General features: G+C 39.6%; 2 protein-coding genes across 2 annotated transcripts in view; both read left to right on the forward strand.

The window, feature by feature from the left end:
* The first annotated feature begins 8,653 nt into the window (after positions 1 to 8,653).
* Positions 8,654 to 59,728, forward strand: VPS45 (vacuolar protein sorting 45 homolog). Its single transcript, XM_033093037.1, is given in 18 exon segments — positions 8,654 to 9,209; positions 9,836 to 9,890; positions 9,893 to 9,966; positions 12,214 to 12,247; positions 12,250 to 12,270; positions 16,094 to 16,173; positions 17,254 to 17,322; positions 17,444 to 17,581; positions 18,007 to 18,030; positions 18,032 to 18,118; positions 20,392 to 20,526; positions 20,961 to 21,074; positions 21,491 to 21,658; positions 29,590 to 29,748; positions 29,966 to 30,073; positions 30,888 to 31,009; positions 41,230 to 41,361; positions 59,095 to 59,728. Coding segments are annotated over 18 exon segments (1,701 nt in total). The 5' UTR covers positions 8,654 to 9,116; the 3' UTR covers positions 59,183 to 59,728.
* Positions 59,729 to 63,974: 4,246 nt separating this feature from the next.
* PLEKHO1 (pleckstrin homology domain containing O1) overlaps positions 63,975 to 72,089 on the forward strand; it is an 8,825-nt gene continuing 710 nt past the window's right edge. Inside the window, exons 1-6 of the mRNA XM_033093829.1 lie at positions 63,975 to 64,170; positions 64,837 to 64,983; positions 69,288 to 69,428; positions 70,191 to 70,295; positions 70,646 to 70,747; positions 71,815 to 72,089. The exon at positions 71,815 to 72,089 is cut by the window's right edge and continues 710 nt beyond it. Of these exons, the coding sequence (XP_032949720.1) occupies positions 64,141 to 64,170; positions 64,837 to 64,983; positions 69,288 to 69,428; positions 70,191 to 70,295; positions 70,646 to 70,747; positions 71,815 to 72,089 (800 nt within the window). The 5' untranslated portion in view covers positions 63,975 to 64,140. The remainder of the gene's footprint in view (positions 64,171 to 64,836; positions 64,984 to 69,287; positions 69,429 to 70,190; positions 70,296 to 70,645; positions 70,748 to 71,814) is intronic.

The raw sequence follows: 72,089 nt of genomic DNA on the forward strand, positions 1-72,089 counted from the left end.
AATTAGATTCAAATTTCAAATTGTTTGAAAAAAGATAACATTGTATTTACTTTTAAACTAAACTCAAAATCGGAAATATTACTCAACACATACCAGAATTAAGGGAAATTTTTGGAAAAAGGAGACCAAAAGGCACTGAGACAGTTAACTTATTTTCTAGAGAACTCTGCTAATATTAGAATTCAATGTTTTAATTAGATAGTAATTTACTTGCTTTCTTGTGCTTTGTCATCTTCTCTAGTTTGTATTGTTACAGTCCTGCATATATGAAACAACAAAAATAAGCTCATCACATATTTTGCACAATCGGTATGTTAACAACGTTAAGATAAGACTAATAACACAAAGCTACCTCCACTGCCAAATTTTAAACTCCCAGCAATTTTACAGCAAGTCCTCAAGAACATAAAAAGGCTTTATATCTATCTTACAGAAGATATAAACATCCATTATAAAGAAGAGACGCAAGCCTTATTTACTTTAAAGTAATATAATTAACATGATTATAAAAGCATTTCTAATAAAGCAGAGGAAATAATTATATTGCATGTGGTTCTATTTGGAGTTCATTGAACCATTAAAAACTTCAAAAACAACCAAATACAAAGGCAAATCCTTATTACAGAAATAAAATAAATGCAAAATATGTTTAACCTTTGGCTATCGATCTAGCATGCTCTTTTCCCCAATCTGAACAGCCTAGTCTCAATCCCTATGGCATACAGGATTGGAAAAGGAAGAAGCCAAAAATTGGCTGATGGCGAGTTCCAGGTGTGTGGCGGATGGAGGAACAGTGGAATTGAAGGGGGCACGGCGGTCTTCTCCCCCAGACCCTGCTTTTCCTGCTGTCTTCTCCATCTCAGTGAACGGCCGCTTCCGCCTGCTAGCGATTCAGGCTAAAACCTGGTACAGTGCTGGGGCTCCTCTCTGTCTCACACATCCTTCCTTCACGCAAGCCATCAGCTGGTACTGTCACCTCTCCAGAATCCAGCTATTCCCTCCCCAGCTCCCTCCCAGCTCAGCCCTCCCATCTTTCACCTGGATCATTGTAAAAGCTCCTAACTAGTCTCCCTGTGTTTGTGCCTTTGCCCTCTGCAGTTTATTCTCAGCCCAGCAGCCAGATTGAGCCTCTCCTCAGAGTTCTCCTGTGACTTCCCACGTCACTCAAAATCATTTCAGTGCCCTCATCACAGGGTCCTACACAAACTGCTCCCCACTATCTCTTTCCCCCTCACTGCCTCAGCTGCAGCTTCACAAGCCACTTTGCTCTTTGATCGGGCCACTCCCACCTCTAGGGTGTTGCAATTGCTCTTTCTGTTACCTGGAAGATTCTTGATTTAGATACCGCATGGCTTGTTCCTTACACCTCCTTCAGGCTTTTTGCTCAATGTCCACCTCTCAGTGAAAGACTCCCTGACCACACTATTTCTACCTGCAGATCTTACACACCCCTAATACTCCCCCATCTCCCTTCTTTAAACCTGTTTTGTTTTTCTCTATAGAATTTATCACATCTAATTACCATAAATTTTACTTATTTTGTTTGTCTGAATGTCCTCACGAGATTGTAAGCTCCGTGAGATTAGGGTTTTTGTCTGTTTTGTTCAATGCTATATTTCCCTGGCTAGCACATAGTAGGTATTCAATAAATACTTCTTGAAAGAACAAACCCTCCACAAATTTTCAGTGTCAAGAACTAGATGCCTACATAGGTGACCCAGACACTTTCCTCTAAGAACCACATAGAAAAATTATTTCATGGAAGTTGTGTCATTCAGTTTAGACATTTTAACTCAACTAAAAATAGCGGCATTAAATTAAATATTCAAATAAAAACTAGACCATCATTCCCTTTACTTCTTTCCTGTCTTAAGCCTTGATGGCATCACTTTACTTCCAGAAAGGAATAGTTCCTAAATACTCCGCAGGAGAAAGCAAAAGCACATTATTAGAGATAATTAGCCCCTACACTTACACAGTAAAAAGCTGACAAAATCCATACCCCCTCCATCAGGACTTGAGAAGAGAGATATATCCTTCTTCTTCCCCCACTTAAGGAAATGCTTTAACCAAAATTAAAGAAAGAATGAACAGCTATCCTCAGGAACCCATGCATAGTTAAAGAGAAAATGAGCCTGGCCTAAGAAATGTCAAAGACAAATGACTCTGGACTATACACCATTTCGGGGGCTCCATGCCAGTGCTAAAGCAGATCACAACATTGTTAGATTTCTATTAATATGCTGCTCACAGAAATTGAACAAGACATGTATAGTATGCAGATATAAAACAGAATGATTTCCTTATGCAAAAAATACCACTCATAGATTTATGAACTGAGGTTTTCTAGACAATTTCCTTCATTTGAAAGACAGAGGGCTAGTGAGCTTAAATCATTTCCGAAGAGCATCCAAATAGTAAAATATACTGTAAATCGGATTACCTGACTCTCAATTCAATGTTTTTTTCATTCTATCAAGGTACTCTCTCAACTTGAGCTTTCCTTTGACCAGGAACTGAATCATTCTATAGCATGAGTTTAAATTACTACATCACCAGGAAATAAAAAATCGAATTTCCCAATGTTATTCCTAAATTAAGTAGTGGTGAGCCTGGATGTTGTATTCTTTCAATAGTAACTGGAATTCAAAGGGGGGAAATTCACTATTAGTTATATACTTTGTGTCCCAAACAGAGAAAACTGTTATTTGCAGTATAGTATTCTGGGTATAAATTAAGCATGGATTCTGGTATTCACATCTGCAGGTTCAAGTTCCAGCTTTGCCACTTGTTAATGGAAATATTCTTATCTCTCTAAGCTTTGATTTTCTCATTTTTAAAAAGAGGGTAAAGCACTACTTATGTCATTGAGTTGTTGTGAGAATAATTCACAGAAAGTACGCAGCACATGGCCTACTCAACCCACATGTCATGCGGGGTGTCGTGCGGGGCGGCCTGCGGGGTGTCAGGCGGGGTCTCTGGTCCCACTCCCCACACAAGAACGCAGGATATGGCTAGGCCAAAAAGGAACACCCACGGAGCCATAGGTAGGGGAGTCACACCACTATACTCTCGCTGGCGGCTGGGTTGGAGACACAGGAACCAGGAGCAACACAATTCTCAACCCTCACTGTGCCGCTTGCAGACTCAGCCACCATCTTCTTGCTAGCTCCCCCTTTTTTGCTAGCTTAGCCACAGCAGTTATATTCATGGCTAATGGCTCACTGGTTACAGCTGACGGCCAACTAGCCACAGCTGCTGGCCATTTGATCACAGTCGATGGCCATTTACTACCTGAGCCAGCACCTTTCTATGTGAGGCCGAGAGCCTGGAAACTGCTTTTTGGGGCTCTGTCCCCACACCACACATATATTCATGCTGATAGATCTGCTGTGGATTGCAATCAGACATGAGAGTAAGTTATAATCAAATTCCTACCCTTCACATTTTAGATGTGACTTTATATTTATTAAAATAATCTCCCAAATTAGAATGCTTGATTTGAACTTTATAGTAATTACTTTTATCTAGTTTCCTAAGAAATGAAAAAAATTATAAAGCAGTCAATTCATGCAACAATTCAATAAGATTTAAAGCCAAAAACAAATTAAACTCAACACTGAACAAGCATTTTGTAATCTATTTTAGCCAAAAGAATGCATCTTCCCTCATTTGTGTAACCATTACTCAAGTGAGCGAGCATCCAATGTTTATAGCCTATTAGCATTGATACCTTCTTGTTGGTCCAAGGGCGCCCTCTGTCAGAGTGTTGAAAAAAATCAAAGCTAAATTAAATACTGATGCTTCTCAAGTACATTCTTAATCAACAATTCTACGAAATTAATCTTCTTAATCACTGCTAGCAGACAGTCAGAAAAAAAACAAACGTCATGTCATTTGTTCCAAGTGCACCAGAACGGTCAGGTCTGACATCCCTGTAACTTATCTGCGAATTTGGAAAGAAATCCTTGATATTTTCCTAGAATTTATTCCATAACATTCAACAAAATTACTGGCGTGAATGACCTAGATAAGTATATTGATCTCTTTGTTTGTTCTGTCCATGTAAAATTCTATACTTTATTTAATCTGCCATTGTAACAGTTTGCCCAGGAATGAGTTTCACCAACATTAAATATTTATTGGGTATCTCCTGTATACAGGGCAACTGCACGAGGTGAAAAGGATGGAAAACAAACATTCTCTATCCTCGGAAATGACAACAGACTTTCTAAAAAGGGATGTGTAACAGGATGTGTACAAAGAAACACATGGTAAAATGCCCACTGAAAAAGATACAGTTCTCTCAATTTGTTTCTGTGTCACCTTATAAAAGTTAATTCAGTTTCTCTGCTTCTCTGAACCTCAGTTCTGTAATATGGAGATGATATTCACTTCAATGGAAAGTTGCAAAAGTCAACTGAGATATTTGTTAAGGGCTCAGCACGTAATAGTAAAAGCTCAGTAAAAGGTGGTTGTTTATTTATTAATAGTAAGAGAAATTTTGAATAACATCCTATGTTAAATTCATTTGCTTCAAATGGAAAGATATGTAAATAAAATATTTTGTATCTTATTTTTTCAACATTAAATATTCTTTCTAGTGTAGAAAAATGAGTGATCCTGATCAAATGCTTGATTAAGTCAATAACGAGCCATTTCTAAAGGAATTATTTCAACATAAAAAATATTACAATTAAGACTCCTTCACCACTAATGAAACTTAAGGATTTATAAGAACATACATTTTCTGGACTTACTTCATATAGTTTGCCTATTTCTTGAAACAACTAAAATGTTACAAATAATTTCATCACATTTTATGGTTATCTAACTTTCTAACACAAAGAGCAGCCCAAGAATAGAACCACAGAAGGGATCTCAGCAATACTCTAAATATTCTAGCTCAATTTTTTTTTTTTAAGAAATAAGAACTTATGTATCTCTTTAACATTACAAAGCACTTTTAACTTCATTTTTTGAATTTTAACAATTCCTTAGGGAGGCCAGCACATGACAAGTATTTTTATATTCAGTTTGTAGGTGGGGAAACATAATAAATGATAAAACTACTCACAGTACAAGATACTTGCTAAAAAAAGTAATTAAAGCTAGGCTAAAGCCTACATGTAGTATCTCACTTAATTCTCACACCAACCTGAGGTAGTTGTTATTTTCTCCATTTACAAATGAGGAAACTAAGGCACAGAACACGTACGTAACCTCACAAAGTCCTACAGCAGAATCAATCCAGGCTGCCTCATTCCATGGCCTGCAGTCTCAACCTCTATCTATGCTTCCTATTAGTTCAAAGTAATAATTGTCCTTAAATATCCATGAGTCTACTGACATAAATGATTGGGAAAAAAATAAATGGGGGAAAGGAAAGCTCTTTTTACAGAATTCCAAATAATAACTGCAGGAGAAATTAGGAAAATAATTACTATTAGTTTAACATCAATTATTGCAGCAAGAATCATTGATGGACTCATAGTTAAAATTAGCAGGTGAAAGTATGATGAAAAATAGGATATCTGCAAACACATCACGGCATCTCTCCATGTGATATTTAGTAATTACAAGTTAAAAATAGTAATTTTACAGTGGAGAAAACCTAAACTGGTTTAGGCAGACGGCACCTAAACAACTAATCAAATTAACATCACCACCAGAAGATGAATCGCTGAAATTACTGACGATAGAGACAGAACCCTTCATGCAAATAATCTTTACTTAATGATTCAGTGCATTTGCTACTATAAAGATCAGTACTAAACCACCAACTGTGACAAAAATAGAACAAATTCTGTTTGTATTGAGGCTGGGTGGATTGTAAGCATGTTTTTCTGAAATCACTTGAAGCATATTTTTGTTTTTGTGAAAACTGTATGCTTTACAAATTATGACAGAACAAGCCAACCATTAATATTTCTATATTGTATAGTATAATGCAAGATAAGTCTATTATGGAAATTATATTTAGAAGCTACAGTTTACAAATTCTGAAATCGACTCTTTTTTTTTATTCTGTATACATATTAGTTTTATTTTTTTATTTATTTTTAAAAATTTTTTTTTAATTTCTTGGGGTGACAATTGTTAGTAAAATTACATAGATTTCAGGTGTACAATTCTGTATCACATCATCTATAAATTACATTATGTGTTCACCACCCAGAATCAGTTCTCCTGAAATCGACTCTATTTTTAAATATTCTTGTCAAAGGGGAATAAAATATGCCATAAGTAAAAAAAAAAAGCTAAAAGGTATGTCTGCCTTTTGATTTCAAATAATTGAAGCTGATATTTTTGAGCATTTACTATGTGCCAGGCACACGTTTTCCTGCACATTATTTCATAATTCTCACAATTTCATTAGGTTATATTATCACCATCTATCAGATAAGGAACTGGTTAGAGAGGTTAAAAATATTGCACAAGGACCGGCCATCTGACTCGAGCAACATTATCATTCTTTCTCTAAATATTTTATCAATTGCTAACAAGTAGGAAATCTAATTTAAATATCTTCATTTCCCTCCTATCCGGGGCTTGTTGGAGAAATGTTAACACACAGCAACAAGGAGAATGGTAGATAATTAATCATCTAAGATAACTAAGAGTTGGCCATATTGTTATTATAATTATACTGACATTTATATATCCTTTGTTTTATATCAAGCTTTGAATTTTTATGGTAGAAAAACATGATTTTGATTAAATATAAAATGGGTAAACTTCTAAAAAGGATACACTTTGTAGGAAGCTGAAGCTCATGTAATATTCCTGATACCTTCATTTACACACACATTACACACATAAGTCTAAGCAAAAGGTACAAATGTAAATACTATATTTTTAACTTCCTGTGTTCTATCTTTAAAGTATAGATTCCTTGGACATAGTGAAAATCAATTCTGCATTAGAAACTTTTATAATTGGTATAATCACTAATATCTGAAAAATGTCATGACTTATTTTTTGAATTGGAGGTCTTCATTATTGAAAATATTTATTACAGTTTATTTACACTGTGAAAAAAATAAGTATGATACTTCATATTGGCTTTTAAATTTGCTATGTCTTACCTACAACAAAACAAGTCACTCTGGATTTATCCTGGATGAGTCACAAAGCAAGAGTTTGGGCTGTATTATTGGTTTTGTCCTATTTTTAGAGATACAGGAATACAAAAGAAGTCTTAATCTTGACACATTTAAAATGGCTTTTGGCGTTTTCTTTAGGAAGGACATCAATGGAATTTCATGGGTAATGGAATGAGTTAGGAAGCCTTGTCAAAATAGACATTTCCTTCTCTTTTAAAATGTTATAATTGTCCAAGTATAAATAATCAAAAGGATGCAGTTATTTCCATGCATTACTTACAGATTGACTACTGTCTAAAAAAAGCACAAATTTCATGAACAAGCTTTTCTCTCCTTATTCTTTCTAAAAACAACTCATAAAATGGAAAACAATCTTATACTATACCGAAGTCCCAATTATAGATAAAAAATAAGAAAAAACAAAAAACACGTGACAGGTTAGTGAAGGTGAATTTTCAAATATTGGTAACTTACAGGATTAGCAGGTGTTTCATTTTTCATTAGCATTGGTTCGCTGTTTTCTATAACACATGAACATTTTAAATTGGTAAGAACAGAATTTTCATACATTAGATTTTTCTCATTTGTATCCATTTAAAGATTCACATTTTCATTTTACTATAACTTTTCTTTCAAAATGTATCTCAAGGATAGAAAAAATGCCCAACCGGAAGTTTTATTTACTTCGTAGGAAAATTGAAAAGGAGAGAAAACCACATTCTTCACAATCTCAGAGGTGACAAAAATCTGTATTTCAAGTGGTTTCTGATCTCCTTTAAATTATTTGAAAATTGTATGTAATGTTTTATAAAGTAACAGCCAGATTAATGTTAACGTGCTTTGGGTATAGTTTTAATTATATACTTCTTACAATATGATGAAAGAATGACTGATTTGGTAATGTTGAACCTATTGATTAAACTGACCCCAACAAACACTGGTCATATAAGTAGTTGTAGTTGTTTCTTGTGATCGTCCTGATTTTACACTCCTAAACGTAGAGGTGAGGGAAAACTAACATTTACCCTCTTTTTTAAGAAATGGCCTGATAGAAGGCCTGCAGGGTATAAACACATATGCCAGACTTTTGGAAGTTGATGGCTTTAATAGTTATTTTGTTGTTAAGTTATTGTCGTTTCTTAAATCAAAATCTGTGAGTTTTCCCTTAAAACCCCCACACTACTTAAAACCCCCACTGGCTACCCATTTCTGACTGTGTGAACTCAGCTCCTCCCCCGCACCCCGCCCGAGTTGGAGTCCGCGGAGTACCGCCGCCCTGGGTGCCGAACCGGGGGTCCGTCCAGGCCCCCCCGGGAGATCTGAGGCCTCTCTCAAAACATCCCTAAAGGCTGTTCCTTTTGTTCATTCATTCAACAAACATTTGTTCAATATCAGGTGCCCCTCGGTCCTCGGAACACCAATTCGGGCCTCGCTTTTCAAGGGCACTGTGCTCGCCTTGCTAATGACCCAGTGACGACGGGCAAAGCGCCGTCCCTCCGAGTCCCGAGCCGAGAGCATTACGCCACCTCCCTTCCCTTCAATCTTCACTGCCACCCCAGAACGTGTTCATGGCACAGAGTGACCACGGCCACTCTCTGTTCTCGCCTCCGAGCCAGCCTTATGACAAGTCCCTCCACACCGTGAGCACCACCCTCTCCCCAGGCCAGCAGGAGAAGCTTCCGGCCGCGGCCGGGGCACCCCAGTCCAAGGGCTGGGAGCGGTCTGGAAACCCAGGCCTCCAACACCTCCAGGCTGGAAGTGGGCCGACGACCCCGTCCGGGCGGGGCGGCTCTGGGTGTCTCAGCCGGATTTTTCCACCGGGCCGACAGGATTGGTCCTCCGGGCGGCGCCGCGGAACTACAACTCCCAGCAACCTAACTGCCCGGACTTCCGGAAGCCAAAGCCCCACCGGCAGGAAGCCGCTGAGACCCGGCCAAGAGGCCGGGGGTTCATTTAGCAAGAAAAAAGGGGGCGGGAAGGTCTGTGGTGCTAACCTGTCATTTCGCCACCATGAACGTGGTTTTTGCTGTGAAGCAGTACATTTCCAAAATGATAGAGGACAGCGGACCGGGTATGAAAGTACTTCTCATGGATAAAGAGACGGTGAGTTTGCTTTTGCTCAGTATTCGTTTGTGAGGGAACCCACCCTCCCTTACAATAGCTGGTCCCAGTCCTCTGTAGGATTTGGTATTCAAGATTTTTAAATGAGGGTCAGTTCTGGGGGGATCTGAAAGGTTGTATAAAGCTTGCCCAGTATGTTTTCAGACTAAATGGCTTTAACCACTGACAGAGATTTCTTATTGTACCCGGAACAATTTCTTGGAATCAGAAATCCTTTTCTAAATGTTTCTGCCTAGAAATCGGTGAGACAGAGCACCTGGAAGACTTACCGATGGTCCTGTTCATTTCCGCTCAGCCTTATGTTTTAAAGTCAAGCTGTTGGGACCCAAGCTGAGGTGACAGGTTAATAGTATTTGTTGATCACAGAATTTAAATACGATGACAGAACTTTTTTGTTTTTGGAAATTTATGGATTGTCCATGGTCAGAGAGAGTATATTTCCTTCTGGTACATTACCTACATGTTTGGGATGCTCAGTGAATTGCTATTACATATATTAGTATATAAGTTATCCAGCTAAGTATTAATGAAAAAGAATTAGTCTAGGTATGCTGCTTGTTTTTATTATTCTAGGCCAGCATAATGTTAGTAATTTCTTTTTCTTACAGACTGGCATAGTGAGTATGGTATACACACAATCAGAGATTCTTCAGAAGGAAGTGTACCTTTTGAACGTGTTGATTCTCCAAATCGAGAGATCATGAAACACTGAAAGCAATTTGTTTCTTCGACCTACGAGGTACTACATAAGCTGAGCTGCCATCTGCCCAGGCAAATGCAGAATGCTATGATCTGAAAGCATTACGAAGGCACAATAAATTTGTATTATCATCATTTCTGGCATCATAATGATCCTGGTTTATCAGAGTTATAACCTTGAGCTTTTCTCTTTTCCATGTCTTAGTTCACCCGTTACAGCCTTCAAGATGTCTTTAGGTTCTTGGCTACTTCCAAAGGCACTAACTACCTTTACAGAGACCTACATCACTTTATTCCTGGATTAACCTCCATACCTATAAACCGAACACCATTGCCACTTAATCTTACATACTTATATCAGTGTCTTGAGTCTTTATCATTTTATTCACATCTATGGTCAGGAACCTATAAAGTCTTAATTTTACTCTCCACGATTAAATCTATATTTAGTAGCCCAGCCCTTAAAGCCCCCATTAGCTGATCTGGTCCTCCCTTATGTATCCAACCTCCTCCTATGTCCACTACAGCCAACTAGGCTTTTTATCATCCCTCTGTGTGCTCGTTCCTGTCCTCTATTTGTTAGTTCTCTTACTCTAATTAGAGATTCTTTAGCCTTCTGCCAGTTTTCATCCATCATCTAAACCTACTTTAAAAATACTTAACTATTTCAGTCTTATTTGGTATATTCTCTTGCTTTATATTCATGTTCTTCAACTCCAATGCACTCTTACCATGCTTGTACATTATATACTTTCCAAACCACAAATCTGATCATGTTACTCCTGCTTGAAATCCTTGAATGACTTCTCATTGCTTTTATGATAAAGACAAAACTCCTTAATTGTGGCCTGCGAGGCCCTTGTGTTCTTGTTTCTATCATTTCTATAGCCTCATTTCAACCATTCCCCTTTTTGCTCTTAACTACAATAATGTTTGCAGTCCACTGTATTCATCATGCCACAGGACCTTTGCACAGGCTCTTCTCTCTGCCTGGAACTTCTTCACTTCCTCAAGCAAATCTTTCCTGGCCTTGCTGACCAGGTCAAACTCCCCTCTTACAAGCACTAACAGTATCATCTTCGTCTCCCTACTGCTTGTCATTGAAGTGTCATATGGTTTATGTGATTAATATCTGTCTCACCTACCAGCAGTGAGCTCCATGAGAGCAGAGATGCTATCTGCTTTTTCACACTATTATCTCCCCAATGCCTGCCACATAGTCAATACTCAATAAATAGTTTCTGAATTAATGGATACATAATACTGTGTGATAGTAGTTTCCAATTGTTTCACATTTGTAGCTCTTAGTCATGAAATTCTGGTTCTGAGAGGGATCTTAGAGATGCATCTAGTCTATCATTTCCTAACTTTATTAGAGAACCTGTTTTCACAGCGATAAACATATACTCTCTCAAACTCAAAATGTGTTCTTAAAAACAAATTTTTCTTAATATTATATTATAAAGTTAATTTTTAATGTATTTTTTAATCTAAATGACAATTTTTAAAAGCTTTTTCCCACTTACAAGCAACGTGCATTGCTTACATTACTTTAATTCTACAAGGAAATTATGATTTTTTAACAATCAAAAATGACATTTTATGTCATGTATAGTTTGGGGACCAGATTTATATTGAAATTTAACCATGTGTTGTAATATCAAAAACTAGATAAACCTGCATCATTACTTTATGCAATTGGAATCTTACGTTTTGACCATAAAAATCAACTGTTTTGTACTTATAAATTTCATATTTTATTTTAAAATAATGTAATTATAGAAAAGGTCTTAGCCTGCTGTTTGCAAATACTTCACAAACATTGCAGTTGTGCAGTTTAGATCCCAAGAAGTTAAAAGCCAAAGTGAAGATAATTACCTGTATTTCTCTTGAATGTTGGCTTTTAAAGGACTAGACCATTTTGTATATTCATTCTATAGAAGGATTTTGATCAGATGAACACAATTTATAGACAAGCAGCTTTAAGACAAATCTGCAGAATTATATCAATTTTGTAATGTATTTCAATATCTGTATCCTTTATATTTTTAATCTTAAATGGCTAAGGTAACACAGTTAGTTAATATTATGTATGATTCCTGATCATTAGATTTGATGTATCTCCTTTCATCCCCAGCCCTTACTGCCCCACAACACATACACACTTAATCTAGACCTCAGTACACAGTAGACTCTTAGTAAATACGTAAATAAATCAATGGATGATATGTCTTACTTTTTCACTTAAGCAATTCTCATATTTTGTTTGTTCTTTCTTTTCTAGGAGAATGTAGATTATCTGATTCAGGAGCTGCGAAGACCCAATACAGTATATATTTTATTTGTAAGTATGTTATTTTACCTATTCAATCGTGTAACTATATCCTAGCTAGTGTTCTGTTGGGCACCTCATAGCATCAGTAAGTTCACTGAAACCATTCCTATAAGAGTCTTTTTTTAAATGTCCTTTCAAAGCTTTAAAAGTCTTGTAGCTGTTGTTCTATTTCAGAAAGCTAAATGTGATTTCCATTCATCATTAATCACTTAGGTAAAAAGTTTTTTGTTTTACTTTGCCTTTCAAAATTCTTTGTAAGTCAAAAGTTGTAAGTAGCCAACTTTCACATAAAAAGTGTATACTTACTCCTGTTTTGCACTTCTATGAACTGAGCCATACAAGCTGAGGGAAGATATACTTGAGTTTATTGGAAAGGCAGAGATTTACTTTACATACCAGATGAAAATGTTCCACATTTCTTTGCTACTTTATGTAATTACTTGAAAGTACACGTCATCAGGTATATCTCTTATGTGCATAACTTTGTTGGGGGCCCGGGGCAGAGACCTAGAAATAAACTAGGTTTGTGGTTACTATACAATTTATATGGATTTTTTTTTGGTGTAATACATTCTGCTTTGGAAGTTACATCTGTTCTCCTCTAGATGTCATTATTGACCTTTATAAGTTAGCATAGTTTATTTGGTGCCATTTCTAAAACCAAGGACAACTTAACACTCAGTATGTAGGGCATTTGAGAAATGTTAAAGTTTACTTGAAGGCTTTGGAGTTTTAGGGTTTAGACTATAGTCTACAACATACATACTTTCTTCAACATAGAGTGAAATTTAATAATGGTAGCAAAAATTAACATTTGTGACAAGACTTTGTATTTTATAAAGGACTTTCTTATATATGTATTATTTCATTCAGCCCTTTTAACAATCCCAAGAGGTAAAAACAGGTGATTTTATTCGTTTCTGTCTTCCTGGTTCTTTTATGGCTCATAGTCACAGGTTTTCTTTTTTAATTAAACTTTTTATTTTAAGATAATTGTAGATTCCCATACAGTTGTAAGAAATTAATAAAAATATCTTTAACCCAGTTTTCCCAGATGTAGCATCTTAAGTAACTGTAGTATTCTATCACATCCGGGATACTGTCATTGATACAGTCAGTATACAAACTACTTCCATTTCCATAAGGATCCCTCATCTTGTACTTTTTTATAGTCCGGTCCACTTCCCACCACTCCAACCCGCTCATTTACCCCTGGCAACCACTAATCTGTTCTCCATCTCTGTAATTTTGTCATTTCAAGAAGGTTATATAAAGGGAATCATGCTGTATAGAACCTTTTGCGATTGGCCTTTTGTTCAGCAAAATTCGCTAAAGATTAATCAAAGTTGTTGCATGTATCAGTAGTTGATTCCTTTTTATTACTTAGTAGTATCCCACGGATGTAACACAATTTGTTTAACTATTCACTTGTTGAAGAACATCTGATTTGTTTCCAGTTTTGGCAACTACAAATAAAACTGTTATAAACATTCGTGTACATAAATCTTCATTTCTCTGTAATAAATAATGCCCAGGGGAGCAATTGCTGGGTTATGTGGTAGTTGCATGTTTAGTGTTTTAAGAAACTGCTAAATGTCTTCTAGAGTGACTATACCATTTTACATTTCCACTAAAATAAGACCTAGCCAGACCATCATCTCTAATGTGTCTTTTGGAGCAAAAATTAATATAAGACCTGGTCTTATTTTACTATAAGACCGAGTATAATATAATATAATATAATATAATATAATATAATATAATATAATATAATATATAATATACTGGGTTGTAGCAAAGTACAGGTGATACAGTTTCTCTGTATCCTCACAAGCATTTGGTGTTGTCCCTATTTTTTATTTTAGCCATTCTGATAAATGTGTGATCATTCCAGTAGTTTTTCAGTATGTGTGTGTGTGTGGAAAGAGAGAGAGAGAGAAGAGAAAGGGATTGAAATTCCTTGTGCTGCCAAATTTAAATTTAAGTGGACATCGAACAGAATCACTCTTTTGCTGCATCTCTAGCTAAAAATTGAATAGCTCATGAGATACGACTCCTTTTTCCTACCTCTAAAGAGAATTCTTTGATGCAGTGGTTAAAATTAATAACGAATAATAAATCTAATATTTACTCTTCTGGTTTTAAAGATTGTTTGATTTAAGTTGTAAATCTATGAAGTAGAAGAAAAAAAGTATGTATATTAGCACTAAAGCCTATAAGAAGTAGACTGTGAAATTTCTTGAGGCGGCCGGATGGCTCAGTTGGTTAGAGCGCGAGCTCTGAACAACAAGGTTGCCGGTTCAATTCCTGCATGGATGGTGGGGCTGCACCTCCTGCAACTAAAGATTGAAACAGCAACTGGACTTGGAGCTGAGCTGCGCCCTCCACAACTAGATTGAAGGACTACAACTTGGGGCTGATGGGCCCTGGGAGAAGCACACTGTTCCCCAATATTCCCCAATAAAAATTCAAAAAAGAAAAGAAATTTCTTGGGTGAAGCAATCAATTTCACAATTTATATAGTTATTTAGATGAAATAAACTAAAATGAGTTTGTATATTGTAATTTTATTCATTATAAACTTTCAACACAATTTATATTAGCACTAACCTGGCCTGCTCATCTCATTTTTAAAACGATTTTATTTTGTGTATTTTTATATCTACTAAAAATCTTGTATAACAGGGTTTATCCTTTTATTTAAAAAAATACCTTTTTATTATAGAATTTTTCAAGTATGTATAAAAGTATACAGAATACTAAAATAAATTCCAATGCACCCAGCACCCAATTCAACAATTACTGCACCATGGCCAATCTTATTTTAACTATACTGCCACTTATGCCCCTACCAATACTATTTTGAAGGAAATCATATGATTTTATCCATAGGCATTTCAGTATGCATCTCTAAAAGGACTCGTTTTTAAAAATACTCTTATTACATGCAAATAATGAAAAATAATTCCTATTTTTAAATATTCATTCAGTGTTCAAATTTAAAATTCTCATGTCTTTTTTGTTTTGTTTTCCTTTTACTGTTTGTTGAATCACGATCATAGTAAGGCCCATCCACACTGCTATTGGTTGATATGTTGTTTAAGTTTCTTTTATTCTTCTATAGGTTCTCTCTCGCCTGTGCAATTTTTGAAGAAACTACATTGTTCTGTCAAAGTTTCCTGCAGCCTGGATCTTGCTGATTGTATCCCCATTAACATGTTCTTTGAAGTTTAAAATGTTCCTCTATCCTCTAGTTTCTGTAAATTGGTACTTGGCTATAGAGGTTTAATTAGATTCAGATTTGATGTCTTTTTGGCAAGAATACCTCGCAGGTAGTGTTGATTGCTTCCACAGACCATCTTTTATTGTGTCATTAGCAGTGGTTGAGGCTCAATGCCTAGTCCATCCATTGGAAAAGCGATGTTTTGATTCTATCATTATCATTCCTTCTTTACTTTTTAGCTGGGATATATCTATAAAGGGAAATTTCCCCTCATGTACTATTTGGTTATTTGGTGGTGTGGTTTGTATATAAAAGGATAAAAGCTTACTTATTTCTCTTTATTTGCTATTTGAAAGATAAGACGTGGTTCCCTACCATCCTCCAATGCCTACAGTGGTAGTCCTTTTATTTTTTAAGTATTATTATGAATTTATGGCTTTAAACATGTTTGTGCTATTCATTACAATTTGAAGATGTTCAACTTTGACATATCCCACAATATGTACGAAACTGCTCTAAGTCATTAGGCTTTAACTATCTGGCCCATTTACATCTACTGCAGCAGAAATGATCCCTTTGAGTCAACCACAACTCATATGTCTGTTTCAGATTTCAGTAATGTGATCAGCAAGAGTGATGTGAAGTCACTAGCTGAAGCTGATGAACAGGAAGTTGTGGCTGAGGTTCAGGTAAACATATTAGTCCCCTAACACATCTTTTTCTATTTCCCTTTTCAAGATTTGAGTCTCAAAATAAGGAAGGTGCGTCTCAAAAGAAGGGAAGCTATTGATCAGACACAATAAATGGGCACCACACCAGACTGTACTCACATTTAGAAAGTCTAGAGAGGTATCAAATTGGATGGGAACAGAATTGAAGGCATCAGTGGGAATAAGGAGATTGGACTGGTCTGGATTCTACCGGATTTGGTAGGAAAGGCTTCACAGGGTTGGGGACAGAGTCAGATAGGTCCTGTGATAGTTTTATGAGCCACCTCCTAAGAATGTTCCTCTGCAGGACTATGCCTGGGAGAGAATAGGAGAAGTAAAGGATATGAATGAGGTTTGTTAAACTTCTGTTTGTGGTTATCTGCTTTGGGAATAATAAGATGATTGTCATTAAGGTTAAAACCTGGAAACCTCTAAATATTCTGCATGCTATATGCGTATAATACATTGCATTAGAATACATCATGTTATGCTCTCCTCCTTACATCATGTTATGCTCTCCTCCTTAAACAGTTCAGTGTTCTCAAATACATTTGTCACAAACATTTGAATATGTTTATCACACAAGTGAAAACATTGTCTTCAGGGCAACAAACAAGTATTGGATATTCAGAAGGGTATGCTAGGTGATAAATGAATAAAAAAACAGTGACCTATTTTAAATCATATTCTCCCTCATGAGAATACACTGGAAAGCAAAGTTCTTTTTCATCTGAGAATAACATTGTATATCCTATAGCAGTGTTTTATTTTACTGATTGATAAGTGTACATAGAGATCTCCAGAAACATAGTGTGTATACTTCTACAACTTTTGTTTTTTGTTTTCTTAAGATTTATTATTGCTGCTGTTTATAATTATTCCCCCACATCAAACTATTGTTACTCAATTGGTAACTGATCAATATCTGTACCTCTTTTACATTTGCATTTCCTTAAATTGACTATATCACATCGTATATATATCACATATGAAAATATTACTCCATGATACAGTTGGAGTTTATGGAATGGCTGATTGATCTTGGTGCTTTGTTTGCAGGAATTTTATGGTGATTACATTGCTGTGAACCCACATTTGTTTTCCCTCAATATTTTGGGTTGCTGCCAGGTATGTAAGGAAAGGATTTTTTTTTTTAAGTTTATTTGTTAGGTGGGAGTTAATTCAGCAAGTAATTGGATTTGTGAGAAAAAATTCAGTATTTCTCTGAATATACGTTTTTAACAAAAAGGGTCGAAATTGGGATCCAGCCCAGCTGTCCAGAACAACTCAAGGACTGACAGCTCTCCTTTTATCTCTGAAGAAATGTCCCATGATTCGTTATCAGCTTTCATCAGAGACAGCGAAGAGGCTTGCAGAATGTGTTAAGGTATGGCATTCTCTACCCCTAGTTCCAAAACAGCAAGATCATTCATTTCCTCATATTTCAGAAACTAAAGAAATATTTTATCTATAACCACAGAAATTATGTGTTAGGTTTACTGACAAAGTAGGTCTTTGTCATTCAAACCAAAGGCAACAAATTAGAGCTAAAATGCTTAGCCTTAACCCAAAAAACATTCCAAGCTACTTGACCTTCTTTTGATCCGATTAAACCACTGTTGAAATAGAGTTTCAAATCCTAACCTCTTAAATAGAATCCTACTAACTTTGTCAAGCGTTTGAATCCTTTTATGCAAGGCCTATGAAGGTGCAAAGAACTCTTGTTAAATGTGGTTTTTATGCATTAATTTCCTATTTATAGCATCTCTATCTGCAACTAATTATTTGACCATCTTTCTCTCTCACCCACAGCAAGTGATAACTAAAGAATATGAAACTGTTTGAATTCCGACGGACTGAGGTTCCTCCGTTGCTACTGATTTTGGACCGCTGCGATGATGCCATCACCCCACTGCTAAACCAGGTGCAGAGCCCTTTGTTAGCGTAACGGAAGGACGAGTGCAGCGGTAGTCATAAAAAAGGGAACATGGAAATGAACAGCATGGGACACTTATTTGCCTCCTCATTTTCAGCTGTTCCTGTTTTGCCTTGTATTTCCTGGTGTTTTGGTATCACTATTTTTCCAGCCACAGTCATCTTTGACTCTTTCTTCCCCTTCATCCTTCCTGTCCCTTTCTGCCACCACTCCCACCCCTAATCCAGGAAAACCTCTAGGTTCTGTAGATTCTGCTTTTCCAGTGTCTGTCTGCTCTTTTCCATTCTTACTGCCGTTACCTTGGTGTAGACCCTACTCTCTTGTGGGAATGCTGAAATAGTCATCTACTTAATTCCCACTTTTCATTTCTTCCCACTCTAATATATTTCACAGACACTATGTTCGTAAATTACTTTTCCGAATGCACAGTTCTGATCCTATTACTCCTGGCTTAAAAATCTTAAAAATCATTGGTTCCCATTTGTCCACTGGGTTAAATACAAATTCCTGAACTTGGCATCCAATATGGGCCCTGTGTAAAACCTACAGCTCCCTACTGAGCAGATATGCCATGTAGTTTTCTGCCATCATTTCATTCATATTGTGACCTCTGTCTAAAGTCTGGAATGTTTGGAATACCTTCTCTTCCCAACTTCACCTATCAAAATTCTCCCTTAAAACCACTTGAAATATCTCCTGGAGACCTTCACTCTTTCAGTCTGTTCTCTTTCCCCTGAATTACTGTGGCACTTTGTGTGTCTCTAATGTCTCGTGCTGCACTTGCCCTGTTGCACCTTTGATTGTTTTCACACTCTCCTAGGTTATACATCTTCCAAGGCAGACTGTGTCTCACCAGTGTTTATTCTTCTGCAAGTACAAGCACAGCGTCTTGCACATAGTACACATAGTAGAAGCTTCATGAATAGTGACTTTGAATTTGTAGGGAAAGGCAGTCTGTATTTCAGTTTCTTCCCAGCTTATAATAATGGTAATGCTGGGAAATATGTGGTTGTGGAATGTAACTTCTCTGTGATACGGTAGCCTTCTGTTCCTGAAATTCAAAGTAAATATATGTTCACTAAAGAAATGTTATAATACCAAAACTTAGAAAGACAAATGATTGCCTCTGATTCTGTTTCCCAAAGAAAAGCAACCATTCATTCAACAGATTTCACTGAGGACCTAATATATGCCAGGTACTGTTTTAAGTCCTGGAGATAAAAGGTTAAAAGACACAGTCTCTGCTCTCAAAGAGCTCATGGTCCAATGGAGAGGGAAATAAACAGAAAAGTTAGTTATAGAGTAAGTGCTGATGGCAGACGTGTGCATAGGATGATGTTTACGGAAGTATAAACATTTTATTGTATTTATTTCAAATGCCCTAATGAAACTTGCTTTTTCGAGGATTCATTTGACAACTATTTGGGGAAATAAAACACCTTCTTTTATAACCTCAACTTATTTCTTAATGAAGCTAGATTGCTTAAGATGAAATATACACATATAAATATTTCTTGCATTTAGATTCTAGATTTAGAGGATAATTTGCTGGAAAATACTTAGTTTTCTCTAATGGGCCTATGACTAAAAGTAACCCATTCTCCATAAATAGTGAGAAGGCAGAATTTGGGGATTTTCCTTTCCACTTTTACCAAGTTCACATTTCATTTGTAAGACTGGAAACCAATCCTTCTTCACAATTCATACGAAGCAAAAATATAAAATAAAATGAATTCAGAGGCAAGCTTCTGAATATTTCTGTTTTCATTAACTCACAAGGTTTTTTCTGATAATATTAGTGTTCCCAGGATAAATATAGCATCACTCAGATCTCCAAGAACACACTTCTCGTGCTGCAGCAAACCACAGAAGCATACAGGAAATGGTACAGCTTGTAACTGCAGTACCAATATAACCCTATCTGTGAAGCCAAAAATATACTCTTAATTCAGAGTCAAAAATTGGAGCTAATGATAGATCTAACTTGTTTTCTTTCTATGAGGATTATTAATTTTGCCGCTCTTCTTCCAAAAGTGTGAAATCTAAAAGTATTTTGACTTTTGGGTGTTTAACTAATTAAAATGACAATCTTAATGCTTAGTATAGCACAAGGTATTAATAAAATTTGAACTCAATAAGGAATCTCCATGTAAAGACTAGTGACTGAAGAATGTTATCAGTTTTTATTTGTTTTCCTGAACATTTACTATTTCCATGTTTTGTCAGTTACCAATTTTTTTTTGTCATAATTCTTTATCTAGTGGACATATCAGGCCATGGTCCATGAACTCCTGGGCATAAACAACAATCGGATTGATCTTTCCAGAGTGCCGGGGATCAGTAAAGACTTAAGAGAGGTGGTCCTATCTGCTGAAAACGATGAATTCTATGCTAACGTAGGTGGTTTTAAAGCTTTGTAATTGATTTTAGTTGTTTTTTTTGTAAGAAGGTCAACACTGACCTGTTAAAATGAGAGCAGGCATGGGATTTCCTGTGGAAGCATGAGAGGCACGGTGTAGAGAAACTGCGTCTCGGGAAGGCAGAAGACTTGGATTGACTCTTTAACGAGACTTTTTTCATAGAAATCACATACTTGGTTTTATACTTTTAAAATCAGTAGCCAGTGTATTTACTTCCCTCCCTTCTGTCGCCCTCTGTGAGATTAGTAATGGTATTCATGACCACTGTCCTGGTCCAGGTCCAGGTACAATGGAATTTTTTTTGCCCTTCAATTCTAACAGCATTCAGGATTCTTTTTCACTTCTTCTTTTACATTGTCTGAAAGTCAGACTAGTTGAAAAAACTGTGTTTCCAACTTCCTTTTTCACAGAATATGTACCTGAACTTTGCTGAGATTGGTAGCAACATAAAGAATCTCATGGAAGACTTTCAGAAGAAGAAACCAAAAGAACAGCAAAAACTGGAATCAATAGCAGACATGAAGGTAAATTGAACATGTACATGGATGACTAACATGCAAGACTGTGGAATTATTCATGTAAGCAACATTTCTGGAATACTCTGGGTCTGATTTCTACATGAATGCATTTTGTTTGGTTTGAGGTTATTTTCTATAATAATTCTCTTTAGGAATTGACATAGTGAAAACTTCATACCAAGCCATAACTTCTATCCATTCTTCAGTCATATTTGGACTATTTAAAGACTCAGTCTACTGACATACACCAGTTCTTCTCTTCTTAAGGCATAACAAAATGCCAAGTGATCGAAAGCTATAGATGCCTTAGTCTGGGCCGAAAGACAATCCCTATTTTTTGGTGTTTTTTTTTCCTTCTTCATACATGCCTATCCTCAGTCAAGAAATAACAAAACCTCCAATTGATGTTTTTCCCATGGCAGGCTTTTGTTGAGAATTACCCACAATTCAAGAAGATGTCTGGGACTGTATCAAAGCACGTGACAGTGGTGGGAGAGCTGTCCCGGTTGGTCGGTGAGCGGAATCTGCTGGAGGTTTCAGAGGTTGAGCAAGAACTGGCCTGTCAAAATGACCATTCTAGTGCTCTCCAGGTACCTATATTCAGTCCAATTTGATGAGCACCTACTATGTGTAAGGCACTGTGCCAGGCAGAGCAAGAGATACAAAGGCAAGTAATCCTTCTTCGCCAACATGGAATTTACAGTCTAACAGGAGTTGAGATAAGAACACAAATTAATAGTATTTATGATATTAATAGATACATGATAAGAGCACAGGAGAAGAGTAATGTGCAATCCCAAAGGGTCCAGGTCGTTTATTAAGTATTTAGGAAGGCCATTTATTTAGTATTTCTACTAAAAGGAATGCTAGACTAAAATCAGAAGATCTGGATTTTAGTGTTTGGCTTACCACTTACTGGCTTTGTGACCTGAAACTGTTGGCTTAATCTCTGAGCCAGTTTCCTCATTTGTAAAACAGATATAATGATACTTAGCTCACAGGATTGTTAGGAAGATTTTAGAAGATATAATTATATTAAAATGCATTATCAGAGTTTTTTACTATTGAACATCTGCTTTTCATTCCAATCGTATGCATACCTGCTACGTGGACATAGTGCCGTGAGGTACAAAGACGAATAAGACGCCATCCTTTCTCACAGAGTTCACCCTACTGTAGGAGAGAAAGGAATTTAAACCAGGAATTCTAATACCATGCAAAACGTGCTATTCTAGAGGTATTTCCAAAGGGATGTGAAAATACAAAGGAAGGACAACTGTTTTCCTTCCTTAAGGATGAGGCTTCTTAGAGCATCTTAGAGAAAATGACATTAGATTTGGGTCTGTACAAATAAATAAGTAGGAGGAGTGCCCCAACCAGAGAAAAAGGGGAAATTCTCAGCAGAGAAAATGCAGGAAATGTAAAAAAAAAAAAAAAAAAAAGCTTAGGGGAACAGAACAATTCAATGTAGCTAGTGCAAGGTACAAGTGGAGAAGGGGTTAGATAAGCCAGAAAGACATATTGGAGCCAGGCGATGGCCTTGAAAGGAAGTTGGGCTTTAATCTTAAAATGATTACCAGAACTACCAGAGAATTTTAGAAGAAAAATGACATAATCAGACCCTGGCCTCAAGAAATTTGCAGTCTAGTTGAAGAGACAAAACTAAAGTACAAGAAACAATTAGGCAGTGTTTCAAGACAACATTTAATTAGGTCAAAATTGTGACACAGATTATAGTAAGATTTGAGGTATTCAGGAACAGTTTTTTTTTTTAAGGAGGGCGCAGTTCACAGTGGCCTCTGCGGGGATCGAACCGGCCACCTTGGTGTTATCAGCACCACGCTCTTACCAACTGAGCTAAGCGGCCACCCCAGGAACAGTTTCTTAGAGAAGGTGACATTAAGAGAGACCATAAAGAATGAATAGAATCTGGAGGAGGATTTCAGTCAGGGATAACAGCAAAAACAGAAATGAAGAAGTATGCAGAAAATAATAAACAGTTTGACCTGTAGAGAGTGGGTGTGGAAGAGAAATAGGAGATGAAATTGAATTGGTAAGCAGGAACCAGTCTATGAAGCAGCTCATAAGAGGAATTTGTACTTAATGAGATAGGCGAAGAGATCCAGTGTAGGGTCTTAAAGCAGAAAGTTGATATGATGAAAGCAGTATGTTGGGAAATTTAATCAAGTTAGGGTGCTTTGCAGGTAAAAACACTAAAGTCAGAGGGCTTTAGACTCACAGCAATAGTAGTAAAAATGTACAGTAAGGACAAATCTGAGAGGCATTTCAGAGGGAGAAAACAATTTAGCGACAGTTTGCATATAAGGATAACAAAACGCAACAAATCAGAGATAATTCCCAGGTTCCTGAGAAATGACAAAATGTGGTATCACTGACAGTAAATAACTCAGGAATAAATGTCCGTTGGGAGACAGCCATTTCTAAGCCACTTATTATCAGAAGCACATTTTCTAACTAATAAGGACCCAATATTGTAAAACTTAGTCTCCTTCTTTCCCTGCTGCAGTTCTACTTTGTAAAAATAAAGCTAGCATGGTATAATGGAAACCACACGGGCTTTGGAGCCAGACTGTCCTGGCTTAGAGCCCGTCTCTACATACCAAAGTTTCTTTAGCAAAATTACTTTGTCCAAGCCTCAGGGATGATGACTTCAAACTTTTAGATTGGTATGAGAATTCAATAAAATATGTAAAATATATAGTACAACCAGAAGACAAAAATCCACCCCCCCCCCCCACGGTGGCTCTAGTTATACCAAGATCTTTACTGGGATTTATAGTTGTAGTTATTGGTTTTTAATTTTTTAAATGTTTATCAAGATTTCCTCTAAAAACACCATCATTCTGAAAATTATAAAGATGCTATTTGCTTTATATTTATGAAAAGTACTTTTGTCATCACTTTTAATTTTATCCGTGTTCTTAAATCTTCACAAAAAACTTTTAGGCTGACTTTATTAGTTTTTAATTGTCTTAAATTCTGCTTCCTAAATAGATAATGTAAGTACGTGGTGAAAGAAATATATAGTAAAAGCTGCATCTCTTACTAATTTCACATGCATGCATCCTTGCAGTTATTCTGTGTTATGTGCAAGCCTGTGTGTCTCTGTCTCTTTTTAAATTCAAATGATACCATATTAGACACATAGTTCTGCATTTACTTTCTCACTTAACCATGTATCTCAGAGACTGTTTCAGATCAGAACCTAAAGGCTCATTTTTTAAATCACTAAGTAGTATTCCTTTGTAAAAATGTATCACAATCTCTTTAACTTGACCAATTTACTTTGAACAATGGTGCTAAAGACAGTTTATAGTTGTTCTGTGGACCTAATAGAAGTATTCTTATGAAAACTTTTTATTTTTCTCAATAAAATGAGTTTTCTTCTCTTATTAAATGAAAACAAAATTTTGTCCTATGAGTAAATTTACATTTCCTTATGATTCTTTATCATTTTATTCTCCCTTTAAAACAACAGAACCAAACTTAACCACTAGCCAATTTTAATATCTTTATTTGTATATCTCTACCATATGTAAAGCAGTTAGAAAAAGCTACTGTAATACCTTGCCTAAAATCTTATTTTTTGTTCATTTTAAAAGAAAATATTTTTGAACTATGACTTCTATTTGTGATACACTTTATATTTTAAAAAGTTATCTTTTGAAGGTTTTCTTGCCCATGGTATTCGGGTTTTACATTGAGCAGTTGATTTGGATTTCCCCATCATAAAGGATTCCTTTGGCAACATAATTTAAATAGTCTATAAAGGGAGCTTTTGTTTGATGATGAGTAGACACCAGGGGCCTGACCCCCAGATGGGTTATAGCATTCCTAGGCCTGACCTTTGAGGATAATACGTCATGGAGCAATGAGTGGAGGTTTTTTGAGTAGAGATGGGGTTTGCTTTACTGAATAGTAACTGTAACATGATGAGGGGGAAAAAGTTCATATATTGCCAAAAATTAACCCATAAATTGCAGCCACCTCTAACCACTTATTCTACAGGCTAACAAAAATTTGATTTAGAAAGAATTTCACTAGAACCAAACTGCAGTGCACTACCACCGAAACATATCCACAGCCTCGGAAAAGACTGATTTGATTAGTAAGGAAGATGTGTTCTTTTTTCATACCATGAAGAAGAACATTTTCAAAAAGTACACAATTCCCCCCCCACACACACACACACCTATGTTGTCATATCACAACTGTTCATTTGGAAGAAGAAACTAATCTATTTTATATCCTTCTTTCCTGACTTGGGTAAAAGATCTCAAATCATCCTATTAATACCACATAGTAGAGACTCAGTAAATATTTGTTAGAAAAATAAAGAGAAAGTTCTATTTGGAATGGTATGGAGTAGTAGCTAAGAGCTTTGGCCTTTGATGGCTTGGGTTTGAAAATGATTCTTAACCACTTAAGTCATTCTTTTTGTCTTTAAAATGGGGGGAAATAACTACTTCAAAGATTTTTGTGAGGGTGGAATGAGCTAATACATATAAAGCACTTAATATGGTACCTGGTACTCATAACATTCAACAAGTATTAACTATCACCAATATCAGTATTTTTATTTGATGGTTTATTCTGTTTTCTTTATGGCATCTAGGACATGTTTTTTTAGTCCATTCATGACCTTAGATCTCTTTCCTTGATTTCAGAATGGTTTGTTTGTTTTGTTTTTTTCCCTTCTCATTAAAGTCATAAGAAAATTGTTTGGGACACATAGAGCTGACAATTTTACTTTCATCAATTAAGAATAAAAACGATCCTTTTCTCTCTAAACCAATGTTTAACCAGTGTTTCAGAAACAGTGTTGACCAGCAGACTATCTACAGCAAAACTTAATTTTTATGTTGACCGGTCATTAAGAAAAAGAATACTGCCTCACAGATATATTTACTAGTCAGCGGAATTGGGGCCTGCCTACTTTCTATCATTTCTCCTAGAAAAGCGCTTTATAGTCCCACAGCACTGTTCTCTCAAACGGTTAGATTAGACTCATTTTTTTTTATCATATAAGCATGTTGAGGCTTCTGCCAATTCCATCTTGCTGCTCTAATCTGTTGGCTTATAATGCTATTCATTGACTGTTTTACTACAGTAATGTGATAGTAGATAACAAAGTAAAATTAAGGTTAAATTTAGGTTAAATTAAACCAAAAAATGGAGACTCCTTTTAGTTGCTGACTTCATCTATAATTTGTACAATGGTTTAAAATGCAGGTATGTCATTATAAAAGTTTTTTCTTGTGCTGCTGCTTCATAGTTTTGGGAGAAGAAAACAGAAAAGTAGTCATCCTAAAACAATAGAAGAATCTCTAAATATTAGAAAAGAATTGTTTTTTTAATTGATGTCTTTTGAGTGACTGTTAGCTTCTTTTTGAAACTTGACCTTCAAAGACAGCATTTTTGCTTTTCTTTTCCTATTCCTTGATTTGGCCTACATGAATGTTAGAATTCAGTGGAAGAGTATTGAATCCTATCTCCTTCAGCAGACAATAATTTTCTGTTTTGTCCTTTACTTGACCATTGTTATTATGTGATAGTATGCTTTTCTCTCTTGATAGTCTCAAGGCTTATGGAATTTTAACAAGAAAAGAGAAACCAAAATGTTTATTATATAATTCAGTCATATTTCCAACTATGTAGTACATATCTGCTATGTAATTAGAAATCTCCCGGATTCTTTTTCTCCTCTTCTCTGGTTAGCACCCTGGAATCTCAATACAAAGCACGCCACTGTGAGTCAAGAGGATGAGTCAAGTAGCCATGAGGGAAATAGTTCAAAAGGAAGTCGAAGAATAACGGATCCAGGCAGACAAAAAGGCCTTGCTTCTTTAAGGACTTACATAGCTGAAAGATAAGAAAGAACTCAGCTTGAACCTACAAGTTTCTTTTCATGATAAAATATGTAAGTCTAGCCAGAACACTGACCTAAGCCACGAGTTAGGTCCTAAGGGCTCAGAAGTAAGCAAAGTAGTTTGCTCAAAGTAATCTTGGCTCATCTCTAGACCAAGTCCTCGAGGGAGAGCAACGAGTCAAGTCAGGGACTCTGAATACCATATCAAGTCTCAAGGAATAGAAGTGGATTCTTGAATGGGAAATAGCCAAGTCAAGACACAAGTGAATGCAAGTAGAAAATAGAAAGCGTAAAAGCTAATGGCTGCAAATTGTCTTTGACTACCCCCATACCAGTTTTGTGGGTTTATGGTTACTTGAGTATCTCAGATTTGCTTAAAAGTACAAAGACAGGTCAGCTAGAAATTGAATAGTTTTAAGGCAAAAAGAATGACTGCAAGGGCGGGCAATGAAACATTGTACCTATAAGAAAAATGACAACAGAGATCCCAGATAGATGTTTTCAACTTATGCCAAATTAATTGAGATACATATGAAATTGTGTATTTTTACTTAATGATAATTTATACCCTGAAATTTCTTCATATCATAGTAGACATTAGTGGAACATTTGAACACATATTCTAAATAGGTTGTATTCTGTGACTGCTCTGTGGAAAAGCTACCAGAAAATGAAAAAAAGGAAGGAGATTCTTATGACTGCAGGGTTTAAATATATAGGAGAGAAATGTCTTCCTTTTTGATCCCTTACAAATGATGGTAGTGAAATGTTCATCCAGAAAAGCAACCTGGGAGATTCCCCATTTCATCACAGTCCCTCTTTGATGTGAACAGAAGAGCTCTTAGACATTAGACCTGGTTGTTGTGAAGTACTCAGAAGATAAAGGATGTGAAAGCATCTTGTAAGTTGTAAAGTACCATATAGATGTTAGTTATGTCCTCGGAATCCAGAACCCTCCCGAGGCTTTTGCTAGTCTTTCAATCCAACCCATTTCTTTCTCTGATTTCCACATTTCTATTAACAGCGTCTCCTCTTTCAGTCTCTCAAACTAATTCCAATATTCTTTGGGGCATTTTGCAAATGTCACCTCCTTCATGAAGTCTTTCTTGGTTCCTCAGCAACCAGAATACTTCTCTTCACTTTGTGTCCCCTTCTCCCCCATTGCACTGATTTTCAGTTTTGGGGTTTTGATTTGTTTTTCTCCATTACATATGTTTCTGTTATAATACCACATATGTGTTCCTGAAAAACCTCACATTCTGCAAAGTCATGCACTAAAAAATAAACGGGTTATGGGAAAATAGGGTTATAAGCAGATCACTTAAAATCTATATAACTATTTACTCTCAAAAACATCTGCTTCTCATAGAGATTAGTTTCATCAAAATTGAAAATACAATATGGGGATATCAATCAGTTTGGGGTTGTTTTGTTTTGCTTTGTAACACAGAGAGGTATCTTTGCATCCTTTTTCATTTACACCTGCCCTTTCCCCAGATAGCGTAACATAGTGGAAAGTACAGCAGTTCTTAAAGCCACAAAACCAGCTACTTCCTGCAGAAAACACTTCAAGTAGGATTTTCATCTCTTTTTTCTGAACATTGGTAAATCTTCTTTAAAGAGGAAGCTTGTCCCCAGTCTCTTCTAAATACTAACATGCTGGGAAAATTACGTATAAGTCAGTATACCTTCTGTGTTAAACTGACCCCATTCCCATATTTACCAACCTCATAGACCTGAAGTACATTAAAGAAACATGATTTGTAGCAGAGTGGGCTATACTTGTTTCATCCCCCTATACCCCATTGTCTGCGATCTCTCTGAGGGCAGATACTGTCTCTGCCTCATCTCTGGCCCCTCCAGTGCCTGGCATAGCGCCTTATGCCTAGAGGGGGCTCCAAAAGTATTTGTTGGCTTGAATTAATTTGTTCTGCGGAATAAATATAAATCTATACTATATGGAAGTCCCTTAATGGGAGGGTTGACAAAACTTAAACATGATTTCATCTGGTTTCCTCTGCTGTGAGTACCTGCCCTCTTAAGATCGTAAGTATTGAATGGAGAGATTACATGCTGTTTACATACTCATATCCCTATAAACAACGTTGAGACATATTGTTATATCTGATGCTTCTTGGAGATAAAGCTAGTCCTCCTTTGTAAAAGTCTACCAACTTGTCTCATCTTCACTGGTCAGTCACTAACACAAAGAGAAAGCAGTAGAGTTTTGCAAGTCAACTGGTTAGTTCTGCTTCATGCTGTGCTGATTGAAGTGGTAGAAATAGAATATGTTGTTCTTGTCTCAGCAAGGAAATTGCAACCTTTCCTACATGAGACCCTGGACCAGCTCATGAGAGGAAAGGAAAGAACTATCCATAGTTAAATTCATTTTTGTCCTAAAGCAATTACAATGGGAGTAGATTTCCTTATTTAATTCTTATGTTAGGCAAAAGGCATCTAATTTTCTGTAGTTCAAACAGTTGCAAACCCTCTGACCTGTCCACTGCCATAGCTGTAATCTTAGTCATGCCCTCAGATGCGGCACTGCCATTCAATACCTATTAGATCTGAGATATTATACATCACTCCAGTGACGAGGGGTAAATATCAGTTCTCGCTCTCTGTCTTCAGAATGTAAAGAGGCTCCTGCAGAACCCCAAGGTGACAGAGTTTGATGCCACCCGCCTGGTGATGCTTTATGCTCTGCATTATGAGCGACACAGCAGCAACAGCCTGCCGGGACTGATGATGGACCTCAGGAATAAGGGTGTTTCTGAGAAACACCGAAAGGTAACCACGTGGGCACATTAACCCCACCAAACAGGAACCAACTTTATCATTATAGTCTTCCTCTGACAATAACAAGTCATGCTGTTTGTATTCACAGAAATGTGTAATTCTGTTCTCGCATGTCTTCATTTCCTTAATAAAGATATTTTCTTATGAAATGAGTTTCCTGTTCCAAGCAATAAGAGGTTGTTTCCTTTTTTTTTTTTTTTTTTAATAGCTTGTGTCTGCAGTTGTTGAATATGGTGGCAAGCGGGTCAGAGGAAGTGACCTCTTTAGCCCCAAAGATGCTGTGGCTATTACGAAACAATTCCTCAAAGGACTGAAGGTACGACGTCTCTGTGCTATCCTCAGTGAGCAACCCTGAAGCCCCTGAGGCTGAGAGAGAATGAATATGACCTTCAAAGTAACTTCCAGATTGCTGCTGATTTAGGAGTATGGCAATTACATTAAATTAAAGCAGACATCCTCCTGAAAGCCTTTTCTTTAGGTGCTTTCTATATTGCAGCAGCATCAGCATTGGACCAAATAGCTGAGCAGGGAATAATGAGATATTTCCAGGAAATACCCAAGAGTGAAAAGATAGTTCTGTTAGTCATGGCTATTTTATTCCATTTATTTATTATTTAAGATTTGTTAGGCAGTTTTTCACTGAAGGACAATAAAGATGAAGCAAACCATTGTAGATCTTTTAAAAATACTGACCTATTTTCTTAAAATAGTCAAAACTTAGTTTTAATCTGCTAGCCTTTCTTACGTTCCTGAAATTTTTCCATTTTCCTGGGTCTAGTTTCCTTTTCTACATAATCCTTTCCTTCTATTTATTCTGCCTATACTATAACATTTTCACAAAAGTAAGAGAGTCAGTGAAGAGATGATAAAGGATTTAAGAAATTCCATTTTTAAAATTCCTTTATATTAACTAGCCATAAATTACAGTCTTACTATGAGATTGGGACATTTCTAATTGATGAAAATAATGTTTTAAGATTATTTAACCATAAAATTCTCCTAAAATTCTTACTTGTATCTATCCCATGAAGTCTCTATTGAGTACATGTCCTTTTCTGATAAGAATATCATAAACCGTTATATCCCAAGTTTCTCAAAAATGTCCTAAGAACCATTTTCCCCTGTCTTAGGGAATAGAAAATGTCTATACTCAGCATCAACCTTTCCTACATGAGACCCTGGACCATCTCATCAAAGGAAAGCTTAAGGAAAGCCTGTACCCTTATCTAGGCCCCAGCACACTCAGAGACAGGTAAGATATAAAAATATTAATAAAAACCAGAAACTCTAAGAAAATAGGAAATTTCGAATAATATAAGGGACCGCAACTACAATTCTATCATCCTCCTCCCCCTGTTGTTTCAGTTCTAAGATTCTTTGGTTTCTTGTGTGTCAAGGTTAGATATGAATTCACCTGCTAAACCTGAAACATTACTTCTTCTGGCATAAAGAAACAGGTGTTTTGGAGCACCCCAAATACTTACATTATATCTTTTACTATCAGACCAGTTTGCTTATGCCATTTAAGGTTCAGTTCCATGGCATCTAGCATTTTGAGCTTCAAACATTAAAGCCAAAAATAGATTTGCTGCTTGATTGCCAGGCAGAGCAGGTTGTTACTATTTTTGGTAAGGACTGGACTTTGCCAAATGTGGCCAGCATACGGACTGAGACCTAATTAACAAAAGCCATTTGTTACACAGAAGAAGAGGATGGCTTTCTTTTTGGATATTAACTGAAGGAAGAAATTAATTGTCATTTTAATCTGGTGGTTTGTTAGTTTTAATAAAAACAAAACTTGTCCAGAACAACTTACTTAGGCCACCCTGAAATTTTAAATATACACAAATTCTACCTAATGAGATTTTTGTGTATTTTTTTATTGGCACCACATGTCATAAAGAGCCTAATATATGTAGCTGAATCCTATTGGATCGATTGATATGAGAATTGTTACAGTTGATATAATTCTTCTATAATTTCAGCTAATCATAATCTAAGAGCCTTGGAAGAATAGCGTTTTATAAATAAAATGAATTTCTGAAAGAAAAATGTGTTGAGGTACAAAGATGACTCTTTTATGTGATAAAGTATATATTTTTTTACTTTGTTCCTTTTTTTAAAAAAACACTGTAATTTGATAACAGAACAGAAAAATATCTTTAAATAAATCCGAGGTTGAGAGGCAGGACCTCGGGGATTAAATGCAGAGAGTTCACTCATCCAGATAAGATATCTAAGACCTTGGCATCCAGGTTCAGAGAGGCCAGCTAAGTGGGCAGCTAGTCACCTACCTGAGAGCTTTCTGAAAAACAGCATCACTCTATTACATAGCCTTCTAATTGCTATACTAAAATTAAAAATATATAATTTCATATAAGAATTAATGAATAAGAAATTAGCTATTTATTGATAAAGGGACACCACAGTCCACCAGAAAAGTACATTGTGCATGATTAGTTCATGACAGCAAACTTTTCTAATTTGGGGGATTCCTTTTTCCAAACAAAGCTCAAAATGATGCATTTCCAACAAAATGCACTGTTATCAGTTGTCAGTATCTGCTAGCATTTGTCATTATTACCTCAATACATATATAGTTAATTCAATTGCTTCATCCTTTTATATAACACGTGTTTATTGAATGCCTTCAGTATGTCAAGAACTATTGTAGATGCTGGCAAAACAGAAGTGACAGGAAAGACAGGTGCCTGCCCTCAAGGTACATAAACTTACATGAAGGAGACAGACAGTGAACTAGGAAGCAAATAAAGGATATAATTTGAATATTGAGGAAATAAATAGGGTAATAAGCTACGAAGTAACTTTGTAGAGGTGGAGAGAGCTGCTTTAGATGGAGAGAAGCTCTCTGAGAAAGTGACATTGAAGATGAGTTTTGAATTACATAATAATGAGGAGACAAAGCATCCCAAGCAGAGGGACGCCAGAGCAATGAATTTGGCAAGTTCATGGAACAAAGTTCATGGAAAGAAACCCAGTGTGGTTGGAGCACAGTGAGTAAGGAGAAAATAAGAAGTTGAAAAGAAAGTAGGGGCTGGATCACAGAGGTCATATAAGCTTTTTTTTTTTTTTTTTTTTTTTTTTTAATTTTAAATGTTACAGGAAGCCATTGAAGAGCTTTAAGAATGTAAGTGACATGAACTGAATTATGTATTAAAAGATTACCTTGTGGGGAGAATGGATTATTGAAGGTAAAAATAGAAGCAGAGAGACTACTTAGGAGGAAGCTGTAATAGTCCATCCAGGTAATAAATGAAAGTGGTTTGGATAAGGAGGATGGGAGAGAAGGTAGAATCGATAGACTGGTAATGAAGTTGGCTGATGGGACAAGGGGAAGAGAGAAGTCAGGAGTAACTCTCAGCTTTTGGGAGGAAATCAAGAGGTCTGTTGTTAAATTGCAGCTGTCTATTAGATAACCAAGTGGAAATGTTAGATACTAAATTGAGAGTCAAAAAGATTTTGACAATATTTTAAAGCCATGGGATAAGATCATTTAGGAAGAGAACATAGTAAGAGAGGAGAGAGCCCAGACCCAAGCATTGAATAGAAGATGTGGAGGCAGAGAAGCAGACAGAAAGTGGGAGAAAAACCAGGAAAGCATGGTGTCTTAAGCCCGGGGAGCAAGGGGTAACCTGAGTCCAGTCTTTTGAGAGGTAAACAAGGTGAAGCCAGTGAAGGTTCCATCAGATCTGGCAACATGAAGGTCTTTGGTGACCTTATTCCCCAGTTTCAGTGAGGCTGGAAACCAAATTAGAGAGGGTTATGGGATAGAGGATAAAATTGAGATAACAGATGTATATCACACTTTTAAGAAGTTTTGCATGAAGCGGTTAGAAAAATGGGATGGTAGCTAGAAAAGAGTGTGGGCTCATGGGAAAGAGATTCTAGAGCATATATGTAACCTGATGAGAATTCTCCTAAAGAAGGAGAAATAGATAATGCAGAAGAGAAAGAAGAAGAGCTGCAGAGGTGAAGTCTTTGGAGGTTCCAGAGCACATGCTGAGGAGCCTTTGATAGGAGCCAAAGGAGTCTTTCATTGTAAGTTTTGATGGCGAGAACATGGGGGCCATCTTGTCTGACTGCTTCTGTTTTTTCGGTAAAACATGTTGTCAAGTTATCAGCTAAGGTAGCAGGTAAAAAGAGAAAACATTGTGAAACTGTCACTTTGAAGGCTAGAAATCAAATTTACTAGGGACATGGAAGTAGGACTCCTAGGCAAGACTGAGTGCCCATTAGAATTTTGTGGTCATTCATTTAAAATACAACCCATGAGCCTAGTTGTGTGTTTTCTCCAGCAACTTTTAGCTGCACCAGATTCAATGAGGAGAAGGCTGAGTTGGACTCAACCAGGATTTGGGGGAATGAAAACAGGAGAAGGGTACTGGGTAGTGAAAAAGGTATTGTTGAGTGGACTGGAGGTCTTGATGAGGTCAAAGAATTATTACAGTAGAAATGTTAGTGGAAGTGAATTAGTTCAAGGATGGTTAGTTGAAAAAGAGATCTTGAATTCAAGATTTCATAGTGCAGATACTTATTATGAAAAAGCTTATGTTATAATCATGGATGTTGGTGGTTGTGAGGGACGGAAGAACAGATCCGTGTGGTGGCGAGACCCGGATGTGAGGTGAGTATTCCACATTAACGGTAAAGTCACTGAAAATCTTGAAAGGAGTAGGAGTGAAAAGGAGAACAGTAAACCAGAGATGAAGTCTTCAGGGAATAAGGGAGTGACCAGGAAAGGAGGTCAGGAGAAAATAGTGCGACTGCACCAGAAGCTTCTAAGATGGTGGAAATTCTGAAGAAGGCAGAGAAATGGTCAGGAAACTACAGTTGGGGCCACAGCTCCTGGCCCTGCTTAACAGAAGGAGACCTGCAGAGGACTTGAAAAGACCTATGAAAAAATTCTGCTTCTAAAAGTCTACCGTCTTGATATACTTGCACAAGTACACAGAGATATATAAACAAGGATATTTGCCGAAACATTATTTGTAACAGTGAGAAAAATAGGAACAAGTGAAATACCCATCAATAGAGGACTGCTCACTTAAATTACAGTACAATACTAAGCATTCTTCTTACAAAATGGCATAGTTCTTCACGGGGTGATAGCAAAGCTTTCTAAGATATACTGGAAAAATAGAAAAGCAAGATGCTATAGTATCTCTTGTGTTAAAAAAACTGTATATAAACATAAATGTGATTGTATACATATGTGCATATAAATAAGTCTCTGCTTGACTATATGTACATAATATGTATATAATAGATATATGCGTGCAGATATATGTTTATATATACAGTAAATAGTTCTGAAAGAATAAACAAGGAATAGTGGTTACCTCCGGCTATCAAGACAGCCCTTCCCGTTAAGTATTGTATTATGTACTGTAATCTTGAATAAGAATTATGTTTTGTTAATATTTGGATTTTTCACAATATTTAACACGGTGCTTTACAAATAGGTGTTCAATAGATACTTGTCAAATTTCTTATGTAGGCATTTATGTAGGCATCTTATGTAGTTGATGTGACAAGATTTACAGTTGGAAAATTTAAACTGGAGAATAAATTTGGTTGATGTTACGAGAACATTTGGATTTCAAAATTAAAAATTTTGAAAATTTTAAAAATTTTGCCAGTAACTCTGTGCGGGGCGTCGCTCTGTACCCACGTGGCCCCTTTCAGCTCTGGCCACTGTCTTGGCCCCAGTTCTCATGGGGAAGAGTCATTGATTTCAGTCATCTTTACAATCATTCAAGTCTCATCATGATAGACTTTCTTGGCTTTGTTATTACCGTAATGTTAGAAAGTATCAAAAGCCATGTGGCAAGAACACAATTTTGCAAAACCAGGAACCCTTGTAGAAATGTTTTAGCCCTTAGCTATTCAGTAAGTGGCTGACCTGTTTGGCAGTCTAGCTCTGTCCACAAACTGGGTTTGAGCTTTCCCCTGCAGGTGAGACTCCCGCACCCTGATACTCTATTTATCAGGCTTTTTTTTTTCTTCTCACTCCAGAATTGCTCTTGTCCCTGATAAAAACAAGTAACTTTAACATTTGGTGAGAAAATGGAGCTATCTAGTCTTGCATTCCAAAATCAGTTAATTCAAGGAGGAAGCACTTTGTCCCGTGTACACACATTTAGTGGATTCTTGTTGCAGCAGCTTATTTTTGTTTCTGTAAAAGAAGCAGTCCTTTTCCATTGGCCCTTTTTCCTACAGTAAATGCCTATAAGTTCTTTACCACCTATAAGTAGATTAAAAATTTTGAATTTTAGTCATAAGTGTAACAGTCCACAAAGTAGATAAAATATTTCCTTTTAAAAGTTTAAGTTCTTCCGCTCAACTTATCTATGTATGGAAGTAATGATTTCCAGAAATACTACATGTGAAAAAAATTTTTTTCCCTAATAAAATAAGATGTAAATTGGTTGGGTTCTCAAGGTGTCCTTGTATATCTATATGCAGCGGGAACTGGCTGCTGTTTTCTAATGTTGGCTGTCTGCATTAATTAATGCTTTTGGTTGCTATGGTGAATTACAGGGCACAGGAAGATGTGTACAAAGAATTGAACTTACGTATTCTGCTTAGCTTCAACCATCATAAACATGTTTTGCTGTATATTTTATCATTGACCTCATCAGAACATCTACTTTTAAAATTCACCAGGAACAGAAAGAAAAGGAAAAAATGTCTGGGATTTAAAAAAATTTTTTTTTCATTGATGTTCTTCCTTAAGCCCGTTTGCATAAGTAGTAGAAAGCTCAGACAAACATTTATGAATGTTTTCATAACCAAATGTGACATAGGCATTTTTGTTAGGTACACAGTTAAGTCAAGCTCTAAGACCCTGTCCCTGTATCTAGGTTTTGTCCTTCCATTAATCCTGCATCCACAGTTACCACCCGTGACCATTTTCTTCCCTCTCCAGTAATACAAAAATACTCTGACACCCTGAAATCATCAGACTAAATGAATAATTGAGAGTTCCTCATACTTGGTAGAAAAATATTACTATCATAATCATACAACTCTTCCTAAGCAAATGACCTTTGTCAGCAAGAAAAAAGCTGGCCAGTAACTGGAGGCAAGGACTTGAAGGAAAAAACCTTGATAATGTAGAAAATTTTAGTGATTCATGGACAGTGGTAATGCTTTCCTGTAAGTTTATGAAGAAGCTCTGGTGCCTAAAGCACCAGGTTAATGTTGGATAAATAACTCAGCCTTAAGACTCGTATCTTCTTTGTGCTACTAGAGGAAATCACACAAATTATAGGTCAGTGCCGCCACAAATTCATTGTTTCTAATCTCACTTGGACCTTCAGGGATACTCCAACTTTTATGCATCCTTAGTTCTCTCTCGGTCTCATTCTCCACATCAGTTTTGAATGTTTCCATTCCCTCCACGTCACCTGACCCACCCCAGGCCACACCAGTGTTTCCTACCTAGTCTGTCACACATTAACTCCCGCAGTGTCTAGCTCCCACATTTGTAAACTTATTTACATATACCTACCTTATCTCCTTCCTCCATTCTAAAAGACATACATCCTTTTTTCCTATTCAGAACTAATCTCTTTGCCAGCACTCTTGTTTTAACTCCTACTACCTCTTCCAAAGCCTTTCTCTGTTGCTTGTTTGCACTCTGTCTTCTATATTTTCAGCTTTTCCTCCTTTAACTACTTTCCCACAGGCTATAACATACTCAGCTTTCTCCTATTAAACAAGTAGTAAATGTAAAGCTCTTGAGCCCGGGTCACTATCTTCACTTCTTGTTTCTTTAATCCATGTGCCCTGGCTTCTTACTGTATAATAATACATGGAAACGGCTTGCAAAATCCTATTGCAAGAGTGTGCCCAGCGGTCTCTTTCAATCCTCACCTTATTTACCCCACTACTGCATTTAGCGCTGTTAACCATTCGATTCTTCTTGAAACTTATCTGTCCCTTGGCCTCTCCCTTCTGATTCTCCTCCCTTTCTGACAACTTCCTTCTCAGTTGTCTTTGCTGGCTACTCTTGTTGCTTATCCTGTAGATGTCAAAGATCCCCCCAAAACTGTGTCTTTGGTTCTCTTCTCGTTCTACATGACCTCCCTAGGTAGAACTCATCTATTCCCATGGCTCCAGCTGCCACCTGTACTCAGGGAAATGAGCAGGCGGAATATCCAGAGGCCGAGTGGACATCTCCCTGGGATGTTCCACAGGTATCTCAAACACAGGTTTGTGTCTTACTTCAGTAAACCAGTCTTGATTGCTTGCTTGCTTCTCGGACATAAACCACTATACCTAATCACCAAAACCAGAAAACTGAAAGTAATCATGGACTCTTTCTTTATCTCATCCTCCACCTTTAATCACTAACCAAATACTGAAGAGTCTACGTTTTTTGTTTGTCTTCTATATCCAGTTCCTCTTCAGCTTACCAGCAACCCCCAATTCATTCTCATACAGCTGCCAAAATTATTCTTTAAAAAAGCAAATGTGGTCATAGTCACCTGTTAAAACCCATCAGTGATCCCCTGTGGCCTGTGACCTTCCATGATCAAGCTTCTGCTTACTTCTCCCTCTTTCTCTCACTATGTCCCCAACTTACATGCTTCACTCCAGCCATAAAGGAGGAGTTAGGGTGACTCCAAAGTTTTTGTCCTAAGCAACTGGAAGGATAGAGTGGCGGTCAACTAACAGGGGAAAGCTATAGGTTGAACAAGCTCGGGGAAGAAGATACAGGAGTTGGACGTGTTGAATTGAGAAATATATTAAACATCCAGGTAGAAATGTCAAGTAGACAGATATTTAAGTCTGGCATTTAGAAGAGAGTCTTGTCTGGAGACAGATTTGGGAGTCATCAACAGACCCTTGAACGACACAGGGTTAGGGGCTCCAACCCCCACACAGTGGAAAATCTGCATATAACTTTTGACTCCCCCAAAACTTAACTAACTACTAATAGCCTACTGTTGACCAGAAGCCTTCCTGTTAAAATTAAAAGTCAATTAACACATTTTATATGTTATATGTATTCTATGTTGTCTTCTTACAATAAAGTAAGCTAGAGAAAAGAACATGTTATTAAGAAAATCATGAGGAAGAGAAAATACATTTACAGTATTTACTGAAAAAACATCTGCATGTAAGTATACCTGCCCAGTTCAAACCTGTGTTGTTCAAGGGTCAACTATATTTAAAACCACAAACCGGTGAGATTATCCAGGAATATGTTTGTTCAATAGAACTTTCCACAATTATGGAAATGTGCTGTATCTGTGCCATCTGATAAGGAAGCCACGAGACACATGCAACTGTCGAGCACTTGAAATGTAGCTAGTTCACCTGAGAAACTGAACTTTTTAAAATTTTATTTTAATGAATTTAAATCGACCCAGATGTGGCTCGTGACGACTACGTTGAACAGAGCCGATTTGGGACTAAGCACAGATCATAAAGAAAGCAGGACCAGCGGGCTCTGGCCACTCCACCATGCAGAGGTCGGGGAGGGGAGGTGACACCGTCAAGGCACACTGAGAAACAGCAACTGATGAAGTAGGAAGAAAACCAAGAATGTGGTGTCCTTGGAAACCAAGAGAAGAAACTGCTCTGAGGAGGAGCGAGGGATCAAATTAGTCAGTTTAGAAGGACCAGAAGCCTTAATAAGACCCAGTGCTGCCAGGATGTGGAGAAATAGGCATTTTCCTGAATTGCTGGCAGAATGATGTCTGTGGAGCAACTTGGTGATAGCTACTAATATATCCAGGAGAAGGGGCGGGGGCAGACTGTATATAAAAGGCTTCTGCACATGCGCACATATTTACATATATATACACAAACATAGATAATATCTCTGAAAAGATCCATAAGAGACAAGAAACAGTGTTTGCCTCTAGAAAGAAACTGGGGTACAAGAGAACTGAGGTGAGAGAGAAACGTCCTTTTTTTTATACAGTATACCCTTTTGTATTTTATACCATATGCAAACATTCATCTAGTCAAAAGCAGTATATTTTACAGTCACAAAAAATGTAGAATATAAAACAGTATGTAACTCTTAAAGCATTGTAGTGCTAAATACAGTGTTTCCGGTAGTTAGTCTCGAATGGAGCTTATTTTTGCCTTACAAAGTAAACAGTCTTTCCGAGGCATGATTTTAAGTTCCAGGTTCACAGATTGTCATAGGTTCACAATGTCATAGTTGACTCTCTCTAATTAATTTCAGAATACCACCTCTTCTGCACTGGAGCCCCTCACTGGGTATCTCAGCAATTCAGAGATTATCTGAATCTTTTTAAATAGATACACTCTCTGATTCTGTCTCCAAGACGTCCAACAAGAACAAATATTCCCACAGTCAATTCCTTCAAGCTGTTTTAGAGAAACAGAGACAAACAGAAAGGAAATGTAGGGGTTTTTTCATGATTTATACATAAGCATGTTTATCCCTTAAGAAAAGATGTTTCTATTTACTTTTGTGCTACAGTCTCCAAAATGGATGCTTCTGCTTGATGTAGTTTTAAATAATGTCCAATAAGTGATAGAACAAACTTCATTGCCGACTAAGGTTAAGTAATTTTATGACTTCTTTTGATGGCATGAGAAAAGGAAAACAAGGCAAAGTTTAACGGTTTTGAAAATAATACGGTCTCCTTCTTGTTGGTATCTACTGAAGGACCTAACAGGAGAATCTATCACTTTTGTTTTGAAGCCATTTTGATAAAGATTGAAACACAGTGAAACTCCACAGTGCTACCCAAATGTGGCTCGTGACTGAGCTGATGTGTCAGCATGTCCACCATCAAAGCAACACTGGGGGTTTTGTTTGTTTCCATGGTTTCTTTTTCTTGGTTTATCAAAGGATTCAGGAACAAAGGTTTTACAAAGAGGTGGAGTTCCTAGAAGCATCATTAATTTCTGTGTCCCATTCTTGTTTTTCACACTCAAAATACTAAATGTTTCTAGTTCCCGTGTTATGGGACATCCAGATACACCAGAACTTTCCAAAACAACTTGAGGTCCTTGGACAGAGGCCATTGTAATGACACTGTACTAAATATTTGACTAAGGGCTTATACATGAAAAGGGATGTGTAGTACAAGCATAAATTACTGCTGTCTTGATTTCATGTCCCAGTGAAGTACTGTGCAGCCTTTTGAACATAAAAGAATATTTCTACATTTGGTTCCAGCAAACACTATTGTGCTATTCTGAAATCCACAGCACAGAAATTATAAGACATCCGCTCATAAACAGAAAGCAAATCACTATTCAGCATTTCCTGCTCTGTTTCCTGCCAATTGCAGATAATTAAAACTTTTTTTAAACCGTTTATCTATTCTGCTTTAATTATGCTTCTTCCACCAAAAGAGAAAGATTTAGAAATTAAAACTGTATAGATAATAGTAACAACAAATCTTTGCCCTTTCCCTCCTTATCCTCTGATATTAAACGTCTTCATTATTGCAGACCTCAGGATATCATTGTGTTTGTCATTGGAGGAGCCACCTATGAAGAAGCTCTAACAGTTTATAACCTGAACCGTACCACTCCCGGAGTGAGGATTGTCCTGGGAGGAACCACAGTGCACAACACAAAAAGGTAAGAGAGAACATTCAGTCCTACAAGTCTGTCCCCTTTTCCAGAGAGTAAAGCTGAAATTAAATTCCCTTTAGGTAGGAAAACTAAGGTCAATGCTGACCAAACTGCTGAAGACCAAAATACAGCAGTTCATTGCACTATTGAGAGTTTGTGTAAGATGAAGGATCTATACTTAATTAGGTCAAAGACCTGAAGAGAAAGGACCTGCCTGTACTATGAACAGTTTATGTTTCCTATGGTCAGAGAAGGAGACATCTAATTGCCAGACTGGCATTTTGAAAATACCTGAACATAATGGTGTGGAATGCTGTGAGTGCTTCTATTTTGTTGATTAATTACATTCATTCATTCAGTATTTGCTAAGATGAATGAGATCAAGATCCTACCTCAAGTAAGTCATTGTCTATTAGGAAGGATAGAACATTAAAAAATAAGAAAATAAGTGTCTGGAGAGTCAAATAAGAGCGCCATGGATTCTCGGAGTGGCTAAGAGAAATTAGCAAATGCTTCATGGGGAAGATAGTGTATAAACTGAGCCTTGGGTAGAAAATGGACATATGGAGGAACACATTCTGGGCAGAGCTAACCACATGAACAGCTGTACAAAGCTCTAGGCAACAAATATAGGAAAAGAACAGCAACAAGGCAACTCACTGGAATGTGCGTCATGAGTGAGAAGGTTGACCAAATGCCGTAATTGTGGAAGACCTTGAATTCCAGGCTGAGGAATTTCTACTTTCTGCTGTAGAAAATGGGGAATCGTGGAAAGCGTTGAAGCAGTAAAATTACAAGAGGATCCCAGTATTTTAGGAAGTCTACTTTGGAAGCTAAAAGTAGAAAAGACAGAGGAGGCCGAGTAGACTAGAGAACCATGGCATGATGGGGGCCCCTGAGAGACCCGTGCTGCGCCACGTATACACGGGTACATTGGGAGTCATTAGAGGTTTCGTGTACTTTTTCATTTTGTATTGTTATTTGGCTTTTTAACATATTTTCCCCCTTTATTGAATTAATATCTCTTCTGAATATTTTTTAATTCAGAAAATATAAAGACCAAAAAAAGCTCCCATAATTTAACTACTGTTACATTTTGATTTTTTCAGACCTTTTTCCTAAACCTGTATAAACATTTATGTGAGTTTGTGGGCAGAAAGGGATCTCACTGTACATTCTGTTTCATAACCTGCATTTTACAGTCTATGATGTAAACATATTTTAGTGTTAAAAATATAATCTTCATTCATTAAACAAATATTAAATGAAGGGTAAGGTTGCCTGGGTTGAATCCCGACTTTCCCTCTTACTATTTTTGTTAACTTAGGCAAATTACTTAACCTCTTTGTGGGTTTCCAGAGCTCACTAGCCGTTTATATATTTCTTTTGTCAATTGCCAGTTCATATTCTTTGCCCCATTTTGCAATTGTGGTATTCCTTTTTATTTCCTAGTGATTTTAAGAATTATATCTATATAATTAGGAATATTGACCATCTGTCTGTTCTATATTTTGTAAATTCTTTTCCTCTTCTTGATGCTTTTGTTTTATACTATTTGCACTGTTTTATTGAATAAAAATTTGACTTTATTTTATTCTTTACTTTTATGAAGTCAAAGCTGCCTTTGGTATGATGCTTAGAAAGTTCTTTCCCAGACAAGATTTTATAAATACTAACATCCATTTTTTCCCCTTATTTTTAGGACTTGTATTTAAAGTTATACCTTTATAATCTATCAAAATTTTGTTTTGGTATAAACTGCAGTAGTTTCCTTTTATAAATGTTATGGAATATTATATATACGTCCATATTTTTACATATAGAAAAGTATACAGATGATAAGCAGACTCAATGAAATATCAAAAACTGAACACATCTATGTAACCACCACCCAGATCAAGTAACAGAACATGACCAGCACTTCTAGAAGCCTCCCTCGTGCCCTCTTCTTGTCACAAGTAATCACTAGTATGACTTCGGTTACCATGGATTCGTTTTACCAGTCCTTAAAAGATACTTGTTGAATGAATAAAGAAACAGGTTAAAATTAATCTATTTCTACTTTTCTCCCAAATAATACAAGGATCTTAGAATGACCCTTCGAAGGATTTCTAATCACCTTTCTCCCTCCCAACTTTCAAGCTATCATTGTCCAGGATTTTAGTTCCACCTTGCTTTTATAATCCCCAAATTAATTATTGTTATTATTTTCAATAAACGATATTTGTTTAGATTTACCCACGTTTGCTCTTTTTTACCCCCCTCTTTCATCCTGGCCCTTTTTTCTAATCTAATTTTCTTCTTACTAAAGACCTTTTTTTAATAGTGAACCTTATTTATTTACTTTTTAATTTTTTTTAATTTTCCAATTACAGTTGACATACATTATTATATTAGTTTCAGGTGTACACCATAGCGATTAGACATTTAACTTACGAAGTGATCACCCTGATAAGTCTAGTACCCATCTGATACCATACATAGTTATTACAATATTATTGATTATATTCCTTATGCTGTAATTTACATCCACATGACTATTTTTATAACTGGCAATTTGTACATCTTAATCCCTTCCCCTTTTTCACATGTACCCCTGACCTCCCTCCCATCTGGTAACCATTAATTTGTAAAGAACATTCTTTAGTAGTACTTTAAATTATTGATCAACTTGATGTTTTCATCTGAAAATATCCTAGGTTAGGTAATTTTTTCATTTGTAGGCAATATTTTCTTCTGTGATTCTTTTTAAGATTATCTTTTGTCTTTGGTGTTCTTATTTCAGTATTATGTATCTAAATGTAGATTTATTTTTATTATTATGCTACTTGGTATGAAAATTTATGTTTGGCATAATTTCTGGAAATTTTCCAGTCATTGTTCTTTGAATGTTGCCTCTTTTCCATTTTCTTTGTCCTCTCTTTCTGGAACTCCTATAAGTTGTAGGTTAGGCCTTCCTTCATCTATTCTTCATGTTGTTAACTTCTCTTTTAGATTATCTATCATTTACCTCTCTATGTTGCCTTCTATGTAGTTTTTCTCAGATCAGTATTCCAGTTCAATAATTCTCTCTTGAGCTATGTCTAATCTGTGTTTAATTTGTCCATTCTGTTTTTAATTTCAAAGATTGTATTTAAATGTGCTCTGTAATTTTGTATTATGAGGTATCTTAAACAAGGTTTCATCTATGGGACTCATGAAGGGCCAAAGTTGAAGACGCATCTCTCCTGCCTAGTTTTCCTTTCATTTACGCCAGGTACCCAAAGAGTATTATAAGTTTGGAACTATTTTTTAATGTTAACTTCTATACTAAAGAGTTCCTGAACTACGCAGAACCAGTACCAGTTTATTTTCCAGTTTCCTTGTTATCTCCTTGTGCAGATAGAAGATTTTTTGGTTTTCAGTCCACCTTTTCAGTGAGGGCCTTTACATTACGCAGGAGTCTCTAATTCTAATTCCCTCTGTGGCTGTTCAAATACAATGCCCTATTGGCACATACCATTGGGTTTATATTTATCAACCTAAGTTTTGGTTCCCTTTTTGTGATGATTATTGGAGATTTCCTTTACTTTCTTAAGAGGTTAGCTATTCATTTAAAAGGATGTTATCATTTTTTTAATCCAGCATTTCTATGTGTTTTACTGCAAGATAATTTTCACCTTATTTAGTCTGCCTTAATTCCAGAAATGGAAGTGTCAATGTGATTATGGTCTTGGGAGAGTATAAAATGATAGTGACATTATGTGAACTTTAAAGTGATTTGGAAACTATTAGGTGATATTATTTGGAAGGGTTACCCTGCATCCTAAAAGGTCAACCTGAGGCTTCTGTACCTAATTCAGTATTCAGTGGGGTGCCACTGAATATTTTTAAGCACAGGAGTGACATAAGACTATCATAACCATTTTATTCAGGTTCCTCTCTTTTTTCCTGCTGCTAATAAAAATAATAATCATAGCTAATATTTATTGAGCATCTAATATGTGCTAGGCACTGTGTTAAGTACTTTACATATATTGCCACTCCATCTTAAGTACCTTATTTCTTTAAAACAGTTCTTTTGTGACAGTATTTTTCAGTGATTCAAGCCCTGATGACAATGAAGTGTTTTACAGCCCTTCTGTAGTTATAGGACTTGTTTCTATAGGGAGGCCTTGCTCTGATTAGGTGTAATTGTGATTATCTTTGTTTAGAGTTAAACACTATTTAAAAATAAAAGGAGTGTTACTTGCTGCTAAAAGGCACTTTGCAGAAGCTAATTATCTCCTTAGCAACATTCTTAATAAAATTGCCTTCCGAAGAAAGAGAGGCAGTCAATATTTTCTTCTCCATAGCCACATAAAGTTTAATATGAAATTTTTGATTGCCTTCCCTTCTCCTTCTGTACAGAATGACATGCAAGGAACTAAAGGATAGAACTGATTGCAGGGCCCTCTTTAATGGCATAGCTCTCGGGCTTCTCTGGACGCAGAGAAGCTGCCCTGGAAAGGCTTTGGGTAATGGCCCCAGCAGAGCCCCCAACACGAGTAGGTGCCTGCCCAAGTTCGTTGTGTCCTGGGGTCCAAGCAGGCTCGTGTGTGCAGACTGTCATTCCCGTCTCGGGCTTTGCCCCTCTGATGGGATCACTTCCTTCCCCACATACTACTTCCCTCTTTATGTGTCTCATTTGTCATACTAAATCCTCAATCAGGAGGGAACAAGTCAGATTTCAGCTTCTAGGAATCATCGACGACATGAGTTCTACAGCACTACAAATATTTTCACCAACATCTAAGTTCTAGACTAGATAAGTAAATGTTTATTGAACAGGTGAGAACAGCACAAAGTCAATAGTTAATTCACGTATGTATTTACTGAGCATTGGGATACCTCCATGAATAAAAGGAAGATCCGAACCCTCGGGAAGCTTACATTTTCAGGCAGAGGGAGGCGGAAATAAACAATAAACGTAATAAGTAAGTCAATGCGACAGTAAATCAGAAGGTGATAAGCACAGGGCAAAGGAAATTGGTAGGTGAGTACAAGGGAGCAGAGGCGGGGAAGTCTCACTCCTCAGTATGGATGGTGTCGGGGAGAGGCCTCATTGAAAGGAGATCTGAACACAGAGTTGAAGGAGGTGAGGGAGTGAGCCAGACGATGGAGGGAAGAGCACCCCAGGCCCGGCAGAGCTGTGTCCAAGGTGACAGGGGAGGAGATGCAGGCAGAGGTCCTGGGGCCTGAACATGGCGGGCCTTGTAAACCTCGTGAGGCCCCGTATGCACTGTGAGTTAGCATTGTAGGGCCTGGGGTCTTTTAAACAGCTTTACTGAGATATGATTCATGTAAATTACAAGTCACCACTTTAATAAAGTATACAAGTCAGTGGCTTTTAGTGTGTTCACAGATATGTGCAACATATCTGTCAATTTTAGAACACTTTCATCACCTCAGAAAGAAGCCTCCTCCACACCTCCACCCCCAGCCCAGGCAACCACCGATCTCCTTTCTGTCTGTAGATTTCCCTGCTCTGGACATTTCATATAAATGGGATCGTGCAATACTTAGTCTTTTGTGAATGGCTTCTTGGTGTCATGTTTTCACGGTTCATCCGTGTTGTAGCCTCTATGAAGACTTCATTCCTTTGAACAGCTGAATAACATTTCACTATATGCATATTCCGTATTTTCTTTATCCATTTGTCAGTGATGGACATTTGAGTGGTTTCCACCTTTTGGCTGTTAGGAATAATGCTGTTATGAACATTTGTGTACAAGTTTTCGTGTGTATTGTAGAGTTTTGAGAAGAACCATGACAGCTGACATATGTTAGCAGGGACGCCTGGCTTTGTATCAAAGCTCATATGAATTAAGAGAAGTATTATTTCTCTTAAATGTTCAAAATGATATGCGTTATGGTAAAAAGGCAATTTTCTAGATGAACTATACCCACTAGTTATTCACCTGCAGTAGACTGAGCCGTTATTCCTGTTGTGGTTTTTCATGCAAATGATCCTACCTCGCAAATAAATGAGCCTCTGGGTTTGGATTCGGAGCTCGCTTGCCTATCACTTCACAAGTTAATCAATAGTCGAGTTTGAGTCCCTGCTGGCAGCGTTGACACTTCAGTTGTGTGAGCTGAGAGGCCAAGAGCCAGGTCTGTATGGGTGCGGTTGTTCTCCCAGTACAAGAAATCCCTCTGCCTTCTCAGAATTCAGGATAAACAAGGAAGAGGAAAGGGAAGCCAGGTGAAGGTGTCAGCCAACTGTGCTGCCAGTGCCCGAGCCCCGCCTGAACTGCAGTTCTCTCCGCGGTGCTGTCCGTTCAGTACTTCTTAAAGCTTTTTAACAAAGAGAAACGTCTCCTGCCAGGAGGTGACCCCAGGTCAGCAGTCCTCTCACTGCCAGATTCCCTTTCAAGCCAATAGTAATGACTACACATAGTAGGTTCCCTGTAATACTACTGGATTCCATGAAACCCTCATTAGCTCTCAGCCTGCACAATAATTAATGGTCCCCTTTTTCAATTATTTTCATTCTAGCTAGCAGACAGATGAAGAAAAATAGGCTTTTCGCTCCACATAATTCATGTTCATTATAATTAAAAAATTAAATATAGAAGTAAAAATCATTCATAATACAACTCAAAGTTAAACCACTGTTAATATTTTGGCATATTTCTTCCTAATGTTTTCTTCTAAAGGTTTTTGACTTTTGTTTTATGTTTGACATAATTAGGATCACATTGTACTTGTTTTTCTCACCTTTAATTATAATGCACATTTTCCCATGTAATTAAAAATTATTTAAGATAATCGTAATTGCTATATAATTTCAATTTTAAGGATGTGTCTTTTAACATTACTATTAGACATTTAGATTGTTTACAATTTTTGTTTGATATAAGTAATGCTGCAATAAACATCGTGTATATTGATAAACCCTGTCCCATCTCTGATTACTTCCTTAAGATAAAAATGTGCAATGAGGCAGTGTCAAATATTGCTAGTAGAAGTGTAAGTTGGTATAATAACTCTTCTGGAAAGCAATTTGACATTATGTATTCAAAGGTCAAGGTTGGCTCATGGCTCTTATTATTGTTGAATTTTGTTAGTTTCTTGATTTTTAAGACACTGTGGCTCAGGTGATGGAAATGTTCTGTCTTGATTGAGGAAGTGGTTAAATGACTGTAAACATTTGTCAAAATCATCAAACAATACCCTAAAAATTGGTAAAAATTTTTTTTGTCTGAATTACATCTCAATAAAAAAAATTAAAAATTAAAAAGAACAAAGCACTGTAGTACCAATCTAACACTTTTTCCTCTCTATAGTCAGAAAGATAAAAAGATAATTAAAAAAGGAACAGTTTTCTCACTATGGAAGTCAGTGTTATTTAGTGCCACACCCTAGAACCACCTGATATTAGCTGGTGTTACGAGTCACATGCTTTGAGAAACACTGATCCATAGCATTTCCTAAAATGGGGGTTATGATGATACTAACAAGTAAACTTTATTTAGCATATACTATATGCTCGACACTATTTTAATACTGTACATCTGTGCTATTCCATAAGGTAGCCACTGGCCACATGTAGCTATGGAGCACTTGAAATGTGGCTTCTAATTTGAGGTATGCTATAAGCATAAAACACATATAGGATTTTCAAGACTTAGTACCCCACAAAGTGTAAAATAATGCCTTAATAATGTTTTAAAGTTGATAATGTTTTGACTATATAGGTTAAATCAGTACTCTATTAAAATTAATTTTACTGATTTTTGTCTTTTTAATGTGGTTATTAAAACATTTACAATTACATAGCCCCCTCACATATGTGACTTGTTTTACATCTCTATTAGATAGCGCTGCTTTACTCATTCTATTTTGTTTAATTCTTCCAACAACCCTATGAGGCAGATATTTTTGTTATTATCATCAACCTCATTTTTCAGATGAGGAAATTGAGGTAGAGAGAAGTTAAGTACCTTGTCCAAAGTCATAGAGCTAGTACGTGGCCAAACTGGAATTGAACTCAGATGTTCTATTTCCAGGCTCTGAGCACCTAAGTACTCAGTCACAATAATATTTTAGGAAGATTTATCTGGCTATGATTTTTTAAAATCCCTTACTTATAAATGTGGCCAACAGTGCTTGTAAGGTGGCCAAAATGTTTTTACCAAGTGAACAATGTGTCCACTTGGGAAATACTGTAAATCAAAGCAGGGAAAAAATAGTATAAAAGCGAGGAATCATTTATTTTTGTTTTAAGATTTTTGTCACCCAAGATAGTTAAGAATGAGATTTAAGACCATGTTGCTCTTTGAATAAATATTATTAACTTGATTAACTAGTGGCAGCTGTTAACTTCCTCACTACTTGAGATGATGCCTAAGTGTTGATAATCATAAGATTCTGACAAAGTAAATCAGCAACATTAAGGTCTTTTTGTAGATAATACAGTTTAGGCTTAGAAAACATCTGGCATTTTGAATTTCTCTAAATAAATTTGAAGCTGGGAAGGGGCTGATTGATATTATCAACAGGTACTTTATAAATTTCGACCTAAACTAGTAACACTAGAAACTTGGACCTTCTCCTGTAACCACGAGTTGATTCGCTCTCTGAATTATTTACAGAAAAATTAGGATACTGTGACAGAATTTGCATTTCAAAGGAAGAAGAATCCAGAGGAGACTCTTCTTCCCTTATGGGCATTTCAGGATCAGTTTTGAAACTGTTGGAACCATCACTCCCTTTGTAGAGATTTTGGGGCTGGGGGAGTGTTTACTTTCCTCCTGTGACCAAAGCACCATTGCAAGAGCTGTGATGTATCGCCTGTCACTGACAAGCATTTTCTGCGAGTTGATTATGTGTAAGGTTCTGTACAAGGTGCTACAAAGATGAAGACAAGTTCTGTATCTTTACAAGTCTCAATGTCTAATGGGAAAATAGACATATAAATGAATAACTCTCCTAAGATGCTTGTTTGAAAATTTGAAGTTAACCCACGATTCAAATCTAGATGTGGCCCCTGATTCCAATTCTTTGTCCACTGGAACATATATATCTTTTAGCTTTTCATTACAAAATCAATGTATAATTCTTGTAGGACAAAAATAAAAAAGTTAAATACAGCTAAGCAAAAAGAAGACGAAAATAGCCATACTACTGCCATCCCAGCGTAGGAAATGTCACATCCTAGTATATAGCCTCTTAGACCTTTTTCTATTACTAACATATACACACATATTTTTAAATAAAAGGGAATATACTGTACATGTACTTTCAATGAAAATACTTATATATGTCATTTATAATGACTGATATCTGATCGTGCCACAATTTATTTAACTAATCAGCTTGTTGTTCCCTCAACAAATACTTATTGAGCAACTACTGCATTCCGGGAGCTATCTTGAGACTAGACATACAGTGGTGAACAAAAGAAATGTTGTTTGATATTCATTGTTTATAATTTCTCACTCTTATAAATAGTGTTGTAATAAACATCATTTTATATACATCTTTATACACTTGTGCAGTTGTTCACTTGAGAGAATAATAATTGTGTATATACTATATGCCAGACAGTCTGCTGACTTCATTACACATATTATCTCATTTAATCTTACGAAGAAGTAATATTGTTGTGATCTCAGTTTTCAAATAAGAAGCTGGAACTTGGAGAAATTAAGTAATTTGCCTTAGATCATCTAGCAGGGAAGTACAAAAGCTGGAATGCAAGCTCAAATTTATGTTATCATAGATTCCATGCGCCACTAGCAATGTTGAGATGAAATTGCTGCATCCAAGAGTATAAACGTTTTTAAGATGCTAAGTAACTAATTTGCCAGCCCAAAAAGTCTTACTAGTTTATACCTTCACACTGTGCCCTTACCAACACTGAAGTTAGCCGCTCCTGATTCTTAAACACAAATTTAAAAATCATCCATTCATATGGAGAAGGTTGGTTTTAAAGTTTACCCCATGCCAGCTAGTACACTTTTCTTTTTTGCTTAGGCTAGTTGGAATGGATTTCTGTTTCTGGCAGCCAAAACGTTGCATTTTAGACAAATGTCCTTATCTCTTACAAGCTTGTAGGACATGCCTTTTTGTGTAGTATGTAAGACCCAATACAGTACTTGCGTATTTGTTTTAGGATTTGTTGGGTTCAATAATAAAAAGTGAAAAATGGAAGGAAGCTCTCAAAAACTCTATGTAGTGACACAAAAGTGACTCATTTACTTCTTTATTTCCTATAGTATCTACATTTCTATGGTTTTTATCACCACAGAAAAATGTTCTGTAAATTTTAAAAAGCCATCAATGTGATGCCACTGGGATTATTAAATAGTAGAGAGCTGATTACCCTCAGCTGCCCGGAGCTCTCCTTCCTCTACGCCTACTGAATGGTGCGTCCTTCGGGACACGTGTTCTTTCACTCGGATTGTCATGAGAGCTTCTGGGCTAGAATGGCACGTGTTATTTATAAGTCACCCTTCAGTAGTCTTTGGTCTTTTAAGGGGCAGTGAAGCACAGCAATTAAGAACATGGGCTCCAATGCCAGACTACCTTTTTCAAATCCCAGTTTTGCCATGTGTGACCTGTGTGATCTTAGGCAAATGATTTGACTTTTCTGTGCCTCAGTTTTCTCAACTGTAAAATGGAGGTAATACTAGCTCTGTCATGTCACCGTTGGGATGATTAGATGAGGTACAGTATGTAACCAGCACAGGTAAGCACTCAATAAATGTGACTTGCTGCTGCTGCTATTGCTATTACATTTGGGGAGATAAAGTAAAAAAGACTGTGGATATTTATCACCACTACCTCTGTCATCACCCATACTTCTTCTAAATCACTTGTTTTGAAAATCCTCACTTTAACATAATTCAAGAGCAGGATTACATTAGTATCCCAGGTAGGAACGTACTGAGGCTGTGATAAAATTTACTAGTAGTAGTGCAATTTCTAGATGACCTCTGTAGTCTGTGAGGAGAAAAATTTGAGTAGCTGTTTCCATTCGTGCTCACTAAAAATCTCGTCCAGGAGGCCCTCAGAGTCAGTACTTCTATAATTAATAGATATGCATCGAGTCATCAGCAATCCAGGCTTGCTACAGTTAGGTTATGTGGGACTCTGATTCTTGTATTTTCTGTTTGTTAATGGTGGTCGCCATTCTACTTCTGTAGTTGTGGTTGCTCTGACAAACTGACATGGTCTCAAATGTTCCCCATGGTGAGAAGGGACATCTGTAGCTCTTTTTATTCTCAGATGATACTGTCCTGTCAGACCTCTGTGTAACTGATAGTACAGGCAGTTATGTCTCTGAGGAATGAATGTTTTGTCTGAGCGTTATGAGCATAACCCTTTCTCCTCACGGGATGATACGTGCACGATGCTGGATCAGTGCTTTTTTGTCCTATTTCTTCTCAGTGGGAGGGGAAATAGGGCCAAGGGCTCCTGTTTATGTTTTGCTTTGCTTTTTGTTTCTCATAAATCAGGCATCTGGTACTAAGGTGGGAACTGGAAACGAGCAGCTGCATTTTTAAATAGGCAGTTACATTGCTTGTAAAAGTGTCGTAGGATAAAGTAACCTCAATAGAAATATTTTATATCTTAATTCAGTGTATTTCAAGGTCTGTTCCATAGAAAATTGGTTTGAGGAGATATCAACTAAGTTTGGAAAAAACTGTATCCTTCTCTTGGAAAAGTCACAATTCACATTAGCACATTAAAGATTCTAAGACACTCCAGAGTAAAGAAACCCATTCAGCTTTTTTCTCTTTATTGTATTTTAATATTTTATATTTATAAAAGAATATGTGTAACATATAAGTTAGAAAGTATAATAATATAAGGAACACCCTTGAATCCCTCCCCTAACCCAAGATCTAGAAAATTGCCAGTAACGTGGCTCTATCTGTGTTTTTCTCTCCGATTATATCCCTTACCTCCCAGGTAACCACTATCCAAAATCTTGTGTTTAGTTCCCTGGCTTTGGTGGGGGAGGGTTGTTGTTGTTTTTTTTATCACTGATCTATGTGTTTCTAAGTAGTACATTGTCTAGTTTTGCTTATTTTTGAGCTTTATAAAAATAGCATCCTTTTTTTCATTCAACATTGCTTCTAAGGGTTATCTGTGTTGTTCCATTCATTTTCGAACCTTGTTCATTCACTTTTCAGTGCTGTGTAACACTCCACTGTGTGAACACGCTACAGCTTACTTCTGAACTGTTCCCTGTCCATGGACATTGGAGTTGTTTTGTTTACTGTTACTATGGCCTCTATCAAAGAACAGCGAGGAGAAATGTGAGCCAAGGGCACTGACAGAATGTCATGAGGATGTTTGGGAACAAGAGGGAAGATCCTGAGAAGCTAGCTGCTTGATATAAGGCACAGTTCACGGCAGGGGCTAAAACACAAAGAAAGTAAGATGTCGCTGTCCCTGGTGACCTTGTCATCCAGTGGGGCAGTCAAACAAATTTGTATTTCTCAAAGTAGGGTATGATTAGTCCCAGGGACTCAAAGGCACAAAATGAACATGATACATCTTTTGGAGTCCATTTTCAGATAGTTTGGGGGGATTTTTCAGGGGTAGAATTAAATAATTTCGCTGATAAGCACCTTAAAATATGTTTATCTCAAAATTGAAAAGATTCTTTTATGAAAAAGAACATAAAATTGTTATGCATTTTTAAAACAAAATACCAGAAAGAGGTCAGCTGGTAAACGTATTTGGACTATACCCTCAAGACTAATAAATTCACTCTCTTACGTTGTTAGAGGTTTTTAGGTACAAAAAAATTGACAAGTGTTAATGTATGTAAGTTAAATAAAATGTGTCCTAAATAGAAATAATTACTTCTGACAGAGTAATCAGGAAATGCTTCACAGAGGAGACAACATTTGGGCTAGGCCTTAGAGAATAAGTTGGATTTCCATAGGAAGAAAGAGCAGTCAGGAAACAGCATAATTAAGGACAGGTGAGGGAAAAAGGTGCAGCACATTTGAGAAATAAGGAGAAGTTCTTTACGGGTAAAGTGTACATCCAGTGAGGGGCAGGGTGACCTCTGTGTCTGATTCGTAGTGTTTTCAGACATAGATGTTGAGTGCTAACCTTTCCCCACGCTCCTGTATTTATTGTTAGATCTTCAGGCAAAGTTTAGCCTAATAGGTGACGCTTAAGCTGGGGTCTTTACTTCTTTAAAAATTAGGAATCTGACTCATGTACTCATCCAGCAAGCACTTAATTCAACATCTTTTTATACTAAGGATGCCCAGATCAAGAAGATATTACTCACGATGTACATTAATTGGTAAGAGAAGCCCTTAGAACTCCCACAGCTCCCACTACCCCTCCCCTCTCTGCTCTCGTCCGGCCACATCCCATCCGCTCACCTAGTCCAGATGTCACTCCAAACTCCATATTGGTTTTTCCAACTCTGTCAGATCATTAATAGAAGCATAGAAACATGCTGTTCCCCTCCCCACCCCTTTAAAAACCCTCTAGTAACTTCCTAACTCTTTCCAGGTTCTATACTATTTCTCCATTCTCTTTTATAGCAAAATCCTTCAAGAATTGTTTATATACCCTCTTTAATTCTTTTCCTTACATATTCTCTTAAACCCACATATCCTTTTAAACCTCACCTCTTCTCTTAAGCCACTCTGTCCAGGCTTTCACCCCCATCACTCCCCAAAATTGCTCTTGTTTGGTCCCCAGGGACCTACACATGGCTAACCCCAGGGTCAGTTTTTAGCACTCATTTTCCTTGACCTGTCAGCAGCATGTGACACAGGTGGTCAGTCCCTTCACTTGGAAACACTTGTATCAGTTACCTTCCAGAAACTACACTCTCCCAGTCCTCCGACCTCCCTGGCCATTCCTTCTCTGTCTCTTCGGCTCATTTCTCCTATTTTTGGAATGACTGGAGTTCTATCCATAGACTATTCTCTACACACTCCCCTCCAGCTCCTTCCTTAACATCTCAGATCTCGTTTCTCACTACCCAACACCTATTCACTTCACTGCAGCCACACTGGCCTCCTTTCTATTCCCTGAACATACCAGGCCGTGGTCCCCTGCACCTGCCCTTCCCCCAGGGATATGCCCCTTGCCTCGTGCAGGACTTGGCTCAGATGTTAGTTTCTCAGCAAGGCCTTCCTCCACCACTGGATTTAAAATCTCACACAACCAACACTCCAGCTCTCCTTCAAACCTGCTTTACTATTCTCCATAGCATTTTCTTCACCTAACACACTGCAGAGAGGCAGTGTAACATCGTGGTTAAGAGAACAAACTCTGAAGCCAGACAGTCTGGGTCTGTACCCCAACTCTGTCACTTTCAAGATGCAAGACCTTGACATCTCTGTGCCCCAGTTTCTTCATGAAGTGGGACAGTTTCTATCTCATTTGAACAGTATCTTGTATGTAGTGATATGTGTTTACATTATTATTGTTGTGTTATTATATTTTACTTATTAATTCCGTTTATCTTGCATCCTCCCCCCTTGGAATATAAATTCCATGAGGGCAGATTTTTGTTCACTTTGCTTATTATTATATTCGTAGTTCTAGAACAGTATCTGTCACATAAGAGGCTCTTAATAAATATCTGTTGATCCAACTGTTATCTGTGGAAAGAGTAATGGGGAGAAGAAGAATCGAGGAAGACTTGAGCTTTATGTGTACTATTTTTTAAGTTGTACAAAAATAATGTATTCATGTAATAATGCCTGTGCCCTTGAAAAACTCATAGGCTTATGTGGAAAATGAACATGTAGGCAAAAGAATTCCTAGAGGAGTGGTAATATAGAGCTGGGTTTTAAAAGCTGCAGAGTGCCACTAGATAAAGTGTGAGAGGGATGGGGCAGCCTTCTAGGCAGAGGGAATGTATGTGCAAAAGCAAAAAGGTAAGAAACACAGCAGTGAGGAGAGTGGTCAGTGTTTTGAGCTCTTAAGTTTCGTCCTAGCCTTCCCTCTCACCCACTCCTATATTCCAGCGTCTCCAGCTTAGTGTTTGACTGGAATTAGCTTATTACTCCTTTCAGGCAAATATCTTGGGTTTTTGTCTCATTATTTTCCTGCAAGTCTTTTTCTATTTTCCTGCTTCCCAGAAATTCCACTCATTTTTTGCATTGCAGCACTCTTCAGATGTGCTTCTAGATTCCTTTGGTGTCTTTGGTATAGTAAGAAACTCACCTGTAATTTCTATCTGTGGAGGATAGTGAAAAACGAGGAAGACAGAGAAAAAGGAGAAAGAAGAGTTTTGTTTTACTATAACATACAGCTTTACTTAAGAACACAGTTGTTCACTCACTTCAGTAATTACAATTTTAAGTCCTGTGTTAGTCTCTAGTCCATACCTAAGACATAAAAGTAAAGAAACTTGTTTTTCAGTGCGTGATGCAAGACTTTTTGAGGTTGCCTTTTAAAAATCAGAATTTTTTTCTACCCACCTTCCTCTTTGCCATCGTGTAGGGAAAACACACTTGATGACAGCACAAACCAAGACAAGCAATCGCATTAATCTATGAGGTGAGCCCCGGCACCATCTCTTTATACCGTGTCTCACACGGAGTCGTGACTGTGTATCTGTCTCTGAGAGCCCCTTAAAGGAAGGAATTGTGACAAGCGTCATTCAGACACCTCGCTCAGTGCCTGCTGCATAATGGATGCTCAGAAAACACTTATTAAGTTGAACTGAGCTAAACTGGATTGGATTATAGTACCAGAGGAGAAGGGGATTTTTGAGTTTGTTTTTTAAGTGAGACTGAGTTAAAATAAATCTAGAAAAGAAAAGTCATTCTTTTTTGTTGTTTTTAAACATAGTCTAAATTTGGGGTACAGATACCAGTATGTTCATTGCCCATAATTGTTAAAGCACTCAGCAGTGACTCATCAAGTCCCCAAATAGATACTTTTTAAAAAGGCACAATGGCCCTAGGAAACAAAATTAGGCTTGGAAAATATAAATAGCATTTTCTCTGCAGTGGAGTTTGTGGGGTCTTGCTGATACACAGAGGATGATTTAAGTGTAATTTCAGGAAAGTTACTCCTTTCCTTTGCGCAAGTAGCAGAGTCTGAAGTGAAGTAAAGACCATCTGATAAATTCTTACAGTGTTTCCCAGTACATACGCGTATGTTTCATGCTTCCTAAAAGTCATTTTCTGACCTCCGAGTGTCCCTAGTCCATCTGGCCCAAATGCCAGGACAGACCGGTGCCTGCGTTTCAGTAGAGGAATAAATGAAGTTAGTTTCTACTCCTTTCTCTCTACTTCACCATTTTTCTCTTTTGCAAAGGAGTTTGGAATTTAAATCCTCTAAAGCCTAAACTCTTCCAGGTCTAAAACTCCAAAACATTGGTAATAACAAGGTACCCGGTCATTCCGCCAACCCTCTGTCTACGATAGATCTCTCTCGAGAGTGACTCCGGTATACTTGAAAAAACTGCCCAAAGAGCTACGTCATAGAGAAGGCTCCCTTGCTAATGGGTAGCCATTTAACTCATTTATTCAGTGTACCTTTATGGAGTAGCTACTAGGTGTTAGCCTCTGTGCCAAGCCCTGGAAAGCCAAGCCGAATAAATCTTAGTCCCCCGCTAAGGAGGTCACAGTCTGTTTGGGCAACAATAATACGTAGAGTTCCTAATTCATACTAATACAGTGCTAAATGGGCACTCGGACCACGCGGTAAGAATGCTGGGCATCATTCGTTCAGCATGGAGGAGTCTGGGAAGGCTTCACAGCAAAGGTGACTGTTAACCCTCAGGCTTAAAAGGATTTCATCCGAAGGAGAAGGGCAGTCTATCATTTCAGACATAGGACATAATCAGAGCAAAGCATGAAGGTAGGAAAGCTCACGACATGTTTAGGGAACAGGGAGAGGTTGGACACGAACGGCGCATGGGCTGCATGGTGGGAGATGGAACCAGACGAGGCAGAGGCGGTGTTTGTTGTGTGGTGCTGAGGGCACGGATTCCAGAGCCTGCGTTTCAACCCAGCTCAGCCACTGACCAGCTGCTGGGACCTTGGCAAGTTACTTAACCTCTCTGTAATTTAGTTTCTTCATTTTTTTAAATGAGGGAAATAGCATCTATTTCATATATATATTATGCATATACACACAACACACAAATATATACACACACATACACATACGGCTTAACACAGTTCTTGGAACAAAATAAATAAGAGAGGCCACATTATAAAAGGCCTTGAATTTCAATCTGTACATTATTCTATAAGCAAAAGAAATGTTTTAAAGCAGAAGAGGGGAGAGTATGCAATAGGATATAATCTGTATTTTAGAAAATTAACTCTGGTGCCACTTTGGAGCATAGATTGGATAAAGAAGAGACCAGAGGCACGAAACAAGTTCTGAGGCAGTTCCAAGAGTACGCATAGATGAGAGGTGCTGATGTAACATGGCTCTGAGTTAATACAGCTGCCTTGCCCTTAAAAGTTCTGGGCTCTTAACTAGAAATTTCAACCTTGCAATACGAGTCTTAACAGATCTTACAAGTTTAACGCTGGAAAACACAGTCAGAACCCTGGGGAAGGGCGCAAAGGGCTTTCCCCCTAGTCTGGATGTTTCAGCGCTCAACTGATGCTTCTGTTCTGCGCCCAAGTATCAGACCAGCGCTTCCTGCATACTAGTCACGATGTCTTGCCATCTAGTTAGATGTCATGAGCAAAATTCGTCTGGTTTTGGAGATGCTTTTTTTTCCCTTTGAGTAACCTCAAATTTACTGGTCAGTTTCCTAGAGGAAGTTCTGGCTTCTGGAGTGCACAGCCGAAGCAAGGAGAGCTCTCAGCTCATGGCGAGGTCAGCAAGCAGAAGGTGAAATGGTGATGGAGAGGTGAAGACGATGGCACAGTCTCCTCTGGCCACGCTGCAGGCTTTCCCACCGACCGGAGACAACGGAGAAGGGACTTGGGTTTTGTGCTTGTTCTTACAACCCGTCTGCAGCTAGCCTGCTGGTTCCTGAGCTGTTGGCACAGACGCCCAGACTCCCAGCGATGAGTTGGGAGTAAGTCTGAGCCCATCCCAACCCACTTTTCTCGTGGTTTCTTTAGCAAATAAATAAATACACGTATTCCTTGTGTTTAGTAGCACAATCACTTCAGTTTCTGATGAATTTTTTTGGGACCTTACTTGAGAAAAAGGTTATCAGAGCATAGAGGAGTTTTTAAAAGTAATCATTTGATGCACATGCTACACTCTCTCTCCTCTTGACCCCTTTCACTTTTTTCATTAACCACATTCCTGCACAACTCATTTCTGAAAACTCATCATGTTTCTGTAGAGAGCCATCCAAAAACATTGTCTGTCCCTACGTTGCAATTTTCTGTGGCACTGAAACCATGTATGACTGTAATAAAAATCCATTTTGTGAAAAGATACAAGTGATTTGTTTTTGTTTCTTTGGGGTTAACAACTATTTATGGGAATTCCTGAGATGAGGCATGAGCTTGCTTCGCACCAAACGTGGGGAAGGCATTGCCTCTGCCCAAAGGATATTTAAAGTGTGTTAAGGCAAACAATAAATTCTGCTGTCAATGCCACGTCCCTTGAAAGCACTGGAAAGTGATGCTCTCATGAGCGCCAGGGAGTGACGGTGTCCTCAGATCATAGCAAAAGCACACAGTGCAACCCCCCCTGGTTCCCTGTTAAGTCCTGTATCTTACTGCACTTTTCCATTTTGGGGGGGGTGTTTTTTTAAGCATTTTATTTAGCCCCCAAAATCCAAAACCATTTTTCAAGAAAAATTCCTCCAGCAGCAAAATGACTGAATAAACCTCTCTTCCCTTAAGTGATAGGATACTTTTTACCTTTCTTTTATGTCGGTAAACATTCTCAAGTGTAGATTAGCCACAGCTCAAATCTATGTCGGTTATGGGACTTTGGGGATGTCATTTAAGTCACCTCCGGGCTCAGTTTCCTTACCTATAAAATGAGAGTAATAAAGTACCTTCCTCATAGGGTGGTTAGCATTAAATGAGGTGAGATAATACGTATTCAGCACCTAGAACATCTGAACACTCCATAAAATTGACTAATAATAGTAAATAAGATTGATTCCTGTCTCCAAGTTGGGGATACAGAATCACCGCGCAAAATGACAGGATTCCTGTCAACACTCCCACTGCCCTAATCAGCAGTTCAAGAAATGGAAAAGCTAAAATTCCTCTCAGCTCTCAGCCATTGTTTTTTTACCTTGCACTCATGTGAAGTCGTAGGCTTTTATCCACATGGGAGCTAAGAGCTAAGATCTAAATTCTTTTCTTTTTGTTGCAGTCCCCTTCGGTACTTTCTTTTTTTTAATTCTTCATTTTTTAAAAAAGTGAGAGAGACTTCACTTAGGGAGGCAGTATTTTAAATGCACCATTTACAAGTTACATAGTCTTCCAAATCAACAGAAACCTCCCTCCTTCAAGCAGGATTACCTATGCTTCCCTTCCTCTTGGCAAGATAACTCTTTGGAATAAGAAGAATAAAAACAGAGACTTATACCCTTCCCATTATTCGTCTGCTTCCATTGTGCCTAGTCAACTAACAATATCAAAAAGGCTAAGAAAACAGCCCTACCCTCTGGATGTTTGATGCCAGAAGTTGGCATTTCTTTATTAAAGGATCAAAGAGTCATATTTTTAATTTAAGATTTACAGTGCTGATTACATTATTACTGGCCCTTTATTTTTTCCCTTTAAAAACATCATTTTAATTAAGGCCCCATATGCTTTTCCTGACCTCTCTTCCCTAGACTGAAATGCACTAGTCAAATCCTCTATGTCCCATTCATTCTACAAAAGCCAAGGTACTTGTGTTTAGCTAAACAACTGTTTGGATAATAGTTTCTACCCAGTAAACTTGTAGGCAATTCACGAGTCCTTATCTCTGATAGCTCCCTTCTCCCTCCCGTAAGTGGAATTCCTTATAATAGAGCCAGTTGAAGACTGAAGCTAGTGGCCGTGGTGTCTTATCCAGGGTGATGCAGCTCGGGAGGTAACCCCACCACCCAATCCTCCCAGTGTCTTGTCTCCACCACGGAGAAACTGGCTTGAGTTATTGTTGTGGTTTGTGTGTGTGGTAGTGTCATGCTCCCTGAGCAGAGTGCTGTGAAAATGTGTAAGGGAGCCCTTAAGTTCTTACTCAGATTTCCCACCTAAGACTTGGCCTTTGGAAACAGTCCCCATTACTAGACCCAATACAAGTGCCATAAGGTTCACCTGGCGAGAGAGAGGTCAGCTTAAAAAACAGGCCAGGGGAAGAGTGTAGCGGATGGAAAGAGGGGTGAGTTACAGGACAAAGAGAGACAGTGTGAGGGGAAGGTAGGGGCAGGCTGGTTGAGGCAGTGTAGCAATGCAGGTTAATGAGAGAGAAAAAAAAACACATTTATGTAACATCTTAAGGAGCAGATAGGCAAGGAAGGTTCTCCAGCCCACATGCATCTGTTCTGGAATCTGAAAATTACTTTGAAGGGTTTTGATATTTTAGCAGTCACTCTCTCTGCCTGATGTTCCACAAAGCTCCCACTCCTGCCTGATGCAGCCAGCACCCAAGGACCCCAGGACCTCGCAGACGGGAGGCACTAAAAGGAGGGCAAAGGAGGAGGATGAGTGGGGCACATCATGAATTACTTTTTTCCATAAACCAGAATCTATTTACACTATAAATCCAAACCATTCCTATCTGCCTGGCCAGCAAGCCTTCCACAGATCATGTAGGCTACTTTTCTTACCAGCTCATTGGGGCATTTTGCTTCCTCACTTACGAAGATGCCCTGGATTTTCTTGTTCTTTTAAAATCACTTTCTAAACACAGAGTGTGGGAAATAGAGATGGTGAGAAAGGGAGAGGATGGTGGGAAGGGAAGAGGGGTATGCATGCGTGCATGTGTGCGTGTGCGTGTGTGTGTGTATGAAGCCTAAACAGTACACTGGAGTCAGAAAACCTGGATTCTAACCCACTTAGTGTACCTTCCTGTGTAAACATGGGCAAGTCGGTTGATTTGCTTGCCCTGTTTCCTCCTTTTCCAAGTGGGAATAATATTTGTTCCATGTACCTCACAAGGTGGCACTAAAGATTTAAGGAAATGACATATAAGAGCATTTTGAAAGGATAAATTCCTCTATCAGTTTTATATAGAGGAATTAATTAGTATAATAAATGAAAATAGGTTAAGAGGAATATTACTGGATTGGAGGCAAGAGAGTGCTGGAAAAAGAGAAGTCCCTTCCTTCATTTGACAGACACCAGAAAATGCCAAGACCACTCCACTCCTCAAAGCACAAATTTGGCCAACACTTTCTTTTATCTTGACACATCCCTAGGAAGAGGGTTCTTCCTCCTCCCCCCACCCCCCTCCTCTGTACCAGGGATTTAATTAGCCATGGAGTACAGTATTTATACTTTCAAAAGACTTTCACAGGTAGTCTCCTATACTGCCCTAACTTTCCTTGTTGATGGAACTGGCTGTCTATCCCTCACCATTTAATATGTGGAGGAAGGGAGGCCTAAAGAATTTCAGTGACTTTCAAAGGCCAGACAGTGATGAAACCAGCACCCAAAACTTGGGCTTCCTGACTCCCTTCTTCCCCCTAAATATGTATTGAGAAATAAAATGAAGTTACTAAGCTGTTGGTCTGTGGCTCTAAGCAGATCTAGTGAAGGAGGAGCGCCCCCCCCCCCCCCCCGGTCAGGGCGGCCGGTGGACACTGAGCCCTTCCCTCCCGTTGAGTCCATTAGGCAGACAGGATGGGATTTTTCCCTGTGGTGCGGCGGGGAGAGAGATCCAGGTAGGAGGAAGCTGAAGCCTCACCTGGAGCTGATACTGAAGCCACTTGGTATAACGGACCCCGCTTTGGAGAAGGGGTCCTATTCCTGCCAGCACTTACGGTGCGTCTGCAAACCCCCCAGCCATTCTCAGCCTCTTTTCCTCTCTGTGCCATGGAGATCATAACATGCTCCTCACACTTAGGGTTATTCTCCTGAATAAGAGGCTCCATCCAGTAAGGCCCAAGGCTTTGTAAACCGCCAGAAGTGTGTATTAGTATTAACTCTCTCCCACTGTGTCCCCCTGTGCACAGATGCCCTCCAAAGCATAAAACTTTTCTCCATCATCTGACCTGCCTAGGCCACTGTCTCTCCCACCTGGGGACTGTGAATTCCAGACGACAGCTCCTGGTGACCCGCCCTCCCTGCTCGCGCGCTTGTTGTTGTTTTGTGTTGGGAGGGAGACGATCTCCATCTAGGTTATCCCGGGGCTTCATAAACCTCTGTCTATTACCCGCTCCATCTGCCTCCGCTGCACCCTCGGCAGGTCCGGCCGGTCTGCCTTTCCTGGCCCCACCTCTCGCTCGGCTGTCAGTCTGAGTCTGGGTCTCGGGCTGGGTTTGGGTCTGTCTTCTTCACCCTCAGTGAGTCAGAAACAAAGGAGGGTGGGGGAGCGCACGAGCTCGGGCTGCGCGTTTCGCCCTTTACTCTGAACTCGCAACGTCAGCGGCGCTGGATGGAATCGCGGGGCGCCGGCCCGGCCACCCACAGCACGCGGGGCCCCGGGAGTGGCGGGGCCGGGCGGGCGGGCGCTCGGGGGACCGGGCCGCGTGGGCGCCGGGATGGAGGGCGCCGAGGGGCGGGGAGCCAGCGTGCGCGTGTGTGCGAGCGCCGGGGAGGCCGGCCCTTAGTGTAACCAGAGCTACAAAGGAGGCGAGTCCTCCAGAGGGAGGGAGGGCGGAGCGGCGGCGCCGGGGGCATCTCCTCCACCCTCCCCGGGAAGGAGCCCCTGGCCGCGGCCCCCGGAATGATGAAGAAGAACAATTCCACCAAGAGGGTGAGTGCGCCCGCCGGCCCTGCGCCCGCGGCCCACTTTGTGTTCGGGGGACCCCGGCCCGTCGGGGCTGCCAGTGGCCCGGCGCCCTGCGCGAGCCCCCGCCCTCCCGGCGGTCCCGAGTGCCCTCCGTCCGCGGTCCCCCCGGCCCCCTGCCGCCGTGCGCCCGACCCCGCGCGGAGACACTGGGGGGGCTTTTGTTTGTTTACTTGGGTAGGGGGTGTCACTTGGCGTAGTTTGCGCCCGACCCCCAGCCTCCCGTCCCCTGGGTGACCGGCAGCAGTGTGCATCGGGCTCTGCGGCGGCGAGGAGACAATGAGAAATAAAATAAAACGCCGTTAATCCGGCGCTGCGAGGACAGAGACTGGGGGAGGGGGCGGGGGCCGGGTGGCAAGCCGAAGGCCACCTCGGCTCAGGCCCCTTCCTCCCGCGGTTGCAGTTGTTTATTTGGGAGGAGGGGGAGGGGAGCGACGAGGGAGAGTCCCTCCGAGTGAGAACCTCTTAGGAAGTGGGGAGTGGACGTCGGGCTCCCGGACTCCAGCCTTCGGCGGGGCGGTCCCCGGAAAGAAGGGGAGAGGGCGACGGAGGAGGGTCGCGAGTCTCGGAATGGAGAGGAGGAAAAAAGCTGTGATCACTTAAGCGCCCGTCCTTCTCTTGCCCCCGGGGCAGGGGCCTCAGGATGGAAATCATCAGTCTGCACCGCCCGAGAAGGTCGGCTGGGTCCGGAAATTCTGCGGGAAAGGGATTTTCAGGGAGATTTGGAAAAACCGCTATGTGGTGCTGAAAGGGGACCAGCTCTACATCTCTGAGAAGGAGGTAGGTGCCCTTTGCCTCCAACTCTCCCTATTTTCTTAGTCCCCACTTTGTCTCTCCACGGGAAGGGGGGTTATCTACCTCTAGTCTCCCTGTAACTCACCCCCCATTTTGTTGCAAAAGCAAGTTCAACAGTCGGGTTGGTCTCTAGCCCATCATAGATCTGCAGAGAAGGTCACCCTTTAGTGAGAAGACCTGAGTTAGAATTAGAAGTTGAGTATGCATCTTATTTAATGACTTTTCTTTGCAAATATCTGACTACGATAACCCCCTCCCAAGATGTCCCCAAGGTTCTAAGTGTCCCCCCCTATCCTCTACCCTGTCCTGGCCTCTGGCTGAGCATAGGAGATTTTTTTTCTTTGCTGTTGCTGCTGAAACACTCTGTGAACAGCAGCTTATTCTCCACCTCTTCCTGTCCCCCGACCCCAGCCCAGCTAGCCTCCCCCCTTTCCTGTCTCTAGCAGGGGCATACACGGGTCATAGCAGCACAGCTGCCCGGAATCACAGAAAACACACATGCAGCCTTGGGTCAGTCTCATATGACCTCAGGTAGAGCATCTGTGAGTGGCAGACAGTTATTTTTGTGGAAGCCAATGAACCGGGATGCTCTGTGTTCCCCCACCCCCCAACTCCACTAAAAAAAAGAAGCAAGGAACTCATTCTTCACTCCCTTCCTGCCCCCCCCCACTTGTATCTGAAGGGAGAAAAATGGAGTTATGGACCCCCATATGTCTGTCTTTGGCTCTACAGTTAAAATGAAAACCACAATCTACTCAGTGGTACTGAGCCCAGACCACTGAATCCAAACTGTTCTCCCTTTTATCTGCTGCTTGGGCTCAGTAACACGTAGTAATACTGAGAAATTGCCCTTCCATGGGTTAGAAGTCACTCTGGTCCCTGCTTCTGTGCTGTGGCAGCAGAGCCTGGGACACAGGCCTGTGTTCCCTTGGTAGGTGGCCGCCCCTCCCCCAGTTCCGTGAGCCCTCACAGGGCTAACTGGCAGGTCCTCCCTGAGTTCTCACCTCTTCTGCTTTCTGCAGTAGACTATATTTAGGTAAATAAAGCCTTTTATGGTATTGAAACAGACCCACAAGCAGTGTTCATCTGAACGAACATCTCCTGACACAACCAGGGAAGCACTAAGCCGTGCCAGAGCCAAAGAGATCCCTCCTCAGAGTGTCTAAACGTTTCTGTTTACACTAAGCTGAGAACTTGGTGAAGGCGTGAGGTGAGAGAAGACTGACAGGAAGATTTATCTTCAAGGGTCACCTCTGACCAATCCCAAATCCTGCAGAAAGTTTTTCCACAATTTACTAGCTTTCCATTAAAAAAGAAACAAACAGCAAGTGTCAAAGTGTATCTCCTGTCTTCCCCGAACTTCATGGCAGGAAACTCTAGTGAGCAATCAGGGAGAACTTCCCACACATCAAAGGGGAAACCTGAGAACAGTACAAGGTTAGACAGAACAAGACATTTTTTTCTTGTTTGTATCTGTCCAAAGAACAGACAGAGCCTGGGGGAGCCTGGTTGGTCCTTGTTTGGAGAGGAAGGAGTACCGAGATGGCGAAAGGATGGAATGACCTCAGCCTGGGATGCCTGGTGGCCTATGAGTCAGGAGCATCTGACTGGTCCCGGGGCCAACTGCCCCTGCTGAGAAGGGCCTAGGAGAAGAGGGGCAGAACCTATTGAGTTCACTCTTCTTTGGAGCCAGTTTGCATGCGTGCTACAGTGGGCTTGGGCTAAAGGTGAAACTGACAGAACTCCGAGCTTTATTCTGTCCACTTCCCCAAACCTCCAGAGCCAGGAGAAAGAAGTCAAGATTTAGAACAAGAAATGCACAGTGTAATGTTTGTCATGTATGTGTTAATCCATGAAAATTCCTAACTGTCTCCCCTAGAACGTGCCAGTCTTTTTTGTTAGCTCCCCTCCCATAGGCAGGTCTCCATCAAAGAAAGTCTGTGTTTGTTGTTAATAATTGCTTTCCTCATCCTCAAAGGGCACCTGATGGACGTGGAGTTAATGTATAGGGAGCCCTCATGGTGGAAGAAATTGAATTCTGGGCATCTTTTTTGGCAAGCGTGGGAAAAATCCCTTTCTGTGGGCCAGGGACAAAGAATCGGGGGAAAGGAAGGGTTGACTTTGGAAGATGGGTAATTATCAATGAGACTTTGGGAATTAGATGGGGGAAAGCAATACAGTGAAGACCAAGGGTCTTGGAGGTGTCCGTCTTCCCTGGACCTGGAATATACCCATCCTACTGCTTGCCTTGCGCCGTCTCCTACCTCTGCCCTTCCAAGGGCTAAGCTCTGTCAACGTCCCCTGCTGCCCAGAGCTCCTTATCAGCTGTGTCCAAGCCAGAATATCTCCCTCCCCTTCCTTTCCCTTCCCTTCCCCTAAGGAAAACAGAACAAGTAACTCTCTTCCCCTGGCTACATACACACACCCAGCACTTTCCTCTCCAAGATTTCTGGCCTCTGCTGATAGTTTCAACTCCGAGGAAGGCGGGGAGAGGAGGAGTGATGCATCACCCTACATCCCTGCCCACGTTTCTGGGAATTGTTCTCAGACACCCCTTCCCAGCATCTTGTCCACTTCCACCCACAATCCTTCAAGGCCTCTGGTCCCTTACCAGTCCCAAACCAGGGAGCCCTGAACAGGGGAGAGCCCTGGAGGAGCCTTGTGGAAACGGAGTGGATATACGAGCAGCCATTCACCTGAGTGGGGCTGTGTAATTGGCTCTCCTCATCTATGGTAAACCCCCTGGGTCCAGCAGCAGCAAGTCAGACCAAGACCAGCGGTGGGCTGGGCGATGGAAGAGAGAACCACTCCCCCACTTTAAGGCTAAAGAGAACCAGGAAGATAGATGAAGTCACCTCCACATTCATAATTCCTATTTCAGAGCTTGGCAAGTGGGGACTTTTTTGTGAAATAATTCCAGTCAGGGAAAGTAGACGCCTTCCAAGGAAGATGGGCTACTTTTATCTGTTTAGTTTTAACAAGACAAGTGCTGGTAGTTTTCATCTCTTGTCCTAGGGAAATGGGACCAGCTCCTTCCCAGGCTCTTCCAACCCCAGGCTTAAGCAGCGGGGGGTGAAAGGATTTCTAATCACAGGCTGCTTCATTTGGGCCAGCAACTGAGTCTCTGCTCCTTGCAAGGCCTAAGAGTCCACAAGCCACAGCTTCTGAGTACCAGCGCTGTGGGGCTACCTTAGGGGAGAGGAGGAAAAGCTCCAAGAGGTTGAGAACAGACCTTGGAAGAAAGCTAACAGGATGTGCTTTGTGGCACTCAGAAAATGCTGGCTGGAGCTGCAGGCTGTAGATAGTATTGTGGTCTCTGGTTAGACACTCAGCAAGGGAGTTAAGAGCCAAATGCTGGCTGAATCTACTGAGGGTAGAACGAGGGTGCATATCTATCTGATACTGCAAGCAGGAAGGGCTAAGTTTAGACACAAGGAAGAACTTCCTGGCAGTAAGGGGACTTAGGCTCTCAAAATGGAATCATGGAAAGAGGTAGCAGAATGCTTTTTTCCAAGTCTGAAATTTAGTCTCCCAGGGAGAGTGTAAGTGCATCTTTGCCTAGAGAGAGGTGGATGATTGAAACGGCTCTTCAAGCCTGGGAGAGTTCGGTGGGGTTGTCGCAGTACCTTGGCAGGGGAGGGAGGAGAGGGAGGAACCACAGGTATGTTTTTCAGTTTGTCTGAGCAGACTGAACCACAGAGGACTGCTGTTCCTATGGCGCTGAAACTCCTGAAATGAAGGAGGTAGATAGATGACTGTCTTTGCACCAGCATATATTCAAGGAGAGAGCCAGGTGGGGGAAGAAAGCAACAATGTGACAAGAGAAACATGACGCGGGGAAGCCAAAGGCAGCCCTTCATGGCATCCAGACACTCCCTGACATTGGCCCTGCCTTCATTTACCCCCTCTGGACAATCAGGGCCACCGGGTCTTGCTTACTTCAGGATGATAGGATTAACCTGTTAGCCGTGTAAGCCGTATCTTTCAAAGGACAAAGTGGGGGCCGTGGTGAAGAGAGACATAGTGGGGCTTTGGAAATGGTGGCTGAGGAGAGTGGGGATAAAGGGTTTCAATGGAGGAGGCAGGACTTGGGGGCTGCCCCAGTGCTGTCCCGTCTGTCAGCCCTTTGTGGCCTTTGTGGCCCTTGGGTAGGACAGCCCTTTCCTGTCTTGTCAGCCCTCACCTCTCCTCAGGCTTCCTGTGGTTCCCAAGATGGCTCTAAACTAACAATTTGGGGGAAGGGACTAAGTAATTTTATCCTCATCACCTCACTTCCAATCCTCCCCTAGGTGAAAGATGAGAAAAATGTTCAAGAGGTGTTTGACCTGAGTGACTATGAGAAGTGTGAAGAGCTCCGGAAATCCAAGAGCAGGAGCAAGAAAAATCATAGCAAGTTTACGCTTGCCCACTCCAAACAGCCCGGCAACACGGTACGTTGCTCCTGGCACGTGGGCCACTGGAACACCGATGGTCAGGAGTGGGGGGCAGGGAAAAATGCCTCCCCTCCACACCTCTGTCTTTCTGTCTGTCTGTTTCTCTCAGCTCTCTTGACTCAGAGGCCCTGAATTACTGCTGTCCTGCCTGCTTTTATTATTTAACCTGGGAATACTGTGGCCACTTCCTTCCCTCCAGGCAAGCCAGCCTTTAAACAAAAGTTCTCTCTCTCTGTCTCTCTCTCTCTTTCTCTCTCTCTCTCTCTCTCTCTCTCTCCCTCCCTCCCTCCCCTCCCACCCCCACCCTCCTTGTGTGGACACGTGCACACATGCACACACACACATCTCTTGGGAGAAAAATCACTTTGCCCAGCACCCTGATAGGTGGTTGAATTTCTGAATCTAATTTTTCTTGTCTGAGGGAAGCTGTTCCTATCACATTCTGTTTCTTCAAACATTTAAAGATCTTTATTTAAGTCCCGTCCTTTACCAAACCTCCCCTAATTATCTCCAGTGCCATATTAATATCCACTGCCCTTCTTAGCTCTTCCCTGGTCATTTCTAAAACAACCTGCAGGCCGTGGCCTTTTGCAGGTAGAGAGGCTGGTTTCCTTAAGGTGTGGGTGATTCTGGAAGCAGACTCTGTCTCCTTCCAGGAGCAGGGTCTAAGGGAATGAGATAATGATTTCTTATTTCGTCACTGTCAAGGTGAGGCACCAACTCTAAAACCCTGGCTGAAACGAGAATCTTCCCCCACAGGCGCCCAACCTGATCTTCCTGGCAGTGAGTCCAGAAGAGAAGGAGTCATGGATCAATGCCCTCAACTCCGCTATCACCCGCGCCAAGAACCGCATCTTGGATGAGGTCAGGGGGCTCACGGTGGGGAGAGGGACGTGGGGGCAGAGGGAGCAGCTGTGACCCACTAAAGAGGGAAGGTTATGGCGCGGGCCCCATTTACCTTGTCCCCCACCAACTCCCTTTTGAAAACCCTCTTTCTGCCCTCTTAAGTCTGCTGCCAGCTCTTTCCCCACTCCGACACAGGGGCCAGCCTGGGGCCAACTTGAGGAGCTCCTTCATACCCAGTACGCCTCTTGCCCTTGGCTTTGCTCAGAAGCAGGTCATGGAGTGGGTTGATGTCCCGGTCCAGGCATGTTCACGCCCCGGGGGATACTGGGTTGGGACAGAGTCCCATGACTCACAATGCTTCTCTTCAGGTCACCGTTGAAGAGGACAGCTATCTTGCCCACCCCACTCGAGACAGGGCAAAAATCCAACACTCCCGCCGCCCCCCTACTCGAGGACACCTAATGGCCGTGGTATGTAAGACTCTAAGAAAGTGACAGTTGCTGAAGGGCCCGTTCCATGTCCGTCCATCTCAGGGCTGAATCTTGGAGGGCCCACCAGAGGCCTTTGTGATAACCGAGGTCCAAGGCTGGGAAGTCCCTCCCCCCAGAATCAGGAAACCAGCCCGGTGCCTCCAATTCAAAAGTGCTTTTTCAGCATGTACTGAGATCAAAAGTCCCTGCCCTCAGTAAATGACTTTTCCTTTGGGGAAAATGAGATATACCCACAGGGAAAGTGAAAAGGCAGTATAAGTGACTGTCTGGGGACCAGCTGTCCCACGGGTAACAGCATTAGTTTCTCAGGCGATCAGAGAAGGAAGGATCACAGTGGGCCCCTAATACACACAGTGGTCCTCTCCTTCTAAGTCTTTAGGGAGAGAGGCGGTCAGGGATGGAAGAAGGAACAAGGCTTTGGAATCTGACAGACCGGGTTGGGCACTAGCCTTGCGGTTTAGCCGCTGTGGGTCCTGGAAGCTGCATGTCTCCACCTGTACAGTGGGGCAGTGATCTGCCTGCCGGAGGGGTGTCTGAAACAACGTATAACGTATGCCCCCTGCATCTCGTTTTGTATTACGGAATTCTGGAAATGGGAGAGCCAGTTGTATTACAAGGCAAGGGGTTCTGAGTTCCCAGTAGCAGAGGGGGTTGAGGTGAGCAGCTCCGAGGATGCAGACGGAAAGGGACACTCACAGAGCCACGTGCGGCGTCCTGTGAGTGCCAACCCCGGGGGATGCTGAGTCCACAATACAGAGGAAAACGACAGCCTTCAGGAAGCTCTTAGTAAAGTGGAGTAGAGGGGAAACAAACAGGAGAAATGATTTTAAATCACAGGGAAATAAAAGAAAAAAGTTCCAATCATTCTCCAAGGAGTAAGAAATAGCGACTGGAGTCAAAGGGCACCTTGGGGACGGCAGGCGGGCTGCTCATCAGGGAAGGCATGCGGAGGAGGAAGCCACACCACTCTCACCTCCTCAGGCGGTCACTCCTGAAATGCCAGCTCATGGCACTTTACCCGCCTCACTGCCCGTCTCCCTCTCCAGGCTTCGACCTCTACCTCGGATGGGATGCTGACCTTGGACCTGATCCAGGAGGAGGACCCTGCCCCCGAGGAACCCACTTCTTGTGCTGAGAGCTTTCGGGTCGACTTGGACAAGTCTGTGGCCCAGCTGGCGGGCAGCCGGCGGAGGGCAGACTCAGACCGCATCCAGCCCTCCTCGGACCGGGCAGGCCTTCCCCGACCTTGGGAAAAGCCAGACAAGGGGGCCACCTACACCCCCCAGGCACCCAAGAAGTTGACCCCCACAGAGAAAGCCCG

This window comes from Rhinolophus ferrumequinum, chromosome 22, assembly GCF_004115265.2.
Source record: "Rhinolophus ferrumequinum isolate MPI-CBG mRhiFer1 chromosome 22, mRhiFer1_v1.p, whole genome shotgun sequence".
NCBI classification, from domain to species: Eukaryota; Metazoa; Chordata; class Mammalia; order Chiroptera; family Rhinolophidae; genus Rhinolophus; species Rhinolophus ferrumequinum.